Here is a 71,804-nt window from a genome sequence, read left to right as displayed (position 1 = left end):
TGTTTGTTCATAACGTTGAAAGAATAATTTGCTGCAGGAAATTTGCTACCAGATGGTGAAGTGGGATTCATCACTCCAGAGAACACGTTTCCACTTCTCCAGAGTCCAATGGCGTCGAGCTTTACACCAGCCGACGCTTGCATTGCTCTGCCATGGAAACTCATTTAATGAAGCTCCCGACTAACAGTTCTTGTGCTGATGTTGCTTCCAGTGGCAGTTTGAAACTCGGTAGTGAGTCTTGCAACCGAGGACAGGTGATTTTTACATGCCACGCACTCGGCTGTCCCGTACTGTGAGCTTGAGGGGCCTACCACTTTGGGGATGAGCCGTTGGTGCTCCTAGACATGTCCACTTCACAATAACAACATTTACAGTTGACCGGGGAAGCTCTAGAAGGGCAGAAATTTGACGAACTGACTTGTTGGAAAGGTGGCATCCTGTGATGGTGCCACATTGAAAGCCACTGAGCTCTTCAGTAAGGCCATTATCCTGCCAATGGTTGTCTATGTAGATTGCATGGCTGTGTGCTTCATTTTATACAAAAGCTGAATCCACTCATTTGAAGGGGTGTCCGCATGTTTTTGTATATATCATGTAGTTTTAGCTGACATCCAACCTTGTGTGTTCCCCTATTGAAGTATTAATAACTCACTCTATCTCCCTCCATCTCACCCTATCTCCTTCTATCTCCATCTATCTCACCTTATCTCCCTCTATCTCACTATTTGTCTCTCTCACTGTAACCCACTTGGTGTCTCTCATTGTATCTCACCATGTGTCTCTCTCTATCTCACTCAATCATTTTGTCTCTGATGGTATCTCAGCAGTAGCAGGGGTGAACCTGGAGGGGGAGCTGTTCAAGGACCTGATGAGAGGCTACAACAAGAACGTCCGGCCCATGGAGAAGAGTGGTGACATCACACAGGTCACCGTCAAGATGACCCTCACCAACCTTATTTCCCTGGTCAGTGTGTGTGTGTGTGTGTGTGTGTGTGTGTGTGTGTGTGTGTGTGTGTGTGTGTGTGTGTGTGTGTGTGTGTGTGTGTGTGTGTGTGTGTGTGTGTGTGTGTGTAATCATCTTGCTTTCCATCCCTAGAATGAAAAGGAAGAAGCCCTTACAACCAGCGTCTGGATTGAAATGGTAAAATCCCTTGTTGACTCAGGTTAAACACTCACACAGTGGCTTAGTACCACACCATGTCACTCAACTCTTTGTCTTCGTTTCCTTTCATATTATATTTGTTATCTGCTTTTTCCATTGTCAGAAATGGTGTGACTACAGGCTGAGGTGGGACCAATCTCCCAGGTCTATCCTGTACGGAAACCTCACCTCCCAGATGAGGATCCCATCCAAGAGCATCTGGCTGCCTGACATCATCCTGGAGAACAAGTGAGTCTAGAAAGCATGACGTAAAATCATCACTTAACGTGCTGGCCAAGGGAACACTGCAGATTCATGATAACGGCATCCATGTTAGGACAAAACATGTGATCCCATACATAACCTCCCTCCTTTCTCTCTCTCTCTCTCCAAAGTGTAGACGGAAAGTTTGAGATAGCCATGTACTGTAATGCCCTGGTGTCTCCTGGTGGCTGTGTGTACTGGCTGCCTCCTGCCATCTATCGCAGCGCCTGCTCCATCACCGTCAACTACTTCCCCTTCGACTGGCAGAACTGCACCATGGTGTTCCGGTATGGGCGTCACAGTCACACACACCCCACTAATGACTAATCTCAACTGAATATAACCACCAGCTGCAGGTAGCCTAGCGGTTAAGAGCGTTGGGCCAGTTACCTGAAAAGGTTGCTGGTTCGAATCCCCAAGACGGAAAATGTCGTTCTGCCCTTGAGCAAGGCAGTTAACCCCCTGACAACAACTGCTTCCAGGGTGCTAATGATGTTGATTAAGGCAGCCCCAACACCTCTTTTGATTCAGTGGGTTTGGGTTAAATGCAGACTAGACATTTTGGTTGCAACTGACTAGTTCGCCCTGAACCTCCCTGAGTAGAGGCTGGATTCAATCCGCATCGCAAAGCTCTGTTAAAATGTAAAGTTCATTTCCGATTCTGCTGACACATGCAGAATTGACTGTGAATGCAGTCTCTGTGAATGCAGTCTCTGTGAACGCAGTCTCTGTGGACGCAGTCTCTGTGAACGCAGTCTCTGTGAATGCAGTCTCTGTGAATGCAGTCTCTGTGAATGCAGTCTCTGTGAATGCAGTCTCTGTGAATGCAGTCTCTGTGAATGCAGTCTCTGTGAACGCAGTCTCTGTGAATGCAGTCTCTGTGAATGCAGTCTCTGTGAACGCAGGAACATTGCCTTTAAATTTCAGTCGAGCTATAACATGGATCTTCCACAATAGTGATTTAATCTAACCCAAAGTGTACGCAAAATGGTCTGGGAAACCAATCAATTAAACCACAAATATAAAAAAAAACATCAAGTTAGTCAATATGAGACGCAGCTTATTGGTGTGTCACTGGAGTGTGTTCTGTGTTTTTAGTTTCACGGTTATGGACGACTGTTTCCTCTATCCCTGTGTTCAGTTCCCAGACCTACAACGCTAACGAGATAGAACTAGTTCTCACAGAGGAGGACAACCAGCCTGTGGAGTGGGTGGTGATCGACCCCGAGGCTTTTACTGGTATTGTAGTAACCCTACGCCGCAAACACCTTGATTGATTTATGTTTTGTTTTTTTGTGAGCGTATGAAAAATACAAGGAACATTAGGGAACAGAGGATAACATGAGAGCATTTTACAACAAGACCAAAAAATGTTCATAGAATCGTCAATAAACGTTCAATTCAATTTGGGTTCTGTTTCTTAAAAACAAATACAAAGTTATTGCATCATCTGGGAACTGAAGAGGATTTAAAACCTTCTCTTGTTCTCTTGTTCTCTCGTTATCTCATTCTAGACAGAATTGGATAATGTTCTAGGCAGCATACATGGGAGCCATGACACTATCCATATTAACTCTGGCTCTCGTCTGTTGTCAGAGAATGGGGAGTGGATCATCAAACACAGGCCTGCTAAGAAGATGATTAACCAGCGCTACACTAAAGATGAGTTAGAGTACCAGGAAGTTGTGTTCTTCCTGATGATCCAGAGGAAACCTCTGTTCTACGTCATCAACATCATCGTTCCCTGTGTCCTCATCTCATCCCTGGGCCTGCTCGTCTACTTCCTGCCTGCCAAAGGTGACGACTGCATGGACACACACACACACACACACACACACACACACACCCACACACGGACGCATACACATGTACACGCGTATGCACACCCACGTTCACGCACACACACGTTCATGCACAAACACACACACGCACGCACACACGCACACACACGCGCGCACACACGCACACACACACACTCACATACTCACTGTCCGCACTCAAGACATTCACCTATCCTACCCGGTAACACACTAAGACACCTATAGATGCTTGTGAAACCCAGTACATACAGTATGATGAACTGCATGTCGCTCCGCATAAGAGCTGCTAAATTACTGAAATATCAATATCAATGTAAATGTAAAATATCAATGTAAATGTAGACTCTCTGTGCTTGTGATCTGATGTTGGTTTTGGTCAGCTGGGGGTCAGAAGTGCACCGTGTCCATCATGATTCTCCTGGCCCAGACTGTCTTCCTCATCCTCATAGCCAACAAGGTCCCAGAAACCTCCCAGACTGTTCCTCTTATCGGAAAGTAGGACCACTTTAATATCATTTACTTACACTATATTTTACTGCTTCCCTTTAAGTAAAATTTAAAAATGTCTTCAACTACCTAAAAAATACGTATAAAGAGCGGAAGCAAGTCACACAATTTTCTTAATGGAAAACAACCTTCTAGTTCTAATATGTTATTCTAATATGTTATTCTAGAAGTAGCCATTGGTCGAAGTCGATAAAAAGAAAGGAAATTCACACAATGCCTACTGTACTTTACCCATGCTCTACCAAGGTTTTCCAGCACACAGCTTTGACCTGCTACAGTAGCTATGTTGGTATTGTAATTCAAACTATGTGTAAGCAGGTTGTTTAGGATTCAAACCTTCTCAAACTGCTTAACTCATACTCTTAGAGGAGATGTTCCCACAATAATATGATTTGTACCACATACAAGGCAGAGTATTGGATTCTTCCCACATCACACTAAGACATTACCCCATTTCACTACCTTTTCAATATTTTTTTTATTATATCAAAGCTGGTTCATATAGACCATCATATTTGATTGAGTGAGCTGTTTTGTCTTGTAGTAATGTGGTGCCTGCCTGTATTTCCTTAAATCTTTATTTTTGCAAAAAATGTCAAAATATTTAATAACGTATTTTTTTGTCAGTAGGTGTCCAACATAACAACAGGTCACTTATATAGAGGTCTGTAACATAGATCTATAGAGCCTGTCTGCAGTCCTGACTTCTGTAACCCTTAGCTTTAATGGCTTCATGTGTTTTGTAGGTACCTGATGTTTGTCATGTCCGTGACCACCATCATAGTAATGAACTGTGTCATCGTGCTGAACCTGTCTCTAAGATCCCCCAATACACACATCATGAACAATAAAGTCAGGAAGGTAAGACTGTAAAACTGTGGCCAACAAGTTTGGCAGAAGCGTCCCACGCCTCTAATGTGGTTGTGTATGGTCCTCTGCATTACCGGATGGCTTGTTAGGCCATAGTTTGGCTGATCTGGACTGGTAGTGTTGACCAGGGTTGACCAGGGATGGGGTCATGGGGTCAATTCAGGAATTAAACTGAAATTCTAATTCACTAATAGATTTTTAAAAATCTAATTTGAATGATGTATCAATAAACTAAGGACAAGTAATCTATGTATATATATAAATAGACTTCCTGAATTGAGTATCTTCCATTATATTTAAGTTTTGGTAATTTAGCAGACGCTCTTATCCAGAGCCACTTACAGGAGCAATTGGGTTTATGTGCCTTGCTCAAGGGCACATCAAAAGTTTATGCTAGGGGATTCGAACCAGCGACCTTTCGTTATTGGCCCAATGCTCTTAACCGCTAGGCTACCTAACCCAACTCTGATGTTGACCTTTGACCCTTGACAATGTTGACCTCAGGTCCTGCTGAACATCCTGCCTCGGCTGCTGAGGATGCAGATGCGACCGTGGACACCGTCTGAGGACTGTGACCTCAGTGATGGAACCGGTAATGGTCACAGTCACAGTACCGACAGTGGGAGTAACATATTCCTAGTCCCCGGCCGGCGGCGCAGCTCCCTAGGACTCATCATCAAGGCAGAGGAATACGTCATGAAGACGGCCCGGTCTGAACTCATGTTCTCCAGGCTCAGAGAGAGAGACGGCCTCATGAAATCTGCACTGGAGAAGATCTGTGAGTAGGGTTACACATAGAATATTACAGTGGGAATTGATGGGATTTTTTGTTCACACTGTACTTACCCTCCACTTAGGATAAGGATAAGGGTTAGGATAAGGGTTAGGGTTGAACCAGCAGCTGGACATGAAGCTAGGGTTAGGGTTGAACCAGCAGCTGGACATGAGGCTAGGGTTAGGGTTGAACCAGCAGCTGGACATGAAGCTAGGGATAGGTTTGAACCAGCAGCTGGACATAAGGCTATGGATAGGTTTGAACCAGCAGCTGGACATGAGGCTAGGGTTAGGTTTGAACCAGCAGCTGGACATGAAGCTAGGGATAGGTTTGAACCAGCAGCTGGACATGAGGCTAGGGTTAGGGTTGAACCAGCAGCTGGACATGAGGCTAGGGATAGGGTTGAACCAGCAGCTGGACATGAGGCTAGGGTTAGGGTTGAACCAGCAGCTGGACATGAGGCTAGGGTTAGGGTTGAACCAGCAGCTGGACATGAGGCTAGGGTTAGGGTTGAACCAGCAGCTGGACATGAGGCTAGGGTTAGGGTTGAACCAGCAGCTGGACATGAGGCTAGGGTTAGGGTTGAACCAGCAGCTGGACATGAGGCTAGGGTTAGGGTTGAACCAGCAGCTGGACATGAGGCTAGGGTTAGGGTTGAACCAGCAGCTGGACATGAGGCTAGGGTTAGGGTTGAACCAGCAGCTGGACATGAGGCTAGGGATAGGTTTGAACCAGCAGCTGGACATGAGGCTAGGGATAGGTTTGAACCAGCAGCTGGACATGAGGCTAGGGATAGGTTTGAACCAGCAGCTGGACATGAGGCTAGGGATAGGTTTGAACCAGCAGCTGGACATGAGGCTAGGGTTAGGGTTGAACCAGCAGCTGGACATGAGGCTAGGGATAGGTTTGAACCAGCAGCTGGACATGAGGCTAGGGATAGGGTTGAACCAGCAGCTGGACATGAGGCTAGGGATAGGTTTGAACCAGCAGCTGGACATGAGGCTAGGGTTAGGGTTGAACCAGCAGCTGGACATGAGGCTAGGGATAGGTTTGAACCAGCAGCTGGACATGAGGCTAGGGATAGGGTTGAACCAGCAGCTGGACATGAGGCTAGGGATAGGTTTGCTGCTGTAAGTACAGTGTAATTACACAATAATAAGGGCAGTGTAAAGTGTTACCATATTTTCAATCTTAGCTGCGAGAAAATTGCAAGAAATTTGTATAGGTTAATTCTCTGTTTTAACCTTTGACCCTAGATAACAGTCTTGAGGGGAGTACGGCACAAGACCTGGGGACCAGCCTGGCGCAGGCCTCACCGGAGGTACGCCAGTGTGTGGAATCCTGCAAACATATTGCCAAGAGTGCCAGGCAACAAAACAACTTTGAGAGTGTGAGTCTCCCAAATGTGTTTCACCCACCTGGGTGATGCACAGTTACCATTTTGTGCCAGAACATTACTGAAAGGAAACTGATTTCCCAACATTTAGAGTGAGTCTCCCCTCTGACCTGTACCTCTGATGCCACAACAGGAGAATGAGGAGTGGTTCCTGGTTGGCCGGGTGATTGACAGGGTGTGCTTCATCGCCATGGCGCTGTCGTTCTTCATGGGCACCATCGGAATCTTCCTGATGGGGCATTTCAACCAGCCCCCCTCCGTACCTTTCCCTGGTGATCCCAGGAAGTACCTTCCTCCGTTAGGGAATAACATCACCGATCCCACTGGGAATGACACTGGTGAAAATCTACTGGGTTGAGAAATGTCCATAAACCAGGAAGAGGTCTGAAAATGGCCCTAGAAAGGAATGGGTTTTAGCACAGGTTATTGTGGCTGCAGAAAGCTTTGAGAGATCTTTGATTATGTATGTATTGGTGGTCTGAGACTGAAACTAAACCATGTGGGTCTGTCACAGGTTTTGCAGTTTATGAGTTTGCTCATTCAGTGAGACAACAAAGATTTTGACAGTGGATTATAGATGTCCATACTAATTACAAAGGGATATGCTTGACCATACGCACTGATGCCTTATATGATATGTGTGTTTCAGAGAAATGGTTGAAGGGGGTATTTTTGAGTAATATGCTAAAGTTTTATCACACTGTTATGTTTACTTTCTTTAAGGCAACCCAACCCGGACTCAGAGGTAGACCTAATAAATGTAAATCTGGTACACTCCAATTAGTATGATATGCTACGTTTCTTAAGGTATGAATTCATTTGTGGATGTCCATCATCCATTTTATATATTATGTTACGAATTACAATTTGTACAATATGTTACGGATTTCAAAACATATATGTTACGAATTACAATTTGTTGTTACTAATATTAGCTAGGTGGCTAACGCTAACATTGGCTAGGTGGCAAATGTTAACGTTAGCTAGGTGGCTAATGTTAGCTAGGTGGCTATCGTTAGCTTGGCTAGGGGTTAGGGTTAAGGTTAGGATTAAAGTTAAGCTAACGTGCTACGTAGTTACACAGTAGCTAAAAGGTAGTAAGTAGTTGTAAAGATGCTAATTAGACAAAAGCTAAAGTTGTATGTGATAAGATTCAAACACACAACCTTTAGTTTGCTAGACCTTCGCATTATACGTCTACTCATCCACCCCGACCAACCATCCTACTTCAATCTTATGTAACCATACCGAACATAACATGTCATAATAATTTGAGTGTCCCGGATTTACATTTACTATGTTACGTCTAGTCTATGAGACCATGCTGGGCAACCATCATCCATCATGTTTTTTGTAAGATAGTTAATTTAGTTGTGATTTTGATATTAATCAGCAAACACAGTGTTCTCTTTTCCAGATTGATGATCATACACATGTTTTTTTTGTTTTGTTTGAAGATTAACTTTGTTTCATTAAAAGTAAAGGTATAGCAACTTTTGGTAGTATGGGTGTGAGAAAGAGTCGTCGTCCCCCCCTGTTTGAAAAACACAGCTGCTTGCTTGCTAGCCACTAACTTCAATCAAGAGATGCCAGGGAGTGGACCTCAGAGGGTATGTGCTTGACAAATGGCAACATTTAAAAAGCTGGAATTGTTTTAAGATGGTCATACCATGAATCATTTAGCTATTTGAGGACCCCTTTAGGTATAACATATACAGTTGAAGTCGGAAGTTTACATACACATAGGTTGGAGTCATTAAACCTCGTTTTTCAACCACTCCACAAATGTCTTGTTAACAAACTATAGTTTTGGCAAGTTGGTTAGGACATCTACTTTGTGCATGACACAAGTAATTTTTCCAACACTTGTTAACAGACAGATTATTTCACGTATACTTCACTGTATCACAATTCCAGTGGGTCAGAAGTTTACATACACAAAGTTGACTGTGCCTTTAAACAGCTTGGAAAATTCCCAAAAATGATGTCATGGCTGTTGTCATGGCTGTTGAACTCCACAAGTCTGGTTCATCCTTGGGAGCAATTTCCAAACAAAGGTACCACGTTAATCTGCACAAACAATAGTACGCAAGTATAAACACCATGGGACCACGCAACCGCCATACTGCTCAGGAAGGAGATGCGTTCTGTCTCCTAGAGATTAATGTACTTTGGTGCGAAAAGTGCAAATCAATCCCAGAACAACAGCAAAGGACCGTGTGAAGATGCTGGAGGAAACAGATACAAAAGTATCTATATCCACAGTAAAATTAGTCCAATATCGACATAACCTGAAAGGCCGCTCAGCAAGGAAGAAGCCACTGTTCCAAAACCGACATAAAAAAGACAGACTACGGTTTGCAACTGCACATGGGGACAACGATCGTACTTTTTGGCGAAATGTCCTCTGGTCTGATGAAACAAAAATATAACTGTTTTTCCATAATGACCATCGTTATGTTTGGAGGAAAATGGGGGAGGCTTGCAAGCCGAAGAACACCATCCAAACCATGAAGCACGGGGGTGGCAGCATCATGTTGTGGGGGTGCTTTGCTGTTGGAAGGATTGGTGCACTTCACAAAATAGATGGCATCATGAGCAAGGAAAATTATGTGGATATATATAGAAGCAATATCTCAAGACATCAGTCAGGAAGTTAAAGCTTGGTCGCAAATGGGTCTTCCAAATGGACAATGACCCCAAGCATACTTCCAAAGTTGTGGCAAAATGGCTTAAGGACAAAAAAGTCAAGGTATTGGAGTGGCCATGACAAAGCTCTGACCTCAATCCTATAGAAATTTTGTGGGCAGAACCGAAAAAGCGTGTGCTGCTCGAGGCCTACAAACCTGACTCAGTTACACCAGCTCTGTCAGGAGGAATGGGCCAAAATTCACCCAACTTATTGTGGGAAGCTTGTGGAAGGCTACCCGCAACGTTTGTCCCAAGTTAAACAATTTAAAGGCAATGCTACCAAATACTAATTGAGTGTATGTAAACTTCTGACCGACTGGGAATGTGATGAAAGAAACAAAAGCTTATATAAATCACTCTGCTATTATTCTGACATTTCACATTCTTAAAATAAATTGGTGATCCTAACTGACCTAAGACAGTGCATTTCTACTAGGATTAAATGTCAGGAATTGTGAAAAAACGAGTTTAAATGTATTTGGCTAATGTGTGTGTAAACTTCCGACTTCAACTGTACATGGGCATTAGACCCTAAGCAACTGTGTTGTATTCATTAGGGCACACCGTATCAAAACGTTTTGCATCTGAAAACGAAAATAATGTTTATTTTGGAACAGGCAGTCCCTCCCTGTTCCAATCTGTTTTCTTCAGTTTGGTGCCTAATGAATATGACCCTGGTATAACACTGACAGCTCATAAAGTTAATGATAGGCTCAGAGTTACAAAATTGTTTGGATTTCTATTTTCAACATTTCAGGAATCTAACAAAAGGATTTCTGGAAAACTTTTGCAACCCTAGTTCAGAGCATTCAGTGCCCACATCTCACATGGGTTTGATGCCCTACTTAAAAAGGTGGAAGTGACTGTGGCCCATCAGGTTGTGTGGTCTGATCATGTGACTATAGAAAGGTCAGAACTGTAATACCTGGTGGACAAGAGGACAGATTTAGTCTAGAATCCTAGAACCATACTAAACTAGTTCAGCAGAGTCTAGAACCTATTTCTGAGTCTAGAACCTGCCGGCGTGGAAGGCAAATAACAATGGTTCCCAATGGAGACCGAGGCAAAGCTGCTGATCTGTTTGATGTTGGATTCGTAGCGTTGGGTTCTGGCGAACCGGCCAGAGGTGCGTCTGGAATACCAGAAGAAGTCATTAAACTGGAGGGGGTTCTCACTTACCCCTGGAGCCACAATCTGATCAACAGAAAGGTGACCGATATGATATCTAGATAATTTAATACAAAATAATAATATATGCCATTTAGCAGACACTTTTATCTGAAGAATCAAACACACTATCCTGCATTGCAAGCACCATGCTCTACCAACTAAACTACAAGGGACCACAATTTAGCAGGCACTTATCCTGAAGCGATGTACACTTTTCAAGGCCTGTGGAGGAATTTTACTCCTAAACCTTGGAGTTCAGTTATTAACACTGTGCTCCAACAAACTGTGAGCCATCACATCTATAATCATTGAGAAAGCTTACCCAATAATACATACTCTAGCATGGTGTATGTTCGGGCAACACACACCTTCTTCTTGGCAGGGTTCTGGTCATTATCTTCGTCATTGAAAGGGAGGGGTATGGGAGCTGCAGCAGAGTCTGAGGTGTGTGTGTGTGGGGGGACTGTTTTGGGTAAGGCTTGATGTTGAAGCTGTCCTTACCCTTTACCCCACCCCTCATCCTAAATCATTAGGGGTATGTATGAGCAGGGGTTGGGCAGGGGTTGCAAAATTACGGGAACTTTTAATAAATTCCCGGGTTTTCCAGAAATCCTGGTTGGAAGACTCCTCGAATCAGGAGGGAATAAGCAGGAAATCCGGAATCCTGGATTTCCCAGGATTTATGGAAAACCAGGGAATTTATTGAAAGTTCCCGGAATTCTTCAACCCTACTTCTGCTTACTCGAGGTGCACGGATGAGGGCAAAGTTCAGGCACAGGTAGCCCTGGGTCTGGGTCTGAGGCTGGGTGCAGTCTGCTGGCGTCCGGACCATTGCTCCTGCCCTCTCGGCCCCAGCGAGGAGCTCCATGAGTGGGCCCTTTGTCCCGGTCCAGCGGGCCAGCGAGTGAGCATAGCAAGCGGGAGCGGGCCTCTTCAATGGCGGATGTTTGTTTACAGCCCTGTCAGCTCCCATTAGCGCCCGGCACATCGACAACCTCTGATGTGCTAATCACCGCCGCCGTGAGGGAGGGAGGGAGAGCGAGAGAGAGAGAGAGAGAGCGGATAGATGTCGATCGGCTCCCCGAGCCTTTCCATGCGCGCACACACACACACACAGGAGAGGGAGACCTATTCCTTTTATCTGTGTCCAGGAGCTGATGCAAGACGAAGCAATGTGAGCCCACATCAGCAGAGCAGCAGCACAACTCCCAGACCTAACTATGCATCACAGAGATGACAGAGACCACAACAGAGAGAGACAGAGATAGAGAGAGAGAGAGAGTGAGAGAGTGAGAGAGAGAGAGAGGGCCCTGGATACACAGAGAGCAGTGGAGGCTGGTGAGGGGAGAACGGCTCATAATAATGGCTGGAACAGAGCAAATGGAATGACATCAAACACCTGGAAACCATGGAAACCTTGTGTTTGATGTATTTGATACCATTCCACCGATTCCGCTACATTCATTACCATTAGCGCCTTTCATTACCATTAGGGGTACATTTAATTTATGTACCCCTAATTGCACCGAATACATCTGTTTATCCTACAGCTATTGTAAGCAGTAATCATGAGCCTATAAACCAGAGTTACGCTGTTAGCACTGAGGCGGTGTGCAATAGTAGGAAGATCACATTATGCAGCTCACCCTGCACTATCAGCTCTAATGTAAATAACATGAGTAAGTCTACCTCTGGTAAGCTTCTCAGTAAAGCATTAAAAACATTCAAGCAACCCAGAAAAGTGCTAAAAAGAGCCCATATTAACATACGAAGCCTAAGAAACAAGGTCCCGGAAGTCAATAACTTGCTTGTAACAGATGACATTCATATTTTGACTATCTCTGAAACTCACTTAGATAATACCTTTGATGATACAGTGGTAGCAATACATGGTTATAACATCTACTGAAAAGACGGAAATGCCAGCGTCGGCGGTGTTGCGGTCTATATTCAGGACCACATTCCTGTAAAGCTTGGAGACGATCTAATGTTAAATACTGTTGAAGTAATATGGCTACAGGTTCATCTGTCCTCACCTAAAGCCCATTCTGGTGGGAAGCTGCTATAGACCACCAAGTGCTAACAGTCAGTATCTGGATAACATGTGTGAAATGCTTGATAAAGTATGTTTTCTGGGTGATTTTAAATATTGACTGGCTCTCATCAAGCTGCCCACTCCGGAAAAACTTCAGACTGTCACCAGTGCCTGCAACCTGGATCAGGTTGTCAGTCAACCTACCAGGGTAGTTAGAAACAGCACAGGAATTAAATCATCAACATGTATTGATCACATCTTTACTAATGCTGCAGATATTTGCTTTAAAGCAGTATTCAAATCCATAGGATGCAGTGATCACAATATAGTAGCCATATCTAGGAAAAACCAAAGTTCCAAAGGCTGGGCCTAATATAGTGTATTAGAGGTCATACAATAAGTTTTGTAGTGATTCATATGTGGATGATGTAAAGAATAGTTGCTGGTCTGTGGTGTGTAATGAGGAGCAACCAGACGCTGCACTTGACACATTTATGAAACTACTTATTCCAGTTACTAATAAGCATGCACCCATTAAGAAAATGACTAGAGGACCAAAAAAAGCCGATAACGATTAATCTGACAATTTTTAAAATGTATTTGTAATAATGACAATTGCAACATTACTGAATGAACACTTATTTTAACTTAATATAATACATCAATAAAATCAATTTAGCCTCAAATAAATAATGAAACATGTTCAATTTGGTTTAAATAATGCAAAAACAAAGTGTTGGAGAAGAAAGTAAAAGTGCAATATACATTGGTGCGGCTGGCTTTCGGGTTAAGTGGGCATTGTGTCAAGAAGCAGTGCGGCTTGGTTGGGTTGTGCTCACGACCGTCGCCTCTCCCGAGTCTGTACGGGAGGTGCAGCGATGAGACACGACTGTAATTCCCAATTGGATACCACGAAATTGGGGAGAAACATTGGTAAGAAAAAAAAGAGTAGACCTCCAGTAGAGCTACCCAGAAGGCAGTGGGGGACTGGCAGCGGAACATTTTTGACACTGAGGCAGGGCAGATGATCGTCAACAGCCAGAGGCAGAAAAGGAAGGAGCCCCTGTACCCCTTCTCCCCCCACTGGGGCTAGGCAGGGGGCACCACCTGGTAAAGAGAGAGGGCACAGGGAAACATGTTGTTGTTCAGGCACATGCCCATTTATCAGTGTAACCTCTCTACACTGGCTTCCTGGCTTCCTTCAAGGTTTTACTGCTAACCTACAAAACGATAGGTAGGCTCGTTCTGATTTGGTCCTGCCGTACATACCTACACATACGCTACGGTCACAAGATGCAGGCCTCCTTATTGTCCCTAGAATTTCTAAGCAAACAGCTGGAGGCAGGGCTTTCTCCTATAGAGCTCTATTTTTATGGAATGGTCTGCCTATCCATGTGAGAGACGCAGATTCACTCTCGACCTTTAAGTCTTTATTGAAGACTCATCTCTTCAGTGGTCCTATGATTGAGTGTAGTCTGGCCCAGGAGTGTGAAGGTGAACGGAAAGGCACTTTAGCAACGAACCGCCCATGTTGTCTCTGCCTGGCCGGTTCCCCTCTCTCCACTGGGATTCTCTGCCTCTAACCCTATTACAGGGGCTGAGTCACTGGCTTACTGGTGTTCTTTCATGCCGTCCCTAGGAGGGGTGTGTCACTTGGGTGGGTTGAGTCACTGACGTGATCTTCCTGTCCCGGTTGGTGCCCACCCTTGGGTTGTGCCGTGGGGAAGATCTTTGTGGGCTATACTCGACCTTGTCTCAGGATGGTAAGTTGGTGGTTGAAGATATCCCTCTTGTGGTGTAGGGGCTGTGCTTTGGCAAAGTGGGTGGGGTTATATCCTGCCTGTTTGGCTCTGTCCGGTGGTATTGTCGGACAGGGCCACAGTGTCTCCCGACCCCTCCTGTCTCAGTCTCCAGTATTTATGCTGCAATAGTTTATGTATCAGGGGGCTAGGGTTAGTCTGTTATATCTGGAGTATTTCTCCTGTCTTATCTGGTGAATTTAAGTATACTTTCTCTAAATCTATTTCTTTCTTTCTCTCAGAGAACCTGAGCCCTATGACCATGCCTCAGGACAACCCAAACTGATGACTCCTTGCTGTCCCCAGTCCACCTGGTTATTTTATGTCATTTTGGGCGAAAATTGAAAAAAGGCGCGGATCCTTAATTAAGAGGAACATAACAGGAGGGTCAAAGTGGCCAGTGATTCCAAGTCTATGTATATAGGGCAGCAGCCTCTAAGGTGCAGGCTTGAGTCACCGGGTGGTAGCCGGCTATTGATGGCTATTTAACAGTCTGATGGCCTTGAGATAGAAACTGTTTTTCAGTCTCTCGATCCCAGCTTTGATGCACTTGACCTTGCCTTCTGGATGATAGCGGGGTGAACAGACTGTTGCTCGGGTGGTTGATGTCCTTGATGATCTTTTTGACCTTCCTGTGACATCAGGTGCTGTAGGTGGCCTGGAGGGCAGGCGGTGTGCCTCCGGTGATGCGTTGGGCAGACCACACCCCCCTCTGGCGAGCCCTGTGGTTGCGGACGGTGCAGTTGAATGCTCTCAATTGTACATCTGAGTCTTAGGGACCAAGCCAAATTACTTCAGCCTCCCGAGGTTGAAGAGGCCCTGTGACAAAGGTACAGCTTCTGCAACAAAGTTGTAGTTTTACTGTTCACAACAAACCAGTGGTGGAAAAAGTACTCAGATACTGTACCTTCATAGAAAATGATTAAAGTAAAAGTGAAAGTCACCCAGTAAAATACTACTTAGTAAAAGTCTGAAAGGATCTTGTTTTAAACGTACTTGAGGACAGTGGTGGAAAAGAACTCAAATGTAACACTCGCGTAAAAGTAAAAAGTACAATTAAATGCTTTACATCGACGTCCTTATATTAAGCAAACAGCATGACAACATCCGTTACTAACGCAGTACTTGTGTTTAGTTAGTCCGCCAGATGCTGCGTACCATTTTGCGCAAAGCTCTGTTGGTGTGATCAAGGCGTTAGTTACACATTCACCTTCTACTGCCATTTCTGTCAAGCCGTCTATGCATACATTTTGATGCATACGTTGAATAAATCCAATGTATGGACAATGTACCACACTGAACATACTGCAACTTAAGGTAAGGTAATACGCAATGAAGCTGTCGGTGTGATCGAGGCCTGCGCCATGGACCAGAACTATTTTCCCAACTCCTGCAATTTTTGTTTTGAAAATATGAGGATGATGGCTAGCTCGCTAGCAAACTAGGTATGTTATTTGATTGCTATAAGAAAATTAGAAAAGCTTATTCAAATGCTGAAATCCCAGATTATTACGCTTATAGGAAAACTCTGCAAAGAAACATAGCAGTTAGCTAAATACCTGAAAGTAACGTAAACTCACCCCATTCCGTACAAATGTGCGCAACCGCAACATTCAAACGAGGCAACAAAGAAAACTAATGGGACTGTAGCGACTGTGTTGACGTCAAAATCGGGGGTGTGAACTAGGTTTCTATTCAAGCGTTGATCGACATGGTAATGCCTCTATAGTATTGGAGAAAAGTTGAAAAAACGGACCCTCCGTTACATTGTGACGTGTCATGTCGTAACGTACAGCATAAAGCAACTATTTCTGTCTTACAATCTCTCTCCACCAGGTTTAGCACTTCTCTCATCCTTTAAAAACAAGAAATGGACAGTGACGGGGGTAAGGGGGGATACCTAGTCATTTTTTTCGTCATCATTGCATGCAGTCATCATTCTCAAAGCCGCTGTTTACTTCTAAGATCACTTTAGCACCGCACTAAAAACCTGATTCAAATTCGACACAAACCTTTAAATAGGTAATGACACATTATATAAACTCTTTCTGGTGTTTTATTTACATTTTAGAGGCGATAAGGTGATAAGTTGGACAGATCGAGTGAAAAAAAGCAATTTTCCCACACATCTCTCCTTCTCACTATCACGCATTAGTTTCGCTTCCCCACCCGCCATTTTTAAAAAGACCCGACGGGGCTCATTGCCTGCTTGAATTATGCAGAAACGGGCAGCGTGGGGGTCATGTAATTTATTATGTTGGAAAGGGGAGAAATTGTGCTTTACAATGGTATTGACATTACAGTTGATCTGGAAGTATTACGTTTTTGGGGTGCTAAAATAAGGTCAATTGTACGGACCAAGGCAATGTACGAGTTTACATGAGTTTACGTTACAAATGCTAAATCTCTCTCGGAAGGACAGCGACTGCCACCCGTTTCGGAGTTTATGGTCTTATGGTGCAACCCAGTGGCTGTAAATTTCATTGCACAAGGTCTATCTGGAATGTTAATTCAAAATTGTGTAGGGTTAGGCATAAGATTAGCATTGTGGTTAAGGTTAGGGTTAAGGTACGGCAACTGCTCGGCCTCCGACCGCAAGGCACTTCAGAGGGTAGTGCGTACGACCCAGTACATCCCTGGGGCAAAGCTGCCTGCCATCCAGGACCTCTACACCAGGCGGTGTCAGAAGAAGGCCCTAAAAATTGTCAAAGAATAGCCATTTATTATAAAAATAGATACAACATTATTTATTGTACTGAACATTTACATCACATTTTACACTGAGTACAGTATTGTTTTCACCCATTTTTATTTTTAAAAATGTTTATTTCACCTTTATTTAACCAGGTAGGAAGGTTGAGAACGTTCTCATTTGCAACTGCCAAGATAAAGCATAGCAATTCGACACATACAACAACACAGAGTTACACAAGGCATAAAAACAAAACATAGTCAATAATACAGTAGAACAAAAGAAAACAACAAGTCTATATACAGTGAATGCAAATGAGGTAAGATAAGGGAGTTAAGGCAATAAATAGGCCATGGTGGCGAAGTAATTACAATATAGCAATTTAACACTGGAATGGTAGATGTGCAGAAGATGAATGTGCAAGTAGAAATACTGGGGTTCAAAGGAGCAAGATAAATAAATACAGTATGGGGATGAGGTAGGTAGATAGATGGGCTGTGGACAGGTGCAGTGATCTGCTGCTCTGACAGCTGGTGCTTAAAGCCATACATAGAAATGTGGTGTTTCTCATTCAAACAGTTACGTTACAGTTCAGTCTTCTGTGACGTATATAAAGTGTAATATTGGGAGGCAAACTCAAAATGTAATACATTTAAACTCTATATCTGACATGGTACAGGTGTCCTCTTTTTTTTAAGCCCATAACCATGTGTGTGAGGTATATACTTTTGTTTCAAAGTAGATTTGTTTAAGACTACCAATAAACACTCTGTGTGACCCTGATTTACTGTAGCCCACTGCCATACATGGTTGAACATTCAGAAAATAATCTCTTCTAAAACATATTAGAAAATAGGAAATAGCTGAATAAAACATCTGCTCTTCCTAGTTGTATTTAGTTTAGTTTAGTCAGCCTCATCTTGGGGATGGGGTCCTTTTAGTATTTTGTGCAACATGTTGTGTTCTGTGCATTCTTATACCTATTTTCAGAGGACCTGCACAACACAAACATCACAGATATTAAGACAAACAATAAGATAATACAAAAAAGTTAAACTAGGTGGGAAACTAAAATATGACTAAGCCAACATTGATGGCAGCGAACAGCACATTTGATGACAGTTCCTGTCCTGTTTACTAGTTTCACCCAGAGTCATCAGTGCCAACAACAGCAGCAGCAGAGTAGAGAGAGTCACAGCAAGCTTTGCCATCTTGTCAGGTTCAGAGGTCGAGGCAGGTAGTGAAGTTCAACAGATACCTGGAACTCTCTCCTCAGAATGAGATTCCAAGATGATCTGATCCAATGATCTGGAATTCTAGTTTAAATACTTTCACAGTTGGAAATATGATGCCCTTTTCTGGATCGTAGACCCAGCGTTTGAGGAACAAGGTGGATTTTTATTTGGGTCAGGGAGGGAAGTGTGACAAACAGGCCCCATTGTTTGTAACTTGGTACAAAACCCCCTTCCACTCTCTGGCCTCGTCAAGAATTTACAGCAACTATATATTGGTGCGTGTCAGCAACAAATGAAGGAAGATGTTATTGTTGTACTACATGCTTTGAAAAAAAGTTCCCATCTAGAACCTTTTTTGTTCCAGGTAGAAACTTTTTGGGTTCCATATAGAACCCTTTCCACAGAAGGTTCTACATGGAACCCAAAAGGTTCTACCTGGAACCAAAAAGGGTGTTCCTACTGTATGGGGACAGCCAAAGAAGCCTTTTGGAAGCCTTTTTTCTGAGAGTGTAGATCATTACATAATATTGGAACCGTGTGACATAATGTGATGTTATGTACAGTAGCCTTAAAAATAAGTTTGAGTGTTCAATTCAAACACAATAAATCTTGACCGTTGTGATTAGTAGGCCTACTGTATGTACTGTAGGAGATACTTTTCCATGTATCGCAACTGTAATATCAGCTACTGATATTACAAAAAGAGAACACTTGACTGCAAGAATCCTTTGATATATTAAATAGAAAACAAGTAGCAGTGGGTGTAAAAATGAAGCTTTTTCTCATCACTTCAGTCCATTGAAAGTGGTCTTCAATGGCTCTGTGAATGGAAACGATCCTTCATTTCAGTTAGTCTTTCAATCAGTATTGTGATCTCTGTTGTACATGATTGAAAGATTACCTGTAAGTAGTAATAGTAGTAATGGCTTTTTGTCATTTTATTTACAAAGGGTATTTCTATAGCAGAAAACAAGAAAAAGCCAACAATCTTAACGTTCTCCAAAGTGGAAGAACCATTCACTGCCAAATATTGTGAAGCTAAGACCACGTTTTGAAATGGTCGTCCTACAGTAGTTCTATGTCATTGTTTAACGTCCCCATCTTGATATACATGAAAATATCAAAAATGAGCGCATCGTGTGACAAACTCAAGGGGGAAAAGGTTGTGGTTGTCACAGGGACAGTTATGATGCAACAACTGAAGAGGAACTGTTAAAACTCCTTCATCATGACCTGTTTAGTTGTCACAGAAACACTTTTCCCCATTTGAGTTGAGGCCTCAACACATTCTGTGTTCCTCTGACCTAGAAAATAACCATATCATCAAGACAACCTACACGTAACAGCCCACGTCTCTGCACTTCAGTGCACAAGGTCTAAGTCACCAACCTGATCTCAGAGCATTTCATATTATTCTGTACGTAAATCCCAGACACTCTATTTAGAATGATAGGTTATGTTTGGTATAGTTTGGTATAGTTACATAAGACAGATGGTTACCTAATGCAACAATGAAAGGAGGGTGGTTGATCAGGGTGGACAGGTAGGCATGTAACGCCAACGTCTAGCAACCCAAAGGTTTCAAGTTCTAATTGCATCATGGACAATTTGAGGAAATAAGCGAATGTTCAACGACTTACTACTTTTTAGGTGCTTTGGAACTAAGGTGGCTTGCGACAGTATTCACCCCCTTGGCATTTTTCCTATATTGTTGCCTTACATCCTGGAATAAAATTTGATTTTTGGGGGGAAGGTTGTGTCATTTGATATAGACAATATGCCTACCACTTTGAAAATGCATTTTTTTTTATTGTGAAACAAACAAGAAATAAGACAAGAAAACAGAAAACTTGAGCGTGCATAACTATTCACCCCCCTCCCTCAAAGGCAATACTTTGTAGAGCCAGCTGTTGCAGCAATTACAGCTGCACGTCTTCATAATACCCCTTGTTTGGTGGTGTTGCAGACTCTGGGCTCTTTCAGAACAGGTGTATATATACTGAGATCATGTGACAGATCATGTGACACTTAGATTGCACACAGGTGATCTTTATTTAACTAATTATGTGACTTCTCAAGGTAATTGGTTGCACCAAATCTTATTTAGGGGCTTCAGAGCAAAGGGGGTGAATACATATGCAACACTTTTCCGTTTTTCATTTAAAAAATGTTTAGAAATAAGTTATTTTTTTCATTTGAATTTTTTTTGTACATTTTGTGTATGTCCATTACATGAAATCCAAATGAAAGTCAATTTAAATGACAGGTTGCAATGCAACAAAATAGGAAAAATGCCAAGTGGGGTGAATACTTTTGCAAGGCACTGTACTTAGCATGTTAGCTAACCCGTCCCCGTCCCCTAACCCTTTATCCTAACTCCTAAACTTCAGTCTAACCCCTAACGTTTGTACCTATTCACCTAGCTAGAAATTGAAACATATCATACGAAATACAGTGTCTCAGATTGACATAATCATATGAAATGCTCTGAGACTAGGTTGCAGTCACACACACTCACACATAGAAGGGACTATTGTATTTATCAGATAAGATATTACATTCCTCTGTTGTATTTCAGTACAAATCAAATCAACGTTTATCGGTCGAGCGCACAGATTTGCAGATGTTATGCTTGTGTTTCTAGCTCTAACAGTGCAGTAATACCTAGCAATTGTAAATCAATAATACACACATCAATCCCATCTATATTCCCCTGCTCAACAGGTTAGAGGAGTGTTCCTCTAGTATAGAATGTTGACCATCAATCAGAGCTGTAGAATTAGGAATTACAACTCAGAGCCCTGGGGTCATTATGTCATCATAGTTGTCATACGTCTTGTAAGAAAAGTTCTTGCTCATCCTCAGTGAAACACCCTGTGGTGAAATTAAAGTTCTTTACTGGTTCTGTGGTGCTATTGTGGTTTGTTTGCTGTCCAACAGTCCATTCACGTATTTTCTCATCAATATCACCATCTTAAATGTGTCAACTGCTTCATAAGCTACAAACAGGGACAATCCTTTGGTTTGACTGTACAACCTTACCCACTGCGGTTCACAATGTATTGTGATTCCTCCTAAATTAACTGATAAATCTGATAACTGTAAATACAGTATGTTCAATGTTGATCAGATCTGCAGTGGTTTCCCTGACGTGGGTACATGGCTACACACACACACACACACACACACACACACACACACACACACACACACACACACACACACATAATCACAGAAAAAAGTGTTAATTTAAGACCACAGTGTTTTACTTTGTCTGAATTAAAATACATAGGTTTGATCTGATTGGCAGATCTCACATATCCTTTTGCTTATGAGGCCGAAAGTGGATTATACTGTGAGGTACAGCGGTTGGCAATGCAACCTCATAATAGAAAGGCAATAACCTGACACATTTAAATATTAGGTACTTAATACTATTACTTAATACTATGATTGCCGATCATGAAAAAGCAAGTAAAGATTGGGCCCAAAACATTCTCCCTCTTGTTCTGTTGAAGAATCTTGTTTCACTTTTTTGTTCATTGGGGAAAGTGATGGGGAAATTCTGCTGTGGAACTTTGGTTTTAAAGCGTGGGTAGGAAAGTCCATTTCACCTCTCAGTGAATATGTTTCTACCTGCACCAGGAGTATATATATAGCTCTGGTGAGGAGTAGGACCTCACACAGCCACTGAAGCTCTCTGTCTGAAGACAAGACAGCAGCTCATCACATCACAGCACCACAGAAGAAGAGATGGCCCAGATCAGAGCCCCTGTTATTGTGCTGCTCGTGCTCCTGACTGTGGGGCTGTTCACTACGGAGGCTTCTGCAGCTAAACAAGGTCAATATTCTGCTGTGAAAGTTGTCTCAGTCCGTCTGTCTGTGTTATTACTGGAACACTGAACTAAACTGTTGGACAATTAGAGTAATATTTAGTCTTCATCAAGAGTCCTCTTTAATTGACAATTTGTTCATTTTTTACAGCACGTCGTAGACGATTCTGCTGTCAAAGTTATACTGGTGGGGAAATACCTTTTGAAGTTATCGTAGGATATACCCTACAGACCACGACTGAAATCTGCAGAATCCCTGCCATCATGTGAGTGTCTTTGATTATTTATCTTTGAATTGAGGTTCAGGATTCTTTACAGAAAAATACATTATAGTGTAATTATAGTTGAATAGAAATATGGGTTAACAATGCTGTGAAAACAGAGTGTTTTGTATGTGAGACTTACGGTTTTGTATGTGTCTCTTCCAGATTCCACACTAAAAATGGGAAAGATTTGTGTGCAGACCTTTCCCAGAGCTCGGTGATCCAACATGTCAACCGACTGAGGTAAGAATGACTCTCATAAATAACATTACAACTGTTATACTATTTACACTTGAATATTAAAAGGGATTTAGAATATAGTTGTTTATTATGAATGGTACAAACAAAGATTGTACTCCTGAATGTAGACACATTGAACCTGTTTCAGATTTTACAACAGATACACCTCTAAATTGGAGATATTGAAATATAAGAGTGGCCTTAACAGCTGAAAATAATCTGAATTTTTCTAATCTATTTCAGGGACAAGGCGGTTCACATCAGGAAATCACAGTCCTAATCCGATGATGGGTTCTGGATACAGAGGAGCAGAACATGTGTATTTAACAGTCAGGAGCTGAACATGTTAATAACCAGTGTATATAGTGTATATCCCATCCTGTTTCCTCTGCTATCCATCTACCTAAATCTTCTTAGTCCTATATTTTCTGGGCTGATTTTATATGAATATATTTTGCAAATTAAAAAAATGTGGTTATAATATAACGCTTTATGAGCAATAAGGTTAAGATCTCGTTGTAAGACAGGAAACTAAATGTTTAAACTTTTTTTAATGAAAACATTTGTTACTTTTTGTCACTGTTACAATTTATGTCTATAATAAATGTCATATATTTTACTATAACCTGTTTGTATATGAAATAGGCTTTGTCATTGCAGAGTTTAATGGTTTGATCTCGTTTTATGGGCATCAGAAATTGCACACGCTGTAACATTTTATTCATAAAAGTCTTGTGTATGATCATATCATTGATCACATCTGTTGCTTTGAACTGTTACTTTAATATTTTATGTCTATAATAAATATATTTTCCTAAGAATTCTCAATTGTTTTGTGTGTTCATCTTGTGTGGTATGAGTGGTGAATGGAAGATGAACCTTGGACAGTACAATGACAGATACTAACTGATGAAGGAGACAGAGACAAGATATTGAATAGTAACTGTGGAGGAGACAACATCATGAGAAGTCACCAGTGTGTGGATGTAGTAACTGTAGAGGACACAACACCATGAGAGGTCACCAGAGGGTGGATGTAGTAACAGTGGAGGACACTACACCATGAGAGGTCAGCAGAGGGTGAATCACTCTCACAGTTTCTTAAAAAACACTCCTATTCCAAAGGCCTTGTAGAGATGACATACAGTATATTCACTTTGTATGTCTATGGTGCTTAAGCTCCAAATTGTTATTTTTGGATTACATTGAATTCTACATAGACCTGGCCTTGATGGTTGTATACAATGTACAATAACTTCTACCTGGCTAACAACAGGAGTTTCATACAACTGTTTCTTCTTGTTCCTTTTGAGGTTTTAGGAAAGAGTTGATGTTGTGACAAATTGTTAAGGGAATTTTTATCAATGATGACTAATTATGTATACATTTCAATCAGGATGTACTAATCAGAATACTATTATGCTACTGTACATGTATGAATTTTCTCTCTTGATTCCAGTATTGAATATAATGTAGTGAATGTGGTCAAAAGTTAGAACAATGACGGTCTGTTCCTTGGTACAAATGAATTAACGATATCTCCAGACTGTCTAGAATGCTTATCTACACTGACTGACCTTGGCTCTAGGCGAGGAGGGAAGCCTTGAGAGCTATAGGGCCTTTCTACCAGTGTCAAGAAGAGACGGAACATTTAGAAAACGCTGACGTCATTTTCAGTTTATAACCTGTGGTAAAATGTGTATGTACTCAGTACTCTCTTGACTAAAGGCTGTTACTTGACTTTAAGACCGGGGCTCTGTCCATTCCTATAAAATAAGGGTCTTACAAATTCTTATGAATTGACAGTGTTTCATTTTAATTGGGAATTAAAACAGAGGAATTAAAATTCCTTCAACACAAATGCATATTAATTCAAAACAATCAGATATATGACTATTTACAAGAGCTATTCAAATTCATATATTAAGGTAGCACAACCAAGAGGAACCAATGACATCAGCACTGAGTCAAGGACCATATCACCTCCACCCTACCTGACACCCTAGACCCACTCCAATTTGCTTACCGCCCAAATAGGTCCACAGACGATGCAATCTCAACCACACTGCACACTGCCCTAACCCATCTGGATAAGAGGAATACCTATGTGAGAATGCTGTTCATCGACTACAGCTCAGCATTTAACACCATAGTACCCTCCAAACTCGTCATCAAGCTCGAGACCCTGGGTCTCGACCCCGCCCTGTGCAACTAGGTACTGGACTTCCTGACGGGCCGCCCCCAGGTGGTGAGGGTAGGTAACAACATCTCCACCCCGCTGATCCTCAACCCTGGGGCCCCACAAGGGTGCGTTCTGAGCCCTCTCCTGTACTCCCTGTTCACCCACGACTGCGTGGCCACGCACGCCTCCAACTCAATCATCAAGTTTGCGGACGACACTACAGTGCTAGGCTTGATTACCAACAACGACGAGATGGCCTACAGGGAGGAGGTGAGGGCCCTCGGAGTGTGGTGTCAGGAAAATAACCTCACACTCAACGTCAACAAAACTAAGGAGATGATTGTGGACTTCAGCAAACAGCAGAGGGAGCACCGCCCTATCCACATCGATGGGACAGTAGTGGAGAGGGTAGTAAGTTTTAAGTTCCTCGGCGTACACATCACAGACAAACTGAATTGGGTCCACCCACACAGACAGCATCGTGAAGAAGGCGCAGCAGCGTCTGTTCAACCTCAGGAGGCTGAAGAAATTCGGCTTGTCACCAAAAACACTCACAAACTTCTACAGATGCACAATCGAGAGCATCCTGTCGGGCTGTATCACCGCCTGGTACGGCAACTGCTCCGCCCACAACCGGCAACTGCTCCGCCCACAACCAAGGCTCTCCAGAGGGTAGTGAGGTCTGCACAACGCATCGCCGGGGGCAAACTACCTGCCCTCCAGGGCACCTACACCACCCGATGTCACAGGAAGGCCATAAAGATCATCAAGGACAACAACCACCCGAGCCACTGCCTGTTCACCCCGCTATCATCCAGAAGGCGAGGTCAGTACAGGTGCATCAAAGCTGGGACCGAGAGACTGAAAAAAAAACAGCTTCTATCTCAAAGCCACCAGACTGTTAAACAGCCACCACTAACATTGAGTGGCTGCTGCCAACACACTGACTCAACTCCAGCCACTTTAATAATGGGAATTGATGGAAATTGATGTAAAATATATCACTAGCCACTTTAAACAATGCTACTTAATATAATGTTTACATACCCTACATTTTTCATCTCATATGTATATGTACAGTGCCTTGCGAAAGTATTCGGCCCCCTTGAACTTTGCGCCCTTTTGCCACATTTCAGGCTTCAAACATAAAGATATAAAACTGTATTTTTTGTGAAGAATCAACAACAGGTGGGACACAATCATGAAGTGGAACGACATTTATTGGATATTTCAAACTTTTTTAACAAATCAAAAACTGAAAAATTGGGCGTGCAAAATTATTCAGCCCCCTTAAGTTAATACTTTGTAGCGCCACCTTTTGCTGCGATTACAGCTGTAAGTCGCTTGGGGTATGTCTCTATCAGTTTTGCACATCGAGAGACTGAATTTTTTTCCCATTCCTCCTTGCAAAACAGCTCGAGCTCAGTGAGGTTGGATGGAGAGCATTTGTGAACAGCAGTTTTCAGTTCTTTCCACAGATTCTCGATTGGATTCAGGTCTGGACTTTGACTTGGCCATTCTAACACCTGGATATGTTTATTTTTGAACCATTCCATTGTAGATTTTGCTTTATGTTTTGGATCATTGTCTTGTTGGAAGACAAATCTCCGTCCCAGTCTCAGGTCCTTTGCAGACTCCATCGGGTTTTCTTCCAGAATGGTCCTGTATTTGGCTCCATCCATCTTCCCATCAATTTTAACCATCTTCCCTGTCCCTGCTGAAGAAAAGCAGGCCCAAACCATGATGCTGCCACCACCATGTTTGACAGTGGGGATGGTGTGTTCAGCTGTGTTGCTTTTACGCCAAACATAACGTTTTGCATTGTTGCCAAAAAGTTCAATTTTGGTTTCATCTGACCAGAGCACATTCTTCCACATGTTTGGTGTGTCTCCCAGGTGGCTTGTGGCAAACTTTAAACGACACTTTTATGGATATCTTTAAGAAATGGCTTTCTTCTTGCCACCCCTCCATAAAGGCCAGATTTGTGCAATATACGACTGATTGTTGTCCTGTGGACAGAGTCTACCACCTCAGCTGTAGATCTCTGCAGTTCATCCAGAGTGATCATGGGCCTCTTGGCTGCATCTCTGATCAGTCTTCTCCTTGTATGAGCTGAAAGTTTAGAGGGACGGCCAGGTCTTGGTAGATTTGCAGTGGTCTGATACTCCTTCCATTTCAATATTATCGGTTGCACAGTGCTCCTTGGGATGTTTAAAGCTTGGGAAATCTTTTTGTATCCAAATCTGGCTTTAAACTTCTTCACAACAGTATCTCGGACCTGCCTGGTGTGTTCCTTGTTCTTCATGATGCTCTCTGCGCTTTTAACGGACCTCTGAGACTATCACAGTGCAGGTGCATTTATACGGAGACTTGATTACACAGAGGTGGATTGTATTTATCATCATTAGTCATTTAGGTCAACATTGGATCATTCAGAGATCCTCACTGAACTTCTGGAGAGAGTTTGCTGCACTGAAAGTAAAGGGGCTGATCAATTTTGCACGCCCAATTTTTCAGTTTTTGATTTGTTAAAAAAGTTTGAAATATCCAATAAATGTCGTTCCACTTCATGATCGTGTCCCACTTGTTGTTTCTCATTGGTTATTACTGCATTGTCGGAACTAGAAGCACAAGCATTTCGCTACACTCGCATTAACATCTGCTAACCATGTGTATGTGATAAATACATTTGATTTGATTTGATTTGATCCGTGTTAAATTCCCAAATTCCAAACTGTGTCACAACACACACTGTTGTCTCTACTATCAAAGCAGTGAAATTCCAGTTCTGGAAGTTCTCATTCTGCATTTTTAACCAAATTATTTTCTTGTGAGAATTCAATAGTTCAACACATGAACAGTGATAAAGAAATCTAAATGTTTATCATATATGCATAGTCACTTTAACTATATATTCATGTACATACTAACTCAATTGGGCCGACAAACCAGTTCTCCCGCAGATAGGCTAACCAGGTTATCTGCATTGTGTCCCGCCACCCACCACCCACCAACCCCTCTTTTACGCTAATGGTACTCTCTGTTCATCATATGTGCATAGTCACTTTAACCATATCTACATGTACATACTACCTCAATTTTATGTATTTTCTCGCTTTATTCAACCAGGTAGGCAAGTTGAGAACAAGTTCTCATTTACAATTGCGACCTGGCAAAGATAAAGCAAAGCAGTTCGACACATACAACGACACAGAGTTACACATGGAGTAATACAAACATACAGTCAATAATACAGTAGAAACAAGTCTATATACGATGTGAGCAAATGAGGTGAGTTAAGGGAGGTAAAGGCAAAAAAAGGCCATGGTGGCAAAGTAAATACAATAAGGCACACTGGAATGGTTGATTTGCAGTGGAAGAATGTGCAAAGTAGAAATAAAAATAATAATGTCTCCTGACCCCTCCTGTCTCAGCCTCCAGTATTTATGCTGCAGTAGTTTATGTGTCGGGGGGCTAGGGTCGGTTTGTTATATCTGGAGTACTTCTCCTGTCCTATTCGGTGTCCTGTGTGAATCTAAGTGTGCGTTCTCTAATTCTCTCCTTCTCTCTTTCTCTCTCTCGGAGGACCTGAGCCCTAGGACCATGCCCCAGGACTACCTGACATGATGACTCCTTGCTGTCCCCAGTCCACCTGGCTGTGCTGCTGCTCCAGTTTCAACTGTTCTGCCTTATTATTATTCGACCATGCTGATCATTTATGAACATTTGAACATCTTGGCCATGTTCTGTTATAATCTCCACCCGGCACAGCCAGAAGAGGACTGGCCATCCCACATATGCTCTCTCTAATTCTCTCTTTCTTTCTCTCTCTCGGAGGACCTGAGCCCTGGGACCATGCCCCAGGAATACCTGACATGATGGCTCCTTGCTGTCCCCAGTCCACCTGACTGTGCTGCTGCTCCAGTTTCAACTATTCTGCCTTGTTATTATTCGACCATGCTGGTCATTTGTGAACATTTGAACATCTTGACCATGTTTTGTTGTAATCTCCACCCGGCACAGCCAGAAGAGGACTGGCCACCCCACATAGCCTGGTTCCTCTCTAGGTTTCTTCCTAGGTTTTGGCCTTTCTAGGGAGTTTTTCCTAGCCACCGTGCTTCTTCACCTGCATTGCTTGCTGTTTGGGGTTTTAGGCTGGGTTTCTGTACAGCACTTTGAGATATCAGCTGATGTACGAAGGGCTATATAAAATAAATTTGATTGATTGATTGATTTGAATGGGGTGCAAAGGAGCAAAATAAATAAATAAAATACAATAAATACAGTAGGGAAAGAGGTAGTTGTTTGGCCTAAATTATAGGTGGGCTATGAACAGGTGCAGTAATCTGTGAGCTGCTCTGACAGCTGGTGCTTAAAGATAGGGAGGGAGATAAGTGTTTCCAGTTTCAGAGATTTTTGTAGTGCGTTCTAGTCATTGGCAACTGGAAGGAGAGGCGGCCAAAGAAAGAATTGGTTTTGGGGGTGACCAGAGAGATATACCTGCTGGAGCGCGTGCTACAGGTGGGTGATGCTATGGTGACCAGCGAGCTGAGATAAGGGGGGACTTGACCTAGCAGGGTCTTGTAGAAGACATGGAGCCAGTGGGTTTGGCGACGAGTATGAAGCGATTTTGTAAATGACATCGCCGAAGTCGAGGATTGGTAGGATGGTCAGTTTTACAAGGGTATGTTTGGCAGCATGAGTGAAGGATGCTTTGTTGCGAAATAGGAAGCCAATTCTAGATTTAACTTTGGATTGGTGATGTTTGATGTGGGTCTGGAAGGAGAGTTTACAGTCTAACCAGACACCTAGGTATTTGTATTTGTCCACATATTCTAAGTCAGAGCCGTCCAGAGTAGTGATGTTAGACAGGCGGGCAGGTGCGGCAGCGATCGGTTGAAGAGCATGCATTTAGTTTTACTTGCATTTAAGAGCAATTGGAGGCCACGGAAGGAGAGTTGTATGGCATTGAAGCTTGCCTGGGGGGTTGTTAACACAGTGTCCAAAGAAGGCCCAGAACTATACAGAATGGTATCGTCTGCGTAGAGGTGGATCAGAGACTCACCAGCAGCAAGAGAGACACCATTGATGTATACAGAGAAGAGATTCGGTCCAAGAATTGAACCCTGTGGCACCCCCATAGAGACTGCCAGAGGTCCGGACAGCAGACCCTCCGATTTGACACACGGCACTCTAGCAGAGAAGTAGTTGGTAAACCAGGCGAGGCAATCATTTGAGAAACCAAGGCTGTCGACTCTGCCGATGAGGATGTGGTGATTGACAGAGTCGAAAGCCTTGGCCAGATAAATGAATACGGCTGCACAGTAATGTTTCTTATCGATGGCGGTTAAGATATCGTTTAGGACCTTGAGCGTGGCTGAGGTGCACCCATGACCAGCTCTGAAACCAGATTGCATAGCAGAGAGGGTATGGTGAGATTCGAAATGGTCGGTAATCTGTTTGTTGACTTGGCTTTCGAAGACCTTGGAAAGGCAGGGTAGGATAGATATAGGTCTGTAGCAGTTTGGGTCAAGAGTGTCCCCCCCTTTAAAGAGGGGGGATGACCGCAGCTGCTTTCCAATCTTTGGGAAACTCAGACGACACGAAATAGAGGTTGAACAGGCTAGTAATAGGGGTGGCAACAATTTCGGCAGATAATTTTAGAAAGAAAGGGTCCAGATTGTCTAGCCCGGCTGATTTGTTGGGGTCCAGATTTTGCAGCTCTTTCAGAACATCAGCTGACTGGATTTGGGAGAAGGAGAAATGGGGAAGGCTTGGGCGAGTTGCTGTGGAGGGTGCAGTGCTGTTGACCGGGGTAGGGGTAGCCAGGTGGAAAGCATGGCCAGCCATAGAAAAATGATTATTGAAATTCTCAATAATAGTGGATTTATCAGTGGTGACAGTGTTTCCTATCTTCAGTTGCAGTGGGCAGCTGGGAGGAGGTGTTCTTATTCTCCATCGACTTTACAGTGTCCCAGAACTTTTTTGAGTTAGTGTTGCAGGAAGCAAATTTCTGCTTGAAAAAGCTAGCCTTGGCTTTTCTAACTGCCTGTGTATAATGGTTTCTAGCTTCCCTGAAAATCTGCATATCACGGGGGCTGTTCGATGCTAATGCAGAACGCCATAGGATGTTTTTGTGTTGGTTATGGGCAGTCAGGTCTGGGGAGAACCTAGGGCTATATCTCTTCCTGGTCCTAAATTTCTTGAATGGGGCATGCTTATTTAAGATGGGAAGGCATTTGAAAAAAAATAACCAGGCATCCACTACTGACGGGATGAGATCAATATCCTTCCAGGATACCCGGCCAGGTCAATTAGAAAGGCCTGCTCGCTGAAGTGTTTCAGGGAGCGTTTGACAGTGACGAGTGGAAGACGTTTGACCGCTGACCCATTACGGATGCAGGCAAAGAGGCAGTGATCGCTGAGATCTTGGTTGAAGACAGCAGAAGTGTATTTAGAGGGCAAGTTGGTTAGGATGATATCTATGAGGGTGCCCGTGTTTACGGCTTTGGGGAGGTACCTGGTAGGTTCATTGATAATTTGTGTGAGATTGAGGGCATCAAGCTTAGATTGTAGGATGGCTGGGGTGTTCAGTATGTTCCAGTTTAGGTCGCCTAGCAGCACGAGCTCTGAAGATAGATGGGGGCAATCAGTTCACATATGGTGTCCAGAGAACAGCTGGGGGCAGAGGGTGGTCTATAGCAGGCGGCAACGGTGAGAGACTTGTTTTTAGAGAGGTGTATTTTTAAAAGTAGAAGTTCAAATTGTTTGGGTACAGACCTGGATAGTTGGACAGAACTCTGCGGCCTATCTTTGCAGTAGATTGCAACACCGCCCCCTTTGGCAGTTCTATCTTGTCTAAAAATGTTGTAGTTAGGGATGAAAATTTCAGAATTTTTGGTGGTCTTCCTAAACTAGGATTCAGACACAGCTAGAACATCCGGGTTGGCAGAGTGTGCTAAAGCAGTGAATAAAACAAACTTAGGGAGGAGGCTTCTAATGTTAACATGCATGAAACCAAGGCGGTTACAGAAGTCATCAAAAGAGAGCGCCTGGGGAATAGAAGTGGAGCTCGGCAGTGCAGGGACTGGATTCACCTCTACATCACCAGAGGAAAAGAGGAGGAGTAGGATAATGGTACGGCTAAAAGCAATGAGAATTGGTCGTCTAGAATGTCTGGTACAGAGAGTAAAAGGAGGTTTCTGTGGGCGATAAAATAGCTTCAAGGTATAACGTACAGACAAAGGTATGGTAGGATGTGAATACAGTGGAGGTAAACCTAGGTAGTGAGTGATGATGAGAGAGATATTATCTCTAGAAACATAATTGAAACCAGGAGATGTCATCACATGTGTGGGTGGTGGAACTAATAGGTTGGATAAGGTTTAGTGAGCAGGACTAGAGGCTCTACAGTGAAATAAGCCAATGAACACTAACCAGAACAGCAATGGACAAGGCATATTGACATTAAGCAGAGGCATGCTTAGTCGAGTGATCAAAAGGGTCCAGCGAGTAGTGAGGTTGGTTGAGGTCACGGCGATTCAGACAGCTAGCCGGGCCATCGGTAACAAGCTAGCATAGGATGGAGGTCTGTTTTTAGCCACCTTGTGCGTTTCCGTCGGTAGGATTAGTGGGGTTCCGTGTGGTAGAAGGGATCAATCCAATTCGCCAAAAAAAAAATAGATATAGTTATAGAGACCCAAGAAAAAAAGAAAATAATTGTCCGATAGGTCTATTCAGATAGCAGCCGATAAGACAACTAACGATTAGCGGACCGCAGATGGGCATTCAGGTAACGTCGCGACGGAGGAGCCAGCTGGATAACTCCCTCGGGCAGATAGCGTCGGTAGTCCAGTTGTGAAGGACCGGTGGGGCTCCGCGTTGGCAGTAAAATGGGCCGGGATAGGTGATTGTAACCCAGGAGTGACTGATGGAACTCTTCAGCTGGCTAGCTCCGGAATAATTGATGTCCGTAATCGACGTAAGCAGATAGTCACACGGATAGCAGATACCTAGCTGTGAGATCCAGGTATAAATGTCCAGAGCTTGCGGTTGAAATCCGGGGACATGGAGAGAAAAATAGGTCCGGTATATTCCGGTCCGAGCCGCGCCGTACAAAACTGGCGATAGATTTTCGAGCTAAAGGATAGCTGATGACCACAAACCTTGGTTAGCTTCTGGTTAGCTGGTTAGCTGAATAAGCCTGTGTAAACGGTGTCTGTATGTAGCCTCTCTACTTTTATAGCCTAGCTACTGTATATAGTCTGTTTTTTACTTTTGTTTTATTTCTTTACTTACCTATTGTTCACCTAATACCCTTTTTGCACTATTGGTTAGATCCTGTAAGGAAGCATTTCACTGTAAGTTCTACACCTGTTGTATTCAGTGTACGTGACAAATAAACTTTGATTTGATTTGTTTGCTTTGCTACTCTCTGTTTATCATATATACATAGTCACTTTAACTATACATTCATGTACATACTACCTCAATTAGCCCGACTAACCAGTGCTCCCGCACATTGGCTACCCGGACTATCTGCATTGTGTCCCGCCTCCCACCATCCACCAACCCCTCTTTTGCACTACTGCGACTCTCTGTTTATCATATATGCATAGTCACTTTAACCACACCTACATGTACGTACTAACTCAATTAGCCCGACAAACTCGCTACTGTATATAGCCTCCCTACTGTATATAGCCTCCCTACTGTATATAGCCTCCCTACTGTATATAGCCTCCCTACTGTATATAGCCTCACTACTATTATTACTCACTGTCTTTTTACAGTTGTTTTTATTTCTTTATTCTTTATTATTCTTTGTTCACCTAATACCTATTTTTTACTTAACAATTGCACTGTTGGTCAGGGCTTGTATTGGTCAGGGCATTTCACTGTTGGTCAGGGCATTTCACTGTAAGGTCTACTACACCTGTTGTATTTGGCACATGTGACAAATACACTTTGATTTGATTTGCTTTGACACTGATGGTATCAAACAGCACATTAGATGACACTTCCTGTCCTATTTACTAGTTTCACCCAGAGTCATCAGTGCCAACAACAGCAGCAGCAGAGTAGAGAGAGTCACAACAAGCTTTACCATCTTGTCAGGTTCAGAGGTCGAGGCAGGCAGTGAAGTTCAACAGATACCTGGAACTCTCTCCTCAGAATGAGATTCCAAGATGATCTGATCCAATGATCTGGAATTCTAGTTTAAATACTTTCTCAGTTGGAAATATGATGCCCTTTTCTGGACCGTAGACCCAGCGGTTGTGGAACAAGGTGGAAACTTCAGTCTTGACATGTATTTGGGTCAGGGAAGTTTGACACATATGTCACATTGTTGGTACCTTGGTAAACTCCCTTCCACTCAGGGCCTGGATCAAGAATTTACAGCAACTATACAATGATGCATGTCAGCAAAATTCTAAGGGAGATGTTCTCATTGTATAATAGAGTATTACATAACGTTGGGATGATGTGATGTAATGTACAAGTAGCCTTCAAAAGAAGTTTGATTGTTCAATTCAAACCCATTTAGTCCGTTGTGATTAGAAGGCCTACTGTATGTAGGAGTTATAGTGAATGTTCCTGAGGGGCCTAGTTACAGTTTGGACTTAAATCACCTTGAAAATCTATGACAAGACTTCAAAATGACTGTCTAGCAATGATCAACAACCAACTTAAGAAGCAGTGCGGGGCCTCCCGGGTGGCGCAGTGGTTAAGGGCGCTGTACTGCAGCGCCAGCTGTGCCATCAGAGTCCCTGGGTTCGCGCCCAGGCTCTGTCGTAACCGGCCGCGACCGGGAGGTCCGTGGGGCGACGCACAATTGGCCTAGCGTTGTCCGGGTTAGGGAGGGCTTGGTCGGTAGGGATGTACTTGTCTCATCGCACACCAGCGACTCTTGTGGCGGGCTGGGCACAGTGCGCGCTAACCAAGGTTGCCAGGGGCACGGTGGTGCGGCTGGCTTCCGGGTTGGATGTACGCAGTGTTAAGAAGCAGTGCGGCTGGTTGGGTTGTGTATCGGAGGACGCATGACTTTCAACCTTCGTCTCTCCCGAACCCGTACAGGAGTTGTCGCGATGAGACAAACAATTGGGGAGAAAGAGGGGTAAAAATGTTAACAAAAAAACAAAAATCATATAAAAACCTTTGTATTTTGATTCAGACAGAGAATAACTGTGGTCTCAAATCAATAGCCTGTTTACGCACCCATTCATCAATCTAAGTGACAGTAAATAAAATCCCCAGCAAAATACGTCAGTTTAAATGAGAGATATCAGATTTTTGAATGAGATGCTTCTCAATCGACCACATCCACATATGCAGTGAAAGATGTCAGACCATGAGAATTCCCCAAAATCTGTCTTCTCACAAAAACGTCTGTAGCATCTGAATGGTTCTCCAGATCTCTGTTTTGATCTACGTCCCCCACAAGTAACACTGATGTGTCAACTTCTGTCTGTAGTGTCTGAACCGTTTGGACTAGAAACTAATACTCCACTAATACCACACTGACTCTCACCAACACGATGGTGTTCTCCGTTTTTCTCTACGAGCCCCACAAGTGTCACGGGACTCGTCTGAAGGTACCAACACAAATGAATAGATGTATGGAGGTAGTTTTGTGCCAACAAAAACATGGGGATAAATATGTATCCCAAAAAACCTAAATATTTCCTGAGTTTTCTTACATGTCCTAGATGTAGGACAGACACTTTTAGGGGTTTTAACACCTTTGCTGTGATTATGTGTGTATGTGTAACCATGTACCATCTCCGTGGCGGAGATCTTTGTGGGCTATACTCAGCCTTGTCTCAGGATGGTAAGTTGGTGGTTGAAGATATCCCTCTAGTGGTGTGGAGGCTGTGCTTTGGCAAAGTGGGTGGGGTTATATCCTTCCTGTTTGGCCCTGTCCGGGGGTGTCCTCGGATGGGGCCACAGTGTCTCCTGACCCCTCCTGTCTCAGCCTCCAGTATTTATGCTGCAGTAGTTTATGTGTCGGGGGGCTAGGGTCAGTTTGTTATATCTGGAGTACTTCTCCTGTCCTATTCGGTGTCCTGTGTGAATTTAAGTGTACTCTCTCTAATTCTCTCTTTCTCTCTTTCTCTCTCTCGGAGGACCTGAGCCCTAGGACCATGCCTCAGGACTACCTGACATGATGACTCCTTGCTGTCCACAGTCCACCTGGCCGTGCTGCTGCTCCAGTTTCAACTGTTCTGCCTTATTATTATTCGACCATGCTGGTCATTTATGAACATTTGAACATCTTGGCCATGTTCTGTTATAATCTCCACCCGGCACAGCCAGAAGAGGACTGGCCACCCCACATAGCCTGGTTCCTCTCTAGGTTTCTTCCTAGGTTTTGGCCTTTCTAGGGAGTTTTTCCTAGCCACCGTGCTTCTACACCTGCATTGCTTGCTGTTTGGGGTTTTAGGCTGGGTTTCTGTACAGCACTTTGAGATATCAGCTGATGTACGAAGGGCTATTTAAATACATTTGATGTGATTTTGATTTGATATGTGTAACCATGTACCCACATCAGTGAAACCACCACAGATCATATCATAGAACATACTGTATGTACAGTTATCAGATGTATCATTTGGTCTAGGAGGAAACACAGTGCATTGTGCGCCACACAAAGGAGGCTGATGGAAGGAGCTATAGGAGGACGGGCTTATTCTAATGGCCAAAACGGAATTGATGAAATGGTCCCAAACACATCAAACACATGGAAACAACGTGTTTGACTCTTTTCCAGCCCCTCTCACCAGCCTCCTCTAGCGCCACAGTGATAAAGTTGTCTTGGAAATGTCCTCTATTTACCAAATCATGAGCGCAAACCACACACAAGTCAGAGTTAGTTATCAAAGTCCATCTTTAATTATATCAGCTCTATCACAATCCTGTGACTCTCAGATAAATTCAGTGTCTCTCAATGAATTCTCTGAGAGCCCCTTCCACATTTCAAATGAGGTCCTTCATAGCAAAGACAGACACAGGATAAGACAGCATCGGCATAATTCATCGTTCAGCTTTGTCTCCTATCTCAAACCCCAGAACCATAAACCAACCCTCCATATCAACAGGCATATATCAAATTGTCATTTAGATACAACCAACTCTAAATACAACCAATCCTGGACAAACTCACAGAGACACACTGACTGGCACACAGACATTGTGGAGCCAAGAGATATGTTTGCACATGATGATACTTTGACCTCTCCCCTCTCTGCGGCCCATGCAACTTAGTCTTGACATAGAATAGAAAACTGCAACCCTGCCACAGTATTATACAAAAATAACATTCTTGAAGTGATTTACAAACATATGATAAATATAAAACATCTTACATGTGTTATCAACAAATTCTGATTATTCCACGACAAAGTCTATTGAGTCAAACCATGGAACTGCCCCTGTTTATGTCCTATGAAGCTGTGAAAGGGCACATTTGGGGTGGTGATATTTATAAACAAATATGTGATGAGTTAGATATGAACCAAACCAGAGAATCACCACAGAACCAGTAAAGAACTTTAATTTCACCACAGGGTGTTGCACTGAGGATGAGCAAGAACTTTTCTTACAAGACGTATGACAACAATGATGACATAATGACCCCAGAGCTCTGAGTTGTAATTCCTAATTCTACAGCTCTGACTGATGGTCAACATTCTATATTAGAGGAACACTCGTCTAACCTGTTGAGCAGGGAATTTCAAATGGCAAATGTGAAGGGGAACTTTCAGGTGTGACTTTGGGAAGTAAATAAACACAGCAGGGAAATACAAGAGGAATTCAATCTCCTATCTGATCAATCTAATTGTCATGTCTGTGTGCGTGTCTGTGTCTTTGTGTGTGACTGAGACATCGTTCACTGAAGTGCATGGATGTGGGCTGTTACGTGTAGGTTGTCTTGATAATATGGTTATTTTCTAGGTCAGTGGAACACAGAATGTATTGATGCCGTCAAGTCAAAGGCGGAAAAGTGTTTCTGTGACAACTAAACAGGTCATGATGAAGGAGTTTTAACCGTTCCTCTTCAGTTGTTGCATCATAACTGTCCCTGTGACAACCACAACCTTTTCCCCCTTGAATTTGTCACAATGCATTAATATGAATATTGAGACATTTAACACATTGGTGCTGTTTCTTTGCAATGTATAACCTCACACAACTACCATGTGAAACCTGGGACAGAGTGGGAGGATCCTCTACATTCACAGAACAATTGAAGACCACTTCAATGAGCTGAAGAGATGAGTAAAAGTTTATCTCTCTCACCCACTGATACTTGTTTAATATAATATAGAACTCAAAGGATTCCTGCAATTCAGAAGTTCATGTTTCATATCATTAGCTCTTATTACAGTAAGATGAGATACATGGAAAGTACAGTGTCTTCAGAAAGTAACTACACCCCTTGATTTTTAACCACATTTTGTTGTGTTACAACCTGCATTTAAAATGGATCAAATGTAGATTTTGTGTCATTGGCCTACACACAATACCCCAAAATGCCAAAGTGTAATTGTGTTTTCAGATTTTTTTCAACAAATGAATAGAAAAGGAGTCAATAAAGATTCAACCCCTTTTTTATGGCCAGCCTTAATAAGATCAGGAGTACGTTTGTGCTTAACAACTCACAAAATAAGTTGCATGGACTCGCTCTGTGTGCAATAATAGTGTTCAGCATGATTTTTGAATGACTACCTCATCTCTGTACCCCACACATACAATTATGCTTAAGGCCCCTCAGTTGAATTGTGAATTTCAAACACAGATTCAACTACAAAGACCAGGGAGGTTTTCCAATGCCTCCCAAAGAAGAGCTCCTATTGCTAGATGGGTCAAAATAAAATGAAAAAACAGACATTGAATATCCCTTTGAGCATGGTGATGTTATTAATTACAATTTGGATGGTGTATCAATACACCCAGTCACAACAGAAATACAGGCGTCCTTCCTAACTCAGTTTCCGGAGAGGACGGAAACCGCTCATGGATTTCACCATGAGGCCAATAGTGAATAATGGTTGAATATTGGCTGTGAAAGGAGAAAACTGAGGATGGATCAACAGTGTAGTTACTCCACAATATTAACCTGTAAGGACAGACGCTGGGAGACGGGAAGCAAGTAAAGGGAGTGAATATTTAATCAGCAATGGACATGAAACAAAACAAGGCCAGCGTCTGGACAAGAGGAATACAATCACATCAATGCTGAAAGGGGAAGAAACTGAGGAAGTGACAGATATAGGGGAGACAGTCAATAAGGTAATAGAGTCCAGGTGAGTCCCATGAAGTGCTGACGCGCATAACGATGGTGACAGGTGTGCGTAATGATGGGCCGCCTGGCGCCCTCGAGTGCCAGAGACGGGGAACGGGAGCAGGCGGGACATAACCTAAATGACAGAATGAAAAGAAGGAAGCCTGTACAGAATAAAAATATTACAAACATGCATCCAGTTTGCAAGAAGGTACCACAGTAAAACTGCAAAAGATGCTTCAAAGAAATTAACTTTACGTCTTGAATACGAAGCGTTATAAGAGAACCTGGTTCAGTCTGCTTTCCAACAGACACTGGGAGACAAATTCACCTTTCAGCAGGACAATACTCTAAAACACAAGGCCAAATATACACTGGAGTTGTTTACCAAGATGACATTGAATGTTCCTGAGTGGCCCAGATAGAGTTTTGACTTAAATAAGATTCTAAATCTATGACAAGACTTGAAAATGGCTGTCTAGCAATGATCAACAACCAACTTGACAGCGCTTGAAGAATATTGTACAATCCATGTGTGCAAAGCTCTTATAAATTGACCTTGAAAGAGTCACAGCTGTAATCACTGCCAAATGTAATTCTAACATGTATTGACTCAGGGGTGTGAATACTTATGTAAATGAGATGTTTCTGTATCTCATTTTCAACTAAATTGCAAACAGTTCTAAAAACATGTTTTCACTTTTTCATGATGAAGTATTGTATGTAGACGGTTGAGAAGACAATCTATTTCATCTATTTTGAAGTCAGGCTGTAACATAACAACGTGTGGAATAAGTCAAGAGGTGTGAATACTTTCTGAAGGCACTCTATTTAACCCGCTGAGTCAATACATACAGACTTGGAATCATTGGCCATTTTAATAAATGGAACACTAGTCACTTTAATAATTGCACGTTAATAATGTTTTCATATCTTGAATTACTCATCTCATATGTATATACTGTATTCTATACTATCTATTACATCTTAGTCTATGCCACTCTGACATTGCACATCCATATATTTCTATATTATTATTCCATACGTAGATTTGTGTGTTTTAGGTAGTTGTTGTGGAATTATTAAATATTACCTGTTAGATATTACTGCACTGTCGGAACTAGAAGCACAAGCATTTTGCTAAACTCGCAATAACATCTGCTAACCATGTGTATGTGACCAATACCTTTATTTTACCTTTATTTAACTGGGCAAGTCAGTTAAGAACAAATTATTATTTTCAATGACGGCCTAGGAACAGTGGGTTAACTGCCTGTTCAGGGGCAGAACAACAGATTTGTACCTTGTCAGCTCGGGGGATTTGAACTTGCAACCTTCCGGTTACCAGTCCAACACTCTAACCACTAGATAGCCTAATGGTTAGAATCACTTTTGGTAGCTATTACAGCGGTGAATCTTTCTGGGTCCCTAAGAGCTTTGCACAGCTGGATTTTACAATATTTGTCCATTATTCCTTTAAAAATTATTCAGCCTCTGTTTACACAGCGCACATCCAACCCAGAAGCCAGCAATGTGTCAGAACCCCTAGGCGCCAACTCAGGGTCTCTGGTGGCACAGCTGTAGCTGCAGTACAGCACCCTTAACCACTGCGCCACCCGGGAGGCCTCAGGTTTTTATATGATTGACACATCTCCCACATCCTTTGGTTATGAGGGTTAAAGGACATTATACTGTAGAATTGATATATTGTTCAATTGAGGTACAGTGGTTGGCATGTAATTCACCCTACACTCCTTGTATTTATAACTAGTTCATATAGGATCATAGGATAGAACGGTGTTTCTTAATGGGGACCCAAAAGGTGTGCACTTTTCTGTTATTGCCGTAGCACTAGACACCTGATTCCACTAATCATTGGGAGTGTTCCTCTGCCTAGGCGTTGCTGATGCATGCTAGATCTTACAATGCCTGGATAGGTATTTTAAGTATCAGCTTAAATGTTCTATTAGCAATTTGATGCTTGACAGCACGGTCGATGACCTGCCACACAACCATTGGTTGATGCATGCAACTGAGCAGGGTTTTGATGATGAGGTAATTAGTGGAATCAGGTATGTAGCATTTGGGGCAAAACTAAACCCTTTGGGTTCCCAGCACCAGAATAATGAAATACTGAGATATAATATAAAACACAAACTCACTTAACATAATCCAAAAATGTATTCCTTAACCCAGGAGACTTCAACAAATGTACAAGAATTTATGTACACTAATATTCTCACTTACAATATTTAGGATGACATTCTAGTGCATTTGAATCTCCTCAGAATAAATGCTGTATATAAATAGACAAGTCATAGTTGTGTTCAAACAGTCTTCCTCTTGTTCTGTTGAAGAATCTTGTTTCACTTTTTTATTAATTGGGGAAAGTGATGGGGAAATTCTGCCGTGGAACTTTGGTTTTAAGATGTGGGTAGGAAAGCCCATTTCACCTCTCAGAGAATGTTTCCACCTGCACCAGGAGTATATATATGGCTCTGGTGAGGAGTAGGACCTCACACAGCCACTGAAGCTCTCTGTCTGAAGACAAGACAGCAGCTCATCACATCACAGCACCACAGAAGAAGAGATGGCCCAGATCAGAGCCCCTGTTATTGTGCTGCTCGTGCTCCTGGCTGTGGGGCTGTTCACTACTGAGGCTTCTGCAGCTAAACAAGGTCAATATCCTGCTGTGAAAGTTGTGTCTTAGTCCGTCTGTCTGTGTTATTACTGGAACACTGAACTAAACTGTTGGACAATTAGAGTAATATTTAGTCTTCATCAAGAGTCCTCTTTAATTGTCAATTTGTTCATTTTTTTACAGCACGTCGTAGACGATTCTGCTGTCAAAGTTATACTGGTGGGGAAATACCTTTTGAAGTTATCGTAGGATATACCCTACAGACCACGACTGAAATCTGCAGAATCCCTGCCATCATGTGAGTGTCTTTGATTATTTATCTTTGAATTGAGGTTCAGGATTCTTTACAGAAAAATACATTATAGTGTAATTATAGTTGAATAGAAATATGGGTTAACAATGCTGTGAAAACAGAGTGTTTTGTATGTGAGACTTACGGTTTTGTATGTGTCTCTTCCAGATTCCACACTAAAAATGGGAAAGATTTGTGTGCAGACCTTTCCCAGAGCTCGGTGATCCAACATGTCAACCGACTGAGGTAAGAATGACTCTCATAAATAACATTACAACTGTTATACTATTTACACTTGAATATTAAAAGGGATTTAGAATATAGTTGTTTATTATGAATGGTACAAACAAAGATTGTACTCCTGAATGTAGACACATTGAACCTGTTTCAGATTTGACAACAGATACACCTCTAAATTGGAGATATTGAAATATAAGAGTGGCCTTAACAGCTGAAAATAATCTGAATTTTTCTAATCTATTTCAGGGACAAGGCGGTTCACATCAGCAAATCACAGTCCTAATCCGATGATGGGTTCTGGATACAGAGGAGCAGAACATGTGTATTTAACAGTCAGGAGCTGAACATGTTAATAACCAGTGTATATAGTGTATATCCCATCCTGTTTCCTCTGCTATCCATCTACTTAAATCTTCTTAGTCCTATATTTTCTGGGCTGATTTTATATGAATATATTTTGCAAATTAAAAAAATGTGGTTATAATATAACGCTTTATGAGCAATAAGGTTAAGATCTCGTTGTAAGACAGGAAACTAAATGTTTAAACTTTTTTTAATGAAAACATTTGTTACTTTTTGTCACTGTTACAATTTATGTCTATAATAAATGTCATATATTTTACTATAACCTGTTTGTATATGAAATAGGCTTTGTCATTGTAGAGTTTAATGGTTTGATCTCGTTTTATGGGCATCAGAAATTGCACACGCTGTAACATTTTATTCATAAAAGTCTTGTGTATGATCATATCATTGATCACATCTGTTGCTTTAAACTGTTACTTTAATATTTTATGTCTATAATAAATATATTTTCCTAAGAATTCTCACTTGTTTTGTGTGTTCATCTTGTGTGGTTTGAGTGGTGAATGGAAGATGAACCTTGAACAGTACAATGACAGATACTAACTGATGAAGCAGACAGAGACAAGATATTGAATAGTAACTGTGGAGGAGACAACATCATGAGAGGTCACCAGTGGGTGGATGTAGTAACTGTAGAGGACACTACACCATGAGAGGTCACCAGTGGGTGGATGTAGTAACTGTAGAGGACACTACATCATGAGAGGTCACCAGAGGGTGGATGTAGTAACTGTGGAGGACACTACATCATGAGAGGTCACCAGAGGGTGGATGTAGTAACTGTAGAGGACACTACACCATGAGAGGTCACCAGTGGGTGGATGTAGTAACTGTAGAGGACACTACACCATGAGAGGTCACCAGTGGGTGGATGTAGTAACTGTAGAGGACACTATACCATGAGAGGTCACCAGTGGGTGGATGTAGTAACTGTAGAGGACACTACACCATGAGAGGTCACCAGTGGGTGGATGTAGTAGCTGTAGAGGACACTACACCATGAGAGGTCAGCAGAGGGTGGATGTAGTAACTGTAGAGGACACTACACCATGAGAGGTCACCAGTGGGTGGATGTAGTAACTGTAGAGGACACTACACCATGAGAGGTCAGCAGAGGGTGGATGTAGTAACTGTAGAGGACACTACACCATGAGAGGTCACCAGTGGGTGGATGTAGTAGCTGTAGAGGACACTACACCATGAGAGGTCACCAGTGGGTGGATGTAGTAACTGTAGAGGACACTACACCATGAGAGGTCACCAGTGGGTGGATGTAGTAGCTGTAGAGGACACTACACCATGAGAGGTCACCAGTGGGTGGATGTAGTAACAGTGGAGGACACTACACCATGAGAAGTCAGCAGAGGGTGAATCACTCTCACAGTTTCTTATAAAAACACTCCTATTCCAAAGGCCTTGTAGAGATGACATACAGTATATTCACTTTGTATGTCTATGGTGCTTAAGCTCCAAGTTGTTATTTTTGGATTACATTGAAATCTACATAGACCTGGCCTTGATGGTTGTATACAATGTACAATAACTTCTACCTGGCTAACAACAGGAGTTTCATACAACTGTTTCTTCTTGTTCCTTTTGAGGTTTTAGGAAAGAGTTGATGTTGTGACGAATGCATATTCATTCAAAACAATCAGATATATGACTATTTACAAGAGCTATTCATATTAATCTATTAAGGTAGCACAACCAAGAGGAACCAAATACATCACCACTGAGTCATCAATCGGTGTTAAATTCCCAAATTCCAAACTGTGTCACAACACACACTGTTGTCTCTGCTACCAAAGCAGTGAAATTCCAGTTCTGGAAGTTCTCATTCTGCATTTTTAACCAAATTATTATCTCGTGAGAATTCAATAGTTCAACACATAAACAGTGATAAAGAAATCTAAATGTTTCAAATAGATGGGAAGTTGACAATAGATTATTAGTAGCATGTATTCATGCTTTGTTGTTGTGATTTCATTCATATAATTCAGTTATTATTCTATTGTTACAGTCATGAAATATTCAAATGCTGTAAGAGCCGACGCTGGAGATGAGAAGTAGTGACCGGGAGTCAACATTTAATAGGAACAGACAAGGAACGAGCAACAGCCTCAAGCAACCCGGGAAACATACGGACAGACTACAAACAATACAGTCGGGAACAGAGATGGGGAACTGACAAATATAGGGGAGGTAATAAACAGGTGAGTCCAATAATACGTTGATGCGCGTAATGGGGAAAGGCAGGTGTGCGTACTGACGGTGGCAGGAGTGCGTAATGCTGGGGAGCCTGGTGCCTTCGAGCACCAGGGAGGGGGAGCGGGAGCAGACGTGACAATTGCATTGAATTGCAAAATCTGATGCAATGATTTACTGCCATAGGGCTGGGTGCAGCTAGTATTGATATATTGGTCAATTTACAGGAAGAAAATACATAGTTATCTTCATATTTGCTAAACCGAATATATTTGTTACGCCTAGTCCATTGGACAATTAAATAGGAATATCAAACGTCTGAGGTATGATAACACCATGTACTCTGCATCTCAGATAGAGATGGAAATCACAATTCAGAAACATGAACCAAAACTCATTACAACTGTTATTGACCCGGTGTGTCAACTCAACCATAACAGACATGCAGCCAAACATGCTGGTTGAAATGCTCTCTTCCTCTCTCTCTCGTCATCCCTATCTCCATCTCTTTCCTTCCCTCTCTCCCCATCTCTCTCTCTACCTCCTTTTCCCTCTCTCCCACTCTTCCTCCCTCTCTTTCTCTTCCTGATCTCTCCCCCCTAACCATCTCTCTTTCTCTCCCCTCTCTCCCCAACTCTACTCCCTCTCTCTCTCAATCTCTCTCTCTTTCTTACTCCCTCTCCCTCTCTCCCCTGTCTCTCTCTCTCCCTCCTCTCTCTGCCTCTCTCTCCCCCTTCCCCTGCCCTATCTCTCTCTCTCTAACCGCCAGGGGTTTGAGGTTTGGGGCGAGGGGGGCTGTTCATTGACCCGGTGTGATGTAGATCATCATGTGTTTTCCCACTTCAATCAATCTGAAAGGCAGTTAGATGGGTAAGTACCCTCTTAGAAAAATTGGTTCCAAAACGGCTCATCGGCTGTCCCCGTAGGAGAACCCTTTTTGGTTCCGGGGAGAACCCTTTTTTATTTCCACATAGATCCATTTTGGGTTCCATGTTGAACCCTCTGTGGAAAGGGTCGTACATGGAACCCAAAAGGGTTCTAAATAACTTATTATTTTAAGGATTTGAACTCATAGTTGAACAAAGTTACCTCGCGAACTCCTCAAACCTGATTCTTAGTACAGGGCTCTGATGTTCCCACTCCTATCTAGTGTAAGTCTCACTCTAGCAACTAGAGGGCAGCAGAACCTTTCAAACTTTAGAAAATCCAACTGTAATTTATTTAACCTTTATTTAACTAGGCAATTCAGTTATTTTCAATGACGGACTACCAAAAGGCAAAAGGCCTCCTGCGGGGACGGTGGCCTGGGATTAAAGAAATAAAATAAATACAATATAAATATAGGACAAATCACACCAATAACGAGAGAGACAACACTACATAAACAGAGACCTAAGACAACAACATAGCAAGGCATCAACACATGACAGCACAGCATGGTAGCAACACAACACAACAACAACATGGTAGCAACACAACATGGCAGCAGCACAAAACAGGGTACAAACATTATTGGGCACAGACAACAGCACAAAGGTCATGAAGGTAGAGACAACAATACATCACACAAAGCAGCCACAACTGTCAGTAAGAGTGTCCATGATGGAGACTTTGAATGAAGAGATTGAGATAAATCAGTCCAGTTTGAGTGTTTGTTGCAGCTCGTTCCAGTCGCTAGCTGCAGCGAACTGAAAAGAGGAGCGACCCAGGGATGTGTGTGCTTTGGGGACATTTAACAGAATGTGACTGGCAGAACGGGTGTTGTATGTGGAGGATGAGGGCTGCAGTAGATATCTCAGATAGGGGGGAGTGAGGCCTAAGATGGTTTAATTAATAAACATCAACCAGTGGGTCTTGCAACGGGTATACAGAGATGACCAGTTTACAGAGGAGTATAGAGTGCAGTGATGTGTCCTATAAAGAGCTTTGGTGGAAAATCTGATGGCCGAATGGTAAAGAACGTCTAGTTGCTCGAGAGCACCCTTACCTGCCGATCTATAAATGATGTCTCCGTAATCTAGCATGGGTAGGATGGTCATCTGAATCAGGGTTATTTTGGAAGCTGGAGTGAAAGATGAGGGATTACGATACAGGAAACCAAGTCTAGATTTAACCTTAGCCTGCAGCTTTGATATGTGCTGAGAGAAGGACAGTGCACAGTCTAGCCATACTCCCAAGTACTTGTATGATGTGACTACCTCCAGCTCTAAACCCTCAGAGGTAGTAATAACACCTGTGGGAAGAAGGGCATTCCCCTTACCAAACCAGACCTTTGTTTTGGAGGTGTTCAGAACAAGGTTAAGGGTAGAGAAAGCTTGTTGGACACTAAGAAAGCTTTGTTGTAGAGCATTTAGCACAAAATCCGGGGAGGGGCCAGCTCAGTATAAGACTGTATCATCTGCATATAAATGGATGAGAGCGCTTCCTACTGCCTGAGCTATGTTGTTGATGTAAATTGAGAATAAAAATTGAGGAATCATGACTTGAAGTGGTGATTATAGATCTCAGCCATGTGCTTCTTGTCAGTAACAGCCACATTATCAATGGGCAGCTGGGAGGAGGAGGGTTTATTCTCCTGGTCTTGAACCATTTTCCAGAACTTTTTGGGGTTAGACCCACAGAGAGACAACTGCTCCTTAAAGTAACTACCTTTGGCCTTCCGGATAGCCTAAGTGCACTTATTTCTCATTTGCCAGAATGATAGCCAGTGAGCTTGAGTATGCGTATGCCGAGCCTTTCGCCAAATACAACTCTTGAGGTGGAGTCACTCTGCCTATGTCATCATAGTGAAACACGTTGTTTCCATGTGTTTGATGTGTTTGGGACCATTTCATCAATTCCATTTTGGCCATTAGAATGAGCCCGTCCTCCTATAGCTCCTTCCATCAGCCTCCTCTGTGTGGCGCACAATGCACTGTGTTTCCTCCTAGACCAACTGATACATCTGATAACTGTACATACAGTATGTTCTATGATATGATCTGTGGTGGTTTCACTGGTGAGGGTACATGGTTACACATACACACATAACCACAGCAAGCTGTTAAAACCTCTAAGAGCTTCTGTCCTACTTCTAGGACATATAAGAGAACTCAGGAAATATTTAGGTTTTTTGGGATACATATTTATCCCCATGTTTTTGTTGGCACAAAACTACCTCCATACGTCTATTCATTTGTGTTGGTACCTTCAGACGAGTCCCGTGACACTTGTGGGGCTCGTAGAGAAAAACGGAGAACACCATTGTGTTGGTGAGAGTCAGTGTGGTATTAGTGGAGTATTAGTTTCTAGTCCAAACGGTTCAGACACTACAGACAGAAGTTGACACATCAGTGTTACTTGTGGGGGGCGTAGATCAAAACAGAGATGATGCTACAGACGTTTTTTACAGATGCTTCAGATGCTACAGACGTTTTTGTGAGAAGACAGATTTTGGGGAATTCTCATGGTCTGACATCTTTCACTGCATATGTGGATGTGGTGGTTTGAGAAGAAGCCCATTCAAAAATCTGATATCTCTAACTTAAACTGAAGTATTTTGATGGGGATTTTATTTACTGTCACTTAGATTGATGAATGGGTGCGTAAACAGGCTATTAATTTGAGACCACAGTTATTCTCTGTCTGAATCAAAATACAAAGGTTTTTATATGATTGACATATCTCCCACATCCTTTGGTTATGAGGGTTAAAGGACATTATAATGTAGAATTGATATATTGTTCAATTGAGGTACAGTGGTTGGCATGTAATTCACCCTACACTCCTTGTATTTATAACTAGTTCATATAGGATCATAGGATAGAACGGTGTTTCTTAATGGGGACCCAAAAGGTGTGCACTTTTCTGTTATTGCCGTAGCACTAGACACCTGATTCCACTAATCATTGGGAGTGTTCCTCTGCCTAGGCGTTGCTGATGCATGCTAGATCTTACAATGCCTGGATAGGTATTTTAAGTATGAACTAACCACATGTTCTATTAGCAATCTGGTGCTTGACAGCACGGTCGATGACATCCCACACAACCATTGGTTGATGCATGCAACTGAGCAGGGTTTTGATGATGAGGTAATTGGTGGAATCAGGTATGTAGCGTTTGGGGCAAAACTAAACCCTTTGGGTCCCCAGCACCAGAATAATGAAATACTGAGATATAATATAAAACACAAACTCACTTAACATGATCCAAAAATGTATTCCTTAACCCAGGAGACTTCAACAAATGTACAAGCATTTAGGTATACTAATATTGTTGTGCATTTCAATCAGCTCACAATAAATGCTGTATGTAAATAAACATGTCAAAGTTGTTCAGACATCCTCCTTCTTGTTTTGTTGAAGAATCTTGTTTCCCTTTTTTGTTCATTGGGGAATGTGATGGGGAAATTCTGCCGTGGAACTTTGGTTTTAGGGCGTGGGTAGGAAAGTCCATTTCACCTCTCAGAGAATAAGCCTCTACCTCTACCAGGAGTATATATATGGCTCTGGTGAGGAATAGGACCTCACACAGCCACTGAAGCTCTTTGTCTGAAGACAGCAGCTCATCACAACACAGCACCACAGAAGAAGAGATGGCCCAGATCAGAGCCCCTGTTGTTGTGCTGCTCGTGCTCCTGGCTGTGGGGCTGTTTGCTGCTGAGGTTTCTGCAGCTAAACAAGGTCAATATTGGATGTGAAAGTTTTGTCTCAGTCCGTCTGTCTGTCTCCCTCTCTCCTTGTTTTTTGCAAATGGTGTTTTTTAATTGCCATACAAGATAACGTTTCTTGTCTTTTTGCTCAATAGGTTTTCCTAGAGGCTGTTGTACGAGTTACTCCCAGGGTAGGATGGACATTCGTCTCATCCTTGGCTTTTCCATACAGACAGTGAATGACGGGTGCAACATTGATGCTATCATGTGAGTGACTATGGAAGGCCTAACAGTAGAACTGGGACAAACTGCAAGTAAAATGATAACATTAATTGTAACACATGTAGTATTTATGCAGTATTTCTTCAATTTAAGTATATCATTAAGTATAAAATAATTGTACAACAGAAGTAAAACAATTTGATAACTTGATATTATTTGCATTGATTGATTTGCGATGTGATATTGCATTGTGATGTTATAGAGATGTAAGCCTATAAAGCACTGATGATTGACTGATGTTGTCTCTTCAACATGTTCTCTTCCAGTTTCCACACTGTCAGAGGGAGATTCCCATGTATGGATCCCACCAAGGGCTGGGTTATGAAAGTTGTTCACAAGCTGAGGTAAGAATTCATTCATATTTATTCAGGATAAAATGATTTGGTTCCATGGAATTGAATTATACTGACAGTGTGTGTAAGGTTTATCATAAGGATATTAGGTAAAACGATGGTATAAGAAATGGATGACATAACTTTATTTCTTCTCTACAGGGAGAGAGCGGAACGATTGAACAAGAAAAGGTCATAGGAATGGTTCTCATCACAAGGGTACACGGGACGAAGAGTTTGTGTTGCTATCTTCATTGACGGAGGAGAATGCAAACATGCTGGAATCCTGCTATCTCTAAGTTTATCCAACTACCTGAATTTTATCAGACATTTTTCTGTGCTGAAAAGTATAATAAATGAAGAATATAAACAACGCGGAGCACCTGGACACAGCCCTTAGCCGTGGTATATTGGCCACATATGACAAACCCCTGAGGAGCCTTATTGCTATTATAAACTGGTTACAAACATAATTAGAGCAGTACAAATATTATTTATTGTCATACCGATAGTATATGGTCTGACATACTACAGCTGTCAGCCAATCATTTTCAGGGCTGGAACCTCTCAGTTTATTATTTTGCATAACCTATTTGTATATGAAATCATCTGTGTTGGCAGAGTTTAATGTTATAATCTTGTTGTATGAGCATCAGAAATCACATGTTTTAACCCTTTTATTCATAAAGGTCTTGTGTATGATCAGATCATTGATCACATCTGTTATATTTAACAGTTACTGTTACATTTTATATCTATAATAAATCATATATTTTACTAAGAATTCTCACTTCTTTTGTGTCTTCATCTTGTGTGGTATGAGGGGGGCTCCTGAGTGCCACAGCGGTCTAAGGCACTGCATCTCAGTGCTTGAGGCGTCACTACAGACACCCTGGTTTGAATCCAGGCTGTATCACAACCGGCCGTAATTGGGAGTCCCATAGGGGGGCGCACAATTGGCCCAGCATCGTCCAGGTTTGGCCGGTTTAGGCCGTCATTACAAATAAGAATTTGTTCTTAAAACCTCTTTGGGCTAGGGGGCAGAATTTTCACTTTTGGATAAATAGCGTGCCCAATTTCAACTTCCTGCTACTCATGCCAAGAATATAAGATATGCATATTATTCATAGATTTGGATAGAAAACACTCTGAAGTTTCTAAAACTGTTGAATCACGTCTGTAAATATACCAGAACTTATGTAGCAGGCAAAACCCAGAGGACTAACTGTTCAGATTAGTTATTTTTTTAGCCCTCTCCGTTCCCTGAGTTGTCTTTGCCAAGGGATATTTCATAGGAACCTGTTTTCAGTTCCTACCGCTTCCCCTGGATTTCACCAGTCTTTGGAATTTGGTTGAGGTTATTCCTTTGTGCAATGAAGAAGTAGGCCAACTCGGAACTAGGGACACTTTTGTGAGTTGCGCAAGACGTGAAAAGCAGCGCTGGTTTGTTTTCATTCCTGTATTGAACACAGAAAGACCCGACTACAATTTGATCGATTATTAACGTTTAAAAATACCTAAATTTGTATTACAAAAGTAGTTTGAAATAGTTTGGCAAAGTTTATAGGCAACGTTTGAAATATTTTGTAGTGACGTTGCGTTTTTTGTAAGATGTTTTTTTCTGGATCAAATGCGCTTTATAAATGGAGATTTTGGATATATATGGACGGAATTAATCGAACAAAAGGACCAATTGTGATGTTTATGGGACATATTGGAGTGCCAACAAAAGAAGCTTGTCAAAGGTAATGCATGTTTTATATTTTATTTCAGCGTTTTGTGTAGCGCCTGTAGGGTTGAAATATGCTTACTCCTTTGTTTACTGCTGGTGCAGATGGTGCAGGCTATAAGATAATAGCTTCTTATGCTTTCGCCAAAAAGCATTTTTAAATTCTGACATGTTGGCTGGATTCACAACGAGTGTAGCTTTAATTGAGTATCTTACATGTGTGATTTAATGAATTAAAGTTTGAATTTTATAGTATTTTATTTGAATCTGGCGCTCTGCATTTTCCCTTGCAATTGGCCAGTTGAGACATTTGCGTCCCGCCTATCCCAAAGAGGTTTAACTGACTTGCCTAGTTAAATAAAGGTTACTTTTTTTGGACAGTACAATGACAGATACTAACTGATGAAGCAGACAGACAGAGAAAATATTGTATAGTAACTGTGGAGGACAATACACCATGAGAGGTCACCAGTGGGTGGATGTAGTAACTGTAGAGGACACTACACCATGAGAGGTCACCAGTGGGTGGATGTAGTAACTGTAGAGGACACTACACCATGAGAGGTCACCAGTGGACTGATGTGGTAACTGTAGAGGACACTACACCATGAGAGGTCACCAGTGGACTGATGTGGTAACTGTAGAGGACACTACACCATGAGAGGTCACCAGTGGACTGATGTGGTAACTGTAGAGGACACTACACCATGAGAGGTCACCAGTGGACTGATGTGGTAGCTGTAGAGGACACTACACCATGAGAAGTCACCAGTGGACTGATGTGGTAACTGTAGAGGACACTACACCATGAGAGGTCACCAGTGGACTGATGTGGTAACAGTAGAGGACACTACACCATGAGAGGTCACCAGTGGACTGATGTGGTAACTGTAGAGGACACTACACCATGAGAGGTCACCAGTGGACTGATGTGGTAACTGTAGGGGACACTACACCATGAGAGGTCACCAGTGGACTGACGTGGTAACTGTAGAGGACACTACACCATGAGAGGTCACCAGTGGACTGATGTGGTAACTGTAGAGGACACTACACCATGAGAGGTCACCAGTGGACTGATGTGGTAACTGTAGAGGACACTACACCATGAGAGGTGTTGTGTTTTTACTATCATTAACTGAAGACTTTTAGTTTTTATCAAAGATTCTCTGTAATTAGCATTTCGTGATTAACTAATCAGGCAAATGGAATTATCTAGGAAGTCAGGGGGAAATGAAAATATTCAGATTACAAAGTTATAATTTTCCTAATATAACTTTTCAGATATTTTAATATCTGATCAATTAGTCTTCTGAATAATGACTTACTTATTTTATGTTAGTCTCATTCCAAATGTCGTAAATTGTTTGTTATCTGCACGAACCCAGTCTTCACTATACATCAATTGTCTTAAATCATTTATTTATTAACTAACTAAACAATCACAGAAGTGCACACACAAACAAACAAAGTAAATATGGTTTCAAGAAATTATAGGGAATGTGCCCTAGTGGGCTAAATAGGCATGGCGGCTTGTTAGACAAAAGGGGAGTGGGGGTCAGCTGAGAAGTCACTACAGAGTTGATAATTATAACAATTGAAATGCTAATCCTTTGCACATGAACGCTCACTCATTCGGGAACAATTGCAATCAATATATATATTTCCGCTCAGTGTGTCGTCGGGATCTCTGTTAAAAAGTTTGATCTGTTGGAGAGTGTCCGACCTCTCTCTCTCTCTGGCGTGGTTAGAATGGGTAGTTCAGAGTGACATTCATTCGGATCATTATAGAATAGATGTTTTCGGCGGTTGTCGATTTTCCCGTTCAATTATACCGAATTCCTAGCTGCAGACTAGTAATTAATATCAAAGACTTGTTCTTATTCTGTCGGTATCGATAGTCTAAGAGTTTAACCACGTGGGATGGTTAAAAGATTCAGCAGTCTGGTCTCAAACCTTGGCCCTCTCGTTATCGAGGTAAGCTGGTCTGCAACCTTTGTCCTCTCGTAATTGAGAGCAACATGGTCTGCCTATTTCTCAGGCCCAGAATCTAGAATATGCATATAATTGTCAGATTAGGATAGAAAACACTCTAAAGTTTCCAAAACTGTCAAAATATTGTCTGTGATTATAACGGAACCCATATTGCAGGCTAAAACCTGAGGAAAATTCAACCCGGAAGTGGCCTCTATTTTGAAAGCTCCATGTTCCATTGAATGCCTTCCCTCCATTTAAAGGGATATCAACCAGATTCCTTTTCCTATGGCTTCCCCATGTTGTGAACAGTCTTTAGACATAGTTTCAGGCTTTTATTTTGAAAAATGAGCGAGAAAGATCACATCGCATCAGTGTATAGCTGGGTGTCCCCAGGGTTTTGCTTGCGCAACAGTTTGGAGCAGCCATTGTGTCTCTCTCTCCTATTGACGAAGCTAAAGTCCCGGTTGATATATTATTGATTATATATATATATATATATATATATATATATTATATATATTAATTTATTGATTTTCTGACTTTCGTGACCAATCTACTTGGCAGCTAGCTGTTTGTAATATTTTGTCTACTGAGAGAGATGTTCTTACATAAACGCTTTGATACCTTTCGCTGAAAAGCTTTATTGAAATCTGACACCCCAGGTGGATTAACAACAAGCTAAACTGTGTTTTGCTACATTGCACTTGTGATTTCATGAAAATTAAATATTTTTAGTAATTTAATTTGAATTTGGCACTCTGCAATCCAGCTGATGTTGATGTAAATGATCCCGCTAACGGGATGGGTGCATCAAGAAATTAAACTCAAAAGGGAATTGGAGTTTCCTTCATTAAATAGTCCAAAATCACATTATACAATTTTACAAACAGTTTCATCCTCACTCATTCATCTTACACAACAATTAGATGTAAACCGCATATCTGAGGCTCTTATATAAACAGCGTTATGGTACTGTTGCCGTATTGTCTCCCATGAGTTTCACAAAATTGTACCAAACGGACCAGGTCGTAGCTGGATTCTTCTCCGATCTTTTATACCTTCTCCAGAACATAAATGTTGTTCGGACCTCAAGTTCTGTGAGGTGGAAGAAATTTCTTTGATCTCTTCAATGAAAACTCTACTCTCTCTCTGTACTGTGGACATGAGGAGATAATCTCCTCCATGAATTTACGACCTCTCTCTGACCACAGCAGCCTGGGTGTAGGAGACAGGGAGAGGGGGATGGGGCTTACTGTACCCAAAGAGGGCAACGTCATGACAGAGGTCACCAGTGGGTGGATGTAGTAACAGTGGAGGACACTACACCATGAGAGGTCACCAGTGGACTGGATGTAGTAACAGTGGAGGACACTACACCATGAGAGGTCACCAGTGGGTGGATGTAGTAACTGTAGAGGACACTACACCATGAGAGGTCATCAGTGGGTGGATGTAGTAGCTGTAGAGGACACTACACCATGAGAGGTCACCAGTGGGTGGATGTAGTAACAGTGGAGGACACTACACCATGAGAGGTTAGCAGAGGGTGAATCACTCTCACAGTTTCTTAAAAAACACTCCTATTCCAAAGGCCTTGTAGAGATGACATACAGTATATTCACTTTGTATGTCTATGGTGTTTAAGCTCCAAGTTGTTATTTTTGGATTACATTGAAATCTACATAGACCTGGCCTTGATGGTTGTACATACAACTGTTGATTCTTGTTCCTTTTGAGGTTTTAGGAAAGAGTTGATGTTGTGACAAATGCATATTCATTCAAAACAATCAGATATATGACTATTTACAAGAGCTATTCATATTAATCTATTAAGGTAGCACAACCAAGAGGAACCAAATACATCACCACTGAGTCATCAATCAGTGTTAAATTCCCAAATTCCAAACTGTGTCACAACACACACTGTTGTCTCTGCTACCAAAGCAGTGAAATTCCAGTTCTGGAAGTTCTCATTCTGCATTTTTAACCAAATTATTATCTCGTGAGAATTCAATAGTTCAACACATAAACAGTGATAAAGAAATCTAAATGTTTCAAATAGATGGGAAGTTGACAATAGATTATTAGTAGCATGTATTCATGCTTTGTTGTTGTGATTTCATTCATATAATTCAGTTATTATTCTATTGTTACAGTCATGAAATATTCAAATGCTGTAAGAGCCGACGCTGGAGATGAGAAGTAGTGACCGGGAGTCAACATTTAATAGGAACAGACAAGGAACGAGCAACAGCCTCAAGCAACCCGGGAAACATACGGACAGACTACAAACAATACAGTCGGGAACAGAGATGGGGAACTGACAAATATAGGGGAGGTAATAAACAGGTGAGTCCAGGTGAGTCCAATAATACGTTGATGCGCGTAGTGGGGAAAGGCAGGTGTGCGTACTGACGTTGGCAGGAGTGCGTAATGCTGGGGAGCCTGGTGCCTTCGAGCGCCAGGGAGGGGGAGCGGGAGCAGGCGTGACAATTGCATTGAATTGCAAAATCTGATGCAATGATTTACTGCCATAGGGCTGGGTGCAGCTAGTATTAATATATTGGACAATTTACAGGAAGAAAATACATAGTTATCTTCATATTTGCTAAACCGAATATATTTGTTAGGCCTAGTCCATTGGACAATTAAATAGGAATATCAAACTTCTGAGGTATGATAACACCATGTACTCTGCATCTCAGATAGAGATGGAAATCACAATTCAGAAACATGAACCAAAACTCATTAAAACTGTTATTCACCCGGTGTGTCAACTCAACCATAACAGACATGCAGCCAAACATGCTGATGGAAATGCTCTCTTCCTCTCTCTCTCTTCATCCCTATCTCCATCTCTCTCTCTACCTCCTTTTCCCTCTCTCCCACTCTTCCTCCCTCTCTTTCTCTCCCTGCTCTCTCCCCCCTAACCGTCTCTCTTTCTCTCCCCACTCTCCCCAACTCTACTCCCTCTCTCTCTCAATCTCTCTCTTTTTCTTCCTCCCTCTCCCTCTCTCCCCTGTCTCTCTCTCTCCCTCCTCTCTCTGCCTCTCTCTCCCCCTTCCCCTGCCCTATCTCTCTCTCTCTCTAACCGCCAGGGGTTTGAGGTTTGGGGCGAGGGGGGCTGTTCATTGACCCGGTGTGATGTAGATCATCATGTGTTTTCCCACTTAAATCAATCTGACAGGCAGTTAGATGGGTATGTACCCTCTTAGAAAAATTGGTTCCAAAACGGCTCATCGGCTGTCCCCGTAGGAGAACCCTTTTTGGTTCCGGGGAGAACCCTTTTTTATTTCCACATAGAACCATTTTGGGTTCCATGTTGAACCCTCTGTGGAAAGGGTTGTACATGGAACCCAAAGGGGTTCTCCTTGAACCAGGTTCGAAATAACTTATTATTTTAAGGATTTGAACTCATAGTTGAACAAAGTTACCTCGCGAACTCCTCAAACCTGATTCTTAGTACAGGGCTCTGATGTTCCCACTCCTATTTAGTGTAAGTCTCACTCTAGCAACTAGAGGGCGGCAGAACCTTTCAAACTTTAGAAAATCCAACTGTCATTTATTTAACCTTTATTTAACTAGGCAATTCAGTTATTTTCAATGACGGACTACCAAAAGGCAAAAGGCCTCCTGCGGGGACGGTGGCCTGGGATTAAAGAAATAAAATAAATACAATGTAAATATAGGACAAATCACACCAATAACGAGAGAGACAACACAACACTACATAAACAGAGACCTAAGACAACAACATAGCAAGGCAGCAACACACGACAACACAGCATGGTAGCAACACAACACAACAACAACATGGTAGCAACACAACATGGCAGCAGCACAAAACAGGGTACAAACATTATTGGGCACAGACAACAGCACAAAGGTCAAGAAGGTAGAGACAACAATACATCACACAAAGCAGCCACAACTGTCAGTAAGAGTGTCCATGATGGAGACTTTGAATGAAGAGATTGAGATAAATCAGTCCAGTTTGAGTGTTTGTTGCAGCTCGTTCCAGTCGCTAGCTGCAGAGAACTGAAAAGAGGAGCGACCCAGGGATGTGTGTGCTTTGGGCACATTTAACAGAATGTGACTGGCAGAACGGGTGTTGTATGTGGAGGATGAGGGCTGCAGTAGATATCTCAGATAGTTGGGAGTAAGGCCTAAGAGGCTTTTATAAATAACATCAACCAGTGTGTCTTGCGACGGGTATACAGAGATGACCAGTTTACAGAGGAGTATAGAGTGCAGTGATGTGTCCTATAAGGAGCATTGGTGGAAAATGTGATCGCCGAATGGTAAAGAACATCTAGTTGCACGAGAGCACCCTTATCTGTCGATCTATAAATGATGTCTCCGTAATCTACACTCCTTGTATTACACTCCTTGTATTTATAACTAGTTCATATAGGATCATAGGATAGAACGGTGTTTCTTAATGGGGACCCAAAAGGTGTGCACTTTTCTGTTATTGCCGTAGCACTAGACACCTGATTCCACTAATCATTGGGAGTGTTCCTCTGCCTAGGCGTTGCTGATGCATGCTAGATCTTACAATGCCTGGATAGGTATTTTAAGTATGAACTAACCACATGTTCTATTAGCAATCTGGTGCTTGACAGCACGGCCGATGACATCCCACACAACCATTGGTTGATGCATGCAACGTCTGAGCAGGGTTTTGATGATGAGGTAATTAGTGGAATCAGGTATGTAGCATTTGGGGCAAAACTAAACCCTTTGGGTTCCCAGCACCAGAATAATGAAATACTGAGATATAATATAAAACACAAACTCACTTAACATGATCCAAAAAAGTATTCCTTAACCCAGGAGACTTCAACAAAGGTACAATCATTTAGGGACACTAATATTGTCGTGCATTTCAATCAGCTCACAATAAATGCTGTATATAAATAAACATGTCAAAGTTGTTCAGACATCCTCCCTCTTGTTCCGTTCAAGAATCTTGTTTCCCTTTTTTGTTCATTGGGGAATGTGATGGGGAAATTCTGCCGTGGAACTTTGGTTTTAGGGCGTGGGTAGGAAAGTCCATTTCACCTCTCAGAGAATAAGCCTCTACCTGCACCAGGAGTATATATATGGCTCTGGTGAGGAATAGGACCTCACACAGCCACTGAAGCTCTTTGTCTGAAGACAGCAGCTCATCACATCACAGCACCACAGAAGAAGAGATGGCCCAGATCAGAGCCCCTGTTGTTGTGCTGCTCGTGCTCCTGGCTGTGGGGCTGTTTGCTGCTGAGGTTTCTGCAGCTAAACAAGGTCAATATTGGATGTGAAAGTTTTGTCTCAGTCCGTCTGTCTGTCTCCCTCTCTCCTTGTTTTTTGCAAATGGTGTTTTTTAATTGCCATACAAGATAACGTTTCTTGTCTTTTTGCTCAATAGGTTTTCCTAGAGGCTGTTGTACGAGTTACTCCCAGGGTAGGATGGATCGTCTCATCCTTGGCTTTTCCATACAGACAGTGATTGACGGGTGCAACATTGATGCTATCATGTGAGTGACTCTGGAAGGCCTAACAGTAGAACTGGGACAAATTGCAAGTAAAATGATAATATTAATTGTAACACATGTATTATTTCTTCAATTTAAGTATATCATTAAGTATAACATAATTGTACAACAGAAGTAAAACAATTTGATAACTTGATGTTATTTGCATTGCTTCATTTGCGATGTGATATTGCATTGTGATGTTATAGAGATGTAAGCCTATAAAGCACTGATGATTGACTGATGTTTTCTCCTCAACATGTTCTCTTCCAGTTTCCACACTGTCAGAGGGAGATTCCAATGTGTGGATCCCACCAAGGACTGGGTTATGAAAGCTGTTCGCAAGCTGAGGTAAGAATTCATTCATATTTATTCAGGATAAAATGATTTGGCTCCTTGGAATTGAATTATACTGACAGTGTGTGTAGGGTTTATCATAAGGATATTAGGTAAAACGATGGTATAAGAAATGGATGACAACTTTATTTCTTCTCTACAGGGAGAGAGCGGAACGATTGAACAAGAAAAGGTCATAGGAATAGTGTTCATCACAAGGGTACACGGGACGAAGAGTTTGTGTTGCTATCTTCATTGACGGAGGAGAATGCAAACATGCTGGAACCCTGCTATCTCTAAGTTTATCCAACTACCTGAATTTTATCAGACATTTCTCTGTGCTGAAAAGGATAATAAATGAAGAATATAAACAACGCGGAGCACCTGGACACAGCCCTTAGCCGTGGTATATTGGCCACATATGACAAACCCCTGAGGAGCCTTATTGCTATTATAAACTGGTTACAAACATAATTAGAGCAGTAAAAATATTATTTATTGTCATACCGATAGTATAGGGTCTGACATACTACAGTTGTCAGCCAATCATCATTCAGGGCTGGAACCACCTAGTTTATTATTTTACATAACCTATTTGTATGTCATGACTTCGGCTGAGGTCGGCTCCTCTCCTTGTTGGGGCGACGTTTGGCGGTCGGCGTCACCGGCTTTCTAGTCATCACCGATCCATGTTTCCTTTTTCCTTTTGTTTTGTCTTGACTACACACACCTGATTTCTATTCCCTTATTATGTTCCTTATTTACCCTCTCGTCTACCTTTCTGTTTCATCCGTGATTGTTTTGTGTTACCGTGTGTGTTGGAGGGTTTTTCTCTATACGTTATGTTTCCTTGTTGGAGATATTCCAGTTTTGAATATTTTGAGTAAAGTCTTTTGTGTTTTCTCAAACCTGTGTCCTGAGCCTGACTCAGACAACGAACCCAGCATTTTATCACATTGTATGTGAAATCATCTGTGTTGGCAGAGTTTAATGTTATAATCTTGTTGTATGAGCATCAGAAATCACATGTTTTAACCCTTTTATTCATAAAGGTCTTGTGTATGATCAGATCATTGATCACATCTGTTATATTTAACAGTTACTGTTACATTTTATATCTATAATAAATCATATATTTTACTAAGAATTCTCACTTCTTTTGTGTCTTCATCTTGTGTGGTATGAGGGGGGCTCCTGAGTGCCACAGCGGTCTAAGGCACTGCATCTCAGTGCTTGAGGTGTCACTACAGACACCCTGGTTTGAATCCAGGCTGTATCACAACCGGCCGTAATTGGGAGTCCCATAGGGGGGCGCACAATTGGCCCAGCATCGTCCAGGTTTGGCCGGTTTAGGCCGTCATTACAAATAAGAATTTGTTCTTAAAACCTCTTTGGGCTAGGGGGCAGAATTTTCACTTTTGGATAAATAGCGTGCCCAATTTCAACTTCCTGCTACTCATGCCAAGAATATAAGATATGCATATTATTCATAGATTTGGATAGAAAACACTCTGAAGTTTCTAAAACTGTTGAATCATGTCTGTAAGTATACCAGAACTTATGTAGCAGGCAAAACCCAGAGGACTAACTGCTCAGATTAGTTATTTTTTTTAGCCCTCTCCGTTCCCTGAGTTGTCTTTGCCAAGGGATATTTCATAGGTACCTGTTTTCAGTTCCTACCGCTTCCCCTGGATTCCACCAGTCTTTGGAATTTGGTTGAGGTTATTCCTTTGTGCAATGAAGAAGTAGGCCAACTCGGAACTAGGGACACTTTTGTGAGTTGTGCAAGACGTGAAAAGCAGCGCTGGTTTGTTTTCATTCCTGTATTGAACACAGAAAGACCCGACTACAATTTGATCGATTATTAACGTTTAAAAATACCTAAATTTGTATTACAAAAGTAGTTTGAAATAGTTTGGCAAAGTTTATAGGCAACGTTTGAAATATTTTGTAGTGACGTTGCGTTTTTTGTAAGATGTTTTTTTCTGGATCAAATGCGCTTTATAAATGGAGATTTTGGATATATATGGACGGAATTAATCGAACAAAAGGACCAATTGTGATATTTATGGGACATATTGGAGTGCCAACAAAAGAAGCTTGTCAAAGGTAATGCATGTTTTATATTTTATTTCAGCGTTTTGTGTAGCGCCTGCAGGGTTGAAATATGCTTACTCCTTTGTTTACTGCTGGTGCAGATGGTGCAGGCTATAAGATAATAGCTTCTTATGCTTTCGCCAAAAAGCATTTTTAAAATCTGACAGGTTGGCTGGATTCACAACGAGTGTAGCTTTAATTGAGTATCTACATGTGTGAATTAATGAAAGTTTGAATTTCATAGTATTTTATTTGAATCTGGCGCTCTGCATTTTCCCTGGCAATTGGCCAGTTGAGACATTTGCGTCCCGCCTATCCCAAAGAGGTTTAACCTGTCTACGATACTGGTTCCCAATTGGGAATCAACCCTTCCACGTTCAGCTGAAACGGTGGCGCATGGAACGCAAAAATATTCTTAAAAATATTTAACCTCCACACATTAACAAGTCCAATAGCTCAAATGAAAGATAAACACCTTGTTCATCTAGCCAGCAAGTCAGATTTCTAAAATGTTTTATGGCGAAAACATAGCACATATATATGTAAAACCACCACCAGACACAGCTCATTTGAATAGCCAAAACATGCAATCAACAAACGCAGGATTAAAAAATAAATCGCTCACTAACCTTTTGAAAATCTTCATCAGATGACAGTAATATGACATGTTACACAGTACATATTTTTTTTTTTCAATAATATGCCATTTATATCCATAAATGTCCATTTACAGTGAGTTCACGTTCAGAAATTACTCAAAAATGCCCGCAGGAAATCTATGTAGCGCGGCAAGATAACGTAAATAGACATCATAAACTTTGACTAAATATACATGTTCTACATATAGTTAGAAAGATACACTGCTTCTTTATGCAACCGCTGTGTTAGATTTATTTTTAACGTTACAGAAATCGCACACTATTCCATATGCTGAGACAGCGCTCAGTTCCAAGCTACATTTCTACGTAATGTTGGAGTCAACAGAAACACAGATTTAAGCATAAATATTCCCTTACCTTCGATGGTCTTCGTTCAGAATGTTCTGGAAGGCTTCATACTTACCCAATACATCGTTTGGTTTCAAGTCTTGCGTCTTTGTATTAGCTACTGCTAATAACATCAGCTGAAATGCACCCAAAACGTCCTCTGGTCCGGAAAAGTTGCGCATCAAAACTTCAAAATTACATATTATATGTCGACTAAACAGGTCAAACTAAGTGCAGAAGCAAGCTTTATGATGTTTTAGACACGCAAAACAAACTTCAATTCAATCGGCCATCGTCTGCCCTTCTCTTGAGTGCTGGAACAAAGGAATGGCTGGGACCAATTCGCGCCCATACGCACAGCCTATTCTCTCGTGGCACGCACTAATTTCACTCCCATAGGGTCAATTCTCGCGGGATTTGAACGATTCAAAGCTCTACTGAAAGAGGACATCTAGCGGAAGAGGTAGAAAGTGAACGATTCAAAGCTCTACTGAAAGAGGACATCTAGCGGAAGAGGTAGAAAGTGTCCCCAGAATCATAACTGGTTGGGAAGGGTGGGGGCCATGACGTCAAAGTTGCTCCAACTTTCATGGCCACAAAAACTAGTTTGGAAGAATGCCTGCCCTGTGAGTTCTGCTATACTTACAGACATAATTCCAACGGTTTTAGAATCTTTAGAGTGTTTTCTATCCAATAATAATTTAATTTGCATTAATTAATTTATTTGCATATATTAGCATTTTTTGACAGATTTTTTTTCCAGTTTACTAGGGGTACCCAATCTCTCCAAAGGGGGCGTATGTCTGCCATATCCTTAACAGGTTCTGACTTGCCTAGTTAAATAAAGGTTACTTTTTTTGGACAGCAAAATGACAGATACTAACTGATGAAGCAGACAGACAGAGAAAATATCGTATAGTAACTGTGGAGGACAATACACCATGAGAGGTCACCAGTGGGTGGATGTAGTAACTGTAGAGGACACTACACCATGAGAGGTGTCGTGTTTTTACTATCATTAACTGAAGACTTTTAGTTTTTATCAAAGATTCTCTGTAATTAGCATTTCGTGATTAACTAATCAGGCAAATGGAATTAACTAGGAAGTCAGGGGGAAATGAAAATATTCAGATTACAAAGTTATAATTTTCCTAATATAACTTTTCAGATATTTTAATATCTGATCAATTAGTCTTCAGAATAATTACTTATTTATTTTATGTTAGTCTCATTCCAAATGTCGTAAATTGTTTGTTATCTGCACGAACCCTGTCTTCACTATGAGTCATCCATACATCAATTGTCTTAAATCATTTATTTATTAACTAACTAAACAATCACAGAAGTGCACACACAAACAAACAAAGTAAATATGGTTTCAAGAAATTATAGGGAATGTGCCCTAGTGGGCTAAATAGGCATGGCGGCTTGTTAGACAAAAGGGAAGTGGGGGTCGACTGAGATAAGACAACACATAGTTGATAATTATAACAATTGAAATGCTAATCCTTTGCACATGAACGCTCACACATTCGGGAACAATTGCAATCAATATATATATTTCCGCTCAGTGTGTCGTCGGGATCTCTGTTAAAAAGTTTGATCTGTTGGAGAGTGTCCGACCTCTCTCTCTCTCTGGCGTGGTTAGAATGGGTAGTTCAGAGTGACATTCATTCAGGTCGTTATAGAATAGATGTTTTCGGCGGTTGTCGATTTTCCCGTTCAATTATACCGAATTCCTAGCTGCAGACTAGTAATTTATATCAAAGACTTGTTCTTATTCTGCCGGTATCGATAGTCTAAGAGTTTAACCACGTGGGATGGTTAAAAGATTCAGCAGTCTGGTCTCAAACCTTGGCCCTCTCGTAATTGAGAGCAACATGGTCTGCCTATTTCTCAGGCCCAGAATCTAGAATATGCATATAATTGTCAGATTAGGATAGAAAACACTCTAAAGTTTCCAAAACTGTCAAAATATTGTCTGTGATTATAACGGAACCCATATTGCAGGCTAAAACCACAGCGGTGCGCTCTGTGCCAGCTCCTCGCATTTGCCGTGCTAGAGTGGGCATTCAGCCAGGTCGGATGGTGTCGGCTCAGCGCTCCTGGTCTCCGGTGCGTCTCTTCGGCCCAGGATATCCTGCGCCGGCTCTGTGTACTGTGTCTCCGGTGCGCCTTCACTGCCCAGTGCGTCCTGTGCCAGCACCCCGAAAGTAAGCATCCAGCCACGACTGGTTGTGCCAGCTCCACGCTCGAGACCTCCAGTGCGCCTCCACTGCCCAGTGTATCCGGTGCCTGCTCCACGCACCAGGCGTCCAGTTCATCTCCCCAGTCCGTGAGACCTGTTCCAGTTCCACGCACCAGGCTTCTAGTACGTCTCCTCAGTCCGATGAGACCTGTTCCGGCTCCATGTACAAAGCCTCCAGTGATGATCCATGGCACGAAGCCTCCAGTGATGATCCATGGCCCGAAGCCTCCAGTGATGATCCATGGCACGAAGCCTCCAGTGATGATCCATGGCCCGGAGCCTGCAGTGATGATCCATGGCACGAAACCTCCAGTGATGATCCATGGCCCGGAGCCTGTAGTGATGATCCATGGCACGAAGCCTCCAGTGATGATCCATGGCACGAAGCCTCCAGTGATGATCCATGGCCCGGAGCCTGTAGTGATGATCCATGGCACGAAGCCTGCAGTGATGATCCAGGAAAAGGAGCCTCCAGCAACGGTCCCCATTCCGGAGTCTCCGACGACGGTCCCCAGTCCAGAGCCTCCGGCAACGGTCCCCAGTCCGGAGCCTACGGCGACGGTCCCCAGTCCAGAGCCTCCGGCGACGGTCCCCAGTCCGGAGCCTCCGGCGACAGTCCCCAGTCCAGAGCCTCCGGCGACGATCCCCAGTTCGGCGCCTCTGGCGACGGTCATCAGTCTGGAGCCTGCGGTGAGGGTTCCCAGTCCGGAGCCTTCGGCAAGGGCTCCCAGTCCAGAGCCTTCAGCGAGGGTTCCCAGTCCAGAGCCTCTGGCGACGATCTACGGTCCGGAGGTCCCGGCGACTATCCCTGCACGAGAGGCGCCACCGAAGTGGGCGGGGCCTCAAGCGGAGCGGGGTCTGCGTCCCGCACCGGAGTCCCCACCGAGAGTAGATGCCCACCCGGACTCTCCCCTATAGGTTCAGGTTTGCGGCCGGAGTCCGCTCCTTTGGAGGGGGGCTTTTACCCCCAAGCCATAAGACTCCTGAACAAGTAATCAAATGGCCACCCGGACTCTTCACATTGTCTCCTCCCCAACCCCTCTTTTACGCTGCTGCTACTCTCTGTTTATCATATATGCATAGTCACTTTAACTATACATTTATGTACATACTACCTCAATTGGCCTGACTAACCAGTGTCTGTATATAGCCTCGCTACTGTATATAGACTCTATACTGTATACAGCCTTCCTACTGTTTATAGCCTTTTTACTGTTATAGCGTCACTACTGTTATTATTCACTGTCTTTACTGATATTTTTATTTCTTTACGTATCTATTGTTCACCTAATACCTATTTTTTACTGAAAAATTGCACTGTTGATCAGGGCTTGTAAGTAAGCATTTCAAAAAGGTGTATTCCGCGAACGTAACAAATAAACTTTGATTTGATTTGCTTTGACACTGATGGTAGCAAACAGCACATTAGATGACAGTTCCTGTCCTATTTACTAGTTTCACCCAGAGTCATCAGTGCCAACAACAGCAGCAGCAGAGTAGAGAGAGTCACAACAAGCTTTACCATCTTGTCAGGTTCAGAGGTCGAGGCAGGCAGTGAAGTTCAACAGATACCTGGAACTCTCTCCTCAGAATGAGATTCCTAGATTATCTGATCCAATGATCTGGAATTCTAGTTTAAATACTTTCTCAGTTGGAAATATGATGCCCTTTTCTGGACCGCAGACCCAGCGGTTGTGGAACAAGGTGGAAACTTCAGTCTTGACATGTATTTGGGTCGTCAGGGAAGTTTGACACATAGGTCACATTGTTGGTACCTTGGTAAACTCCCTTCCACTCTGGGCCCGGATTAAGAATTTACGGCAACTATACAATGATGTGGCAGGGTAGCCTAGTGGTTAGAGCATTGGGCTAGTATTTGAAAGGTTGCAAGTTCAAATCCCTGAGCTGACGAGGTACAAATCTGTCATTCTGCCCCTGAACAAGGCAGTTAACCCACTGTTCCTTGGCCGTCATTGAAAATAAGAAATTGTTCTTAACTGACTTGCCTAGTTAAATTAAGGTTAAAAAAAATGCATGTCAGCAAAATTCTAAGGGAGATGTTATCATTGTATAATAGAGTATTACATAACGTTGGGATGATGTGATGTAATGTACAAGTAGCCTTCAAAAGAAGTTTGATTGTTCAATTCAAACCCATTTAGTCCGTTGTGATTAGAAGGCCTACTGTATGTAGGAGTTATAGTGAATGTTCCTGAGGGGCCTAGTTACAGTTTGGACTTAAATCACCGTGAAAATCTATGACAAGACTTCAAAATGACTGTCTAGCAATGATCAACAACCAACTTACCAGAGGCTGAAGAATATTTAAAGGAATAATGGACAAATATTGTAAAATCCAGCTGTGCAAAGCTCTTAGGGACCCGGAAAAATTCACCGCTGTAATAGCTGCCAAAAGTGATTCAAATCAAATCCAAAGCAAAATGTATTGGTCACATACACATGGTTAGCAGATGTTATTGGTCACATACACATGGTTAGCAGATGTTATTGGTCACATACACATGGTTAGCAGATGTTATTGGTCACATACACCTGGTTAGCAGATGTTATTGGTCACATACACCTGGATAGCAGATGTTATTGGTCACATACACATGGTTAGCAGATGTTATTGGTCACATACACATGGTTAGCAGATGTTATTGGTCACATACACCTGGATAGCAGATGTTATTGGTCACATACACATGGTTAGCAGATGTTAATGGTTACATACACATGGTTAGCAGATGTTATTGGTCACATACACCTGGTTAGCAGATGTTATTGGTCACATGCACATGGTTAGCAGATGTTATTGGTCACATGCACATGGTTAGCAGATGTTATTGGTCACATACACCTGGTTAGCAGATGTTATTGGTCACATACACCTGGATAGCAGATGTTATTGGTCACATACACATGGTTAGCAGATGTTATTGGTCACATACACCTGGTTAGCAGATGTTATTGGTCACATACACCTGGTTAGCAGATGTTATTGGTCACATACACCTGGTTAGCAGATGTTATTGGTCACATACACCTGGTTAGCAGATGTTATTGGTCACATACACATGGTTAGCAGATGTTATTGGTCACATACACATGGTTAGCAGATGTTATTGGTCACATACACATGGTTAGCAGATGTTATTGGTCACATACACCTGGTTAGCAGATGTTATTGGTCACATGCACATGGTTAGCAGATGTTATTGGTCACATGCACATGGTTAGCAGATGTTATTGGTCACATACACCTGGTTAGCAGATGTTATTGGTCACATACACCTGGATAGCAGATGTTATTGGTCACATACACATGGTTAGCAGATGTTATTGGTCACATACACCTGGTTAGCAGATGTTATTGGTCACATACACCTGGTTAGCAGATGTTATTGGTCACATACACCTGGTTAGCAGATGTTATTGGTCACATACACATGGTTAGCAGATGTTATTGGTCACATACACATGGTTAGCAGATGTTATTGGTCACATACACATGGTTAGCAGATGTTATTGGTCACATACACATGGTTAGCAGATGTTAAGGGTCACATGCACATGGTTAGCAGATGTTATTGGTCGCATACACCTGGTTAGCAGATGTTATTGGTCACATACACCTGGTTAGCAGATGTTATTGGTCACATACACCTGGTTAGCAGATGTTATTGGTCACATACACATGGTTAGCAGATGTTATTGGTCACATACACATGGTTAGCAGATGTTATTGGTCACATACACATGGTTAGCAGATGTTATTGGTCACATACACATGGTTAGCAGATGTTATTGGTCACATACACCTGGTTAGCAGATGTTATTGGTCACATACACCTGGTTAGCAGATGTTATTGGTCACATACACCTGGTTAGCAGATGTTATTGGTCACATACACCTGGTTAGCAGATGTTATTGGTCACATACACCTGGTTAGCAGATGTTATTGGTCACATACACATGGTTAGCAGATGTTATTGGTCACATACACATGGTTAGCAGATGTTATTGGTCACATACACATGGTTAGCAGATGTTATTGGTCACATACACATGGTTAGCAGATGTTATTGGTCACATACACATGGTTAGCAGATGTTATTGGTCACATACACATGGTTAGCAGATGTTATTGGTCACATACACATGGTTAGCAGATGTTATTGGTCACATACACATGGTTAGCAGATGTTATTGGTCACATACACCTGGTTAGCAGATGTTATTGGTCACATACACATGGTTAGCAGATGTTATTGGTCACATACACATGGTTAGCAGATGTTATTGGTCACATACACATGGTTAGCAGATGTTATTGGTCACATACACATGGTTAGCAGATGTTATTGGTCACATACACATGGTTAGCAGATGTTATTGGTCACATACACCTGGTTAGCAGATGTTATTGGTCACATGCACATGGTTAGCAGATGTTATTGGTCACATGCACATGGTTAGCAGATGTTATTGGTCACATACACCTGGATAGCAGATGTTATTGGTCACATACACATGGTTAGCAGATGTTATTGGTCACATACACATGGTTAGCAGATGTTATTGGTCACATACACATGGTTAGCAGATGTTATTGGTCACATACACATGGTTAGCAGATGTTATTGGTCACATACACATGGTTAGCAGATGTTATTGGTCACATACACATGGTTAGCAGATGTTATTGGTCACATACACCTGGATAGCAGATGTTATTGGTCACATACACCTGGATAGCAGATGTTATTGGTCACATACACATGGTTAGCAGATGTTATTGGTCACATACACATGGTTAGCAGATGTTATTGGTCACATACACATGGTTAGCAGATGTTATTGGTCACATACACATGGTTAGCAGATGTTATTGGTCACATACACATGGTTAGCAGATGTTATTGGTCACATACACATGGTTAGTAGATGTTATTGGTCACATACACATGGTTAGCAGATGTTATTGGTCACATACACATGGTTAGCAGATGTTATTGCGAGTGTAGCTTGTGCTTCTAGTTCCGACAGTGCAGCAATATCTAACAAGTAATATCTAACAATTCAAACTTCTAACAAAAAAAGTGTTTTACAATTGTATTGAAAATGAGATACAGAAATATCTAATATTACATAAGTATTCACACAAATTACATTTGGCAGTGATTACAGCTGTGACTCTTTCTGGGTAAATTTATAAGAGCTTTGCACACATGGATTGTACAATATTCTTCAAGCTCTGTCAAGTTGGTTGTTGATCATTGCTAGACAGCCATTTTCAAGTCTTGCCATAGATTTTGAATGTTATTTAAGTCAAAACTGTATCTAGGCCACTCAGGAACATTCAATGTCATCTTGGTAAACAACTCCAGTGTATATTTGGCCTTGTGTTTTAGAGTATTGTCCTGCTGAAAGGTGAATTTGTCTCCCAGTGTCTGTTGGAAAGCAGACTGGACCAGGTTCTCTTATAACGCTTCGTATTCAAGACATAAAGTTAATTTCTTTGAAGCATCTTTTGCAGTTTTACTTCAGTACCTTCTTGCAAACTGGAGGCATGTTTTGGAATATTTTTATTCTGTACAGGCTTCCTTCTTTTCATTTAGGTCATGTAGGTTATGTCATGCCTGCCCCCCATCATTATGCACACCTGTCACCATCGTTACGTGCATCAGCACTTATTGGGACTCACCTGGACTCTATTACCTTATTGACTGTCTCCCCTATATCTGTCACTTCCTCAGTTTCTTCCCCTTTCAGCATTGATGTGATTGTGTTCCTCTTGTCCAGACACTGGCCTTGTTTTGTTTCATGTCCATTACTGATTAAATATTCACTCCCTGTACTTGCTTCCCGTCTCCCAGCGTCTGTCCTTACAGGTTAGTATTGTGGAGTAACTACAATGTTGATTCATCCTCAGTTTTCTCCTTTCACAGCCATTATTCAACTCTAACTTTTTTAAAGTCACTATTTGCCTCATGGTGAAATCCCTGAGTGGTTTCCGTCCTCTCCAGAAACTGAGTTAGGAAGGACGCCTGTATCTTTGTAGTATTGATACACCATCCAAATTGTAATTAATAACATCACCATGCTCAAAGGCATATTCAATGTCTGTTTTTTTTTTATTTTATTTTGACCCATCTACTAATAGGAGCTCTTCCTTGGGAGGCATTGGAAAACCTCCCTGGTCTTTGTAGTTAAATCTGTGTTTGAATTTCACAATTCAACTGAGGGGCCTTAAACATAATTGTATGTGTGGGGTACAGAGATGAGGTAGTCATTCAAAAATCAGGTTGAACACGATTGTCACACCCTGATCTGTTTCACCTGTCTTTGTGATTGTCTCCACCCTCCTCCAGGTGTCGCCCATCTTCCCCATTATCCCCTGTGTATTTATACCTGAGTTCTGTCTGTTGCCAGTTGTTTTTGTTCGTTCAAACCTACCAGTGTTTTTCCCCTTGCTCCTGTCTTTGCTATAATCCCTGCATTCTAGTTTCCCGGTTTTGACCTGCCTGCCCTGACCTGAGCCTGCCTGCTGTCCTGTACCTTTGCCCCACCTACCTGGAATCTGACCTCTGCCCTTGACCTGTCCTTTTGCCTGCCCCTGTTCGAGTACAACTTTATTTACTTTGACGCTGTCTGCGCCTGGGTCTTACCTTAAACTTGATAAGTTGCATGGACTCACTGTGTGCAATAATTATGAGTTAAGAC

The 71,804-nt window shown here is 42.2% G+C and overlaps 5 protein-coding genes across 6 annotated transcripts in view; all 5 read left to right on the top strand.

The window, feature by feature from the left end:
• The window catches only part of chrng (cholinergic receptor, nicotinic, gamma), an 11,381-nt gene extending 3,115 nt beyond the window's left edge, over nt 1-8,266 (top strand). Inside the window, exons 2-12 of one of the 2 annotated variants that reach the window (XM_090183156.1) lie at nt 825-964; nt 1,097-1,141; nt 1,266-1,390; nt 1,542-1,692; nt 2,547-2,644; nt 3,002-3,202; nt 3,606-3,720; nt 4,479-4,593; nt 5,107-5,380; nt 6,634-6,767; nt 6,907-8,266. In XM_090183156.1, the coding sequence (XP_090039282.1) occupies nt 1,562-1,692; nt 2,547-2,644; nt 3,002-3,202; nt 3,606-3,720; nt 4,479-4,593; nt 5,107-5,380; nt 6,634-6,767; nt 6,907-7,131 (1,293 nt within the window). In that variant the 5' untranslated portion in view covers nt 825-964; nt 1,097-1,141; nt 1,266-1,390; nt 1,542-1,561 and the 3' untranslated portion in view covers nt 7,132-8,266. Of the gene's footprint in view, nt 1-824; nt 965-1,096; nt 1,142-1,265; nt 1,391-1,536; nt 1,693-2,546; nt 2,645-3,001; nt 3,203-3,605; nt 3,721-4,478; nt 4,594-5,106; nt 5,381-6,633; nt 6,768-6,906 lie in introns of both variants that reach the window. The other variant, XM_036986423.2, reaches the window with a different exon arrangement.
• Nucleotides 8,267-22,075: 13,809 nt separating this feature from the next.
• On the top strand, nt 22,076-23,552 carry LOC110530729 (C-C motif chemokine 4-like). Its single transcript, XM_090183155.1, has 4 exons — nt 22,076-22,236; nt 22,380-22,494; nt 22,657-22,734; nt 22,975-23,552. The coding sequence occupies exons 1-4, from the start codon at nt 22,149-22,151 to the stop codon at nt 23,009-23,011; spliced, it is 318 nt and encodes a 105-aa protein (XP_090039281.1). The 5' UTR covers nt 22,076-22,148; the 3' UTR covers nt 23,012-23,552.
• Nucleotides 23,553-41,701: 18,149 nt separating this feature from the next.
• On the top strand, nt 41,702-43,194 carry LOC110530730 (C-C motif chemokine 4). The gene is made up of 4 exons (XM_036986858.2): nt 41,702-41,875; nt 42,022-42,136; nt 42,299-42,376; nt 42,617-43,194. The coding sequence occupies exons 1-4, from the start codon at nt 41,788-41,790 to the stop codon at nt 42,651-42,653; spliced, it is 318 nt and encodes a 105-aa protein (XP_036842753.2). The 5' UTR covers nt 41,702-41,787; the 3' UTR covers nt 42,654-43,194.
• Nucleotides 43,195-49,438: 6,244 nt separating this feature from the next.
• LOC149982153 (C-C motif chemokine 20-like) lies at nt 49,439-50,963 on the top strand. Its single transcript, XM_090183154.1, has 4 exons — nt 49,439-49,602; nt 49,727-49,838; nt 50,120-50,197; nt 50,348-50,963. Exons 1-4 carry the CDS (start codon nt 49,515-49,517, stop codon nt 50,382-50,384), a joined length of 315 nt encoding a protein of 104 aa, XP_090039280.1. The 5' UTR covers nt 49,439-49,514; the 3' UTR covers nt 50,385-50,963.
• An 8,058-nt stretch (nt 50,964-59,021) lies between these two features.
• On the top strand, nt 59,022-60,651 carry LOC110530731 (C-C motif chemokine 20). The gene is made up of 4 exons (XM_021613984.3): nt 59,022-59,177; nt 59,302-59,410; nt 59,681-59,758; nt 59,907-60,651. The coding sequence occupies exons 1-4, from the start codon at nt 59,090-59,092 to the stop codon at nt 59,941-59,943; spliced, it is 312 nt and encodes a 103-aa protein (XP_021469659.3). The 5' UTR covers nt 59,022-59,089; the 3' UTR covers nt 59,944-60,651.
• The last annotated feature ends 11,153 nt before the right edge of the window (nt 60,652-71,804 follow it).

The sequence above is a fragment of the Oncorhynchus mykiss genome, chromosome 8 (genome assembly GCF_057628025.1).
Source record: "Oncorhynchus mykiss isolate SJ-2025 chromosome 8, ASM5762802v1, whole genome shotgun sequence".
NCBI classification, from domain to species: domain Eukaryota; kingdom Metazoa; phylum Chordata; class Actinopteri; order Salmoniformes; family Salmonidae; genus Oncorhynchus; species Oncorhynchus mykiss.
This window is presented reverse-complemented; position numbering and strand designations above follow the sequence as displayed.

Coding starts and splice junctions, on each gene's coding strand:
- LOC110530729 (XM_090183155.1), top strand. CDS start 22,149: ATGGCCCAGATCAGAGCCCCTGTTATTGTGCTGCTCGTGCTCCTGACT. Junction 22,495..22,656: donor TGCAGAATCCCTGCCATCAT/GTGAGTGTCTTT, acceptor TGTCTCTTCCAG/ATTCCACACTAAAAATGGGA. Junction 22,735..22,974: donor CAACATGTCAACCGACTGAG/GTAAGAATGACT, acceptor AATCTATTTCAG/GGACAAGGCGGTTCACATCA.
- LOC110530730 (XM_036986858.2), top strand. CDS start 41,788: ATGGCCCAGATCAGAGCCCCTGTTATTGTGCTGCTCGTGCTCCTGGCT. Junction 41,876..42,021: donor GGCTTCTGCAGCTAAACAAG/GTCAATATCCTG, acceptor ATTTTTTTACAG/CACGTCGTAGACGATTCTGC. Junction 42,137..42,298: donor TGCAGAATCCCTGCCATCAT/GTGAGTGTCTTT, acceptor TGTCTCTTCCAG/ATTCCACACTAAAAATGGGA.
- LOC149982153 (XM_090183154.1), top strand. CDS start 49,515: ATGGCCCAGATCAGAGCCCCTGTTGTTGTGCTGCTCGTGCTCCTGGCT. Junction 49,603..49,726: donor GGTTTCTGCAGCTAAACAAG/GTCAATATTGGA, acceptor TTTGCTCAATAG/GTTTTCCTAGAGGCTGTTGT. Junction 50,198..50,347: donor AAAGTTGTTCACAAGCTGAG/GTAAGAATTCAT, acceptor TCTTCTCTACAG/GGAGAGAGCGGAACGATTGA.
- LOC110530731 (XM_021613984.3), top strand. CDS start 59,090: ATGGCCCAGATCAGAGCCCCTGTTGTTGTGCTGCTCGTGCTCCTGGCT. Junction 59,178..59,301: donor GGTTTCTGCAGCTAAACAAG/GTCAATATTGGA, acceptor TTTGCTCAATAG/GTTTTCCTAGAGGCTGTTGT. Junction 59,411..59,680: donor TGCAACATTGATGCTATCAT/GTGAGTGACTCT, acceptor GTTCTCTTCCAG/TTTCCACACTGTCAGAGGGA.